At 41.6% G+C, this 72,089-nt stretch overlaps 1 protein-coding gene across 2 annotated transcripts; it reads left to right on the top strand.

The window, feature by feature from the left end:
- Positions 1-54,306: 54,306 nt before the first annotated feature.
- Positions 54,307-67,899, top strand: LOC113576961 (cholinesterase-like). 2 transcript variants are annotated; one of them, XM_027009360.2, is made up of 5 exons: positions 54,307-54,486; positions 60,296-60,402; positions 61,359-62,894; positions 63,555-63,712; positions 66,075-67,899. In XM_027009360.2, exons 3-5 carry the CDS (start codon positions 61,372-61,374, stop codon positions 66,200-66,202), a joined length of 1,809 nt encoding a protein of 602 aa, XP_026865161.2. In that variant the 5' UTR covers positions 54,307-54,486; positions 60,296-60,402; positions 61,359-61,371; the 3' UTR covers positions 66,203-67,899. The 2 variants fall into 2 exon arrangements, with proteins under 2 accessions (XP_026865161.2, XP_026865163.2); XM_027009362.2 differs by lacking the exon at positions 60,296-60,402.
- Positions 67,900-72,089: the final 4,190 nt, after the last annotated feature.

The raw sequence follows: 72,089 nt of genomic DNA, 5'->3' as shown, positions 1-72,089 counted from the left end.
GGAATGGCAGAAGGCAGATGTGAGTGCATCTGCATGCACAGTGAGGTGAAGGCTTTTGGAGGATGGCTTGGTGTCAAGAAGGGCAGCAAAGAAGCCACTTCTCTCCAAGAAAAACATCCAGGACAGAGACATTCTGCAGGAAGTATAGGGATTGGACTGCAGAGGACTTGGGTAAAGTTATTTTCTCTGATGCAGCCCCCTTCAGACTGTTTGGGACATCTGGACAAATGACTGTCTGGAGAAGAAAACCATGAGTCCTGTCATGCCAACAGTGAGGCATCCTGAGACCATTCATGTATGGGGTTGCTTCTCATCCAAGGGAGTGGGTTTGCTCAGTTTTGATTAAGAACACAGCCATGAATAAGGAATGGTATCCAAATCCTCCAAGAGCAACTTCTGCCTACAATCCAGGAGCAATTTGGTGATGAACAATGCTTTTCCAGCATGATGGAGCACCATGTCACAAGGCAAAATTGATAACCAAGTTGCTCGGCGAACAAAACATTGAAATTTTGGGTCCATGGCCAGGAAACTCTCCCAGATCTCAATCCCATTAAGAACCTGTGGACAAACAACTGTGATCAACTCCAAGAACTGATTAGACAATAATGGGTTGCCATCAGTCAAGCTTTTTCGCAGAAGCTGATATCAAGCATGCCAAGGTGAATTACAGAAGTCTTAAAGGTCAACACTGTAAATATTATATCTTTGCTTAAACTGGATGTATTTGTCAATAAAGTTTAAAAAATTGAAATGCTTGTGATCACTATACCACAAAAAACATGACAAAAGTATCTCACCCCCCCCCCCCCAAAAAAAAAACAAAACTCAGGCAGTAAACTGTGAACCCAAATTTCTCAACTTTTGGCCATGACTGTAGCTCATGCATTGCTTGGTTAACAGGGGGAAGAGCAGTTCCATACAAATCCCCCTCCCCCAGCTTTGAAATAACCTTTCAATGTTGGGGATAAGATGGTGTCTGTTTTTTAAGTCTAGGTCAAAACTATTCGTTTAGTCAAGCTTTCATTTTAGAACAGAATGTATATTTGGATGTTCATGAACATAGAGACTTAAGGCAAACTGACACATTGGTGCTGCCTTCCTGCTGTTCTCACACATTCACATAGGTTTGTTGACAGTGGAGCAGAAGGTGGCTGATGTCTCAGGGAGCCCTTATGTCTATGCTACCTTCTCGCGCTCCCCTTTTAGCTAAGCTGCCATTGCTAGTTTTGTCAAAGTCTCTCTAATCATGTATAACTGTCCAGTACATTCCATACAGTTAGCCATCTCTGTGTTTCATTTCTCTGGCGCCTCTTGTCTGTTCTGATGCTAATGCAAGCTCAACCCTGAAGGTGAATTTCTGCTTGTCTGCCCTTTATAGCAGCCTGAAAACTATGGATCCTCCAGATGTTCCTGACTGGTTGCACTGATGAGATTAAAGCCAGTCACTGAGACTTTAGTGAAGAGTCCAACATCAGTGCTCATCAGCTCTCTGGTTAGACTGTGTTTAGTTAGACTGTGTGCACTCTGACAAGAACTACTTTTTTTCCCCCCACCAAATAATCAGAATACCTTCCTAAATATTTGATAGTCATTTATTAAGCATTATAAAATATATTATAAATTAGATTTAAAAAGTAACTTTATTCTGGTGTTGACCAGAGGAGGGTGTTTATCCCTTCTGAGCCTTTGTACTTCTCAAGGTTTCTTCCTCTTTCCCTCAAGGTGTTTTTCCTAGCTGCTGTCTATTTACTTTGCTCTTTATGGGTGTGGACCCGGATACTGTATATGGATTAATTCTTTAAAACAGGTTGAAAAATCGTTATACTAATACATTTGAATCGGGGTACTTTAAAAAGCAGTGATAAAAATTTTGATAGATTTTTTTTTTAACATTTTGTAGCTAGTATAGAGTTGCACGTGTAGTGTTTTGCAAAATGTTGTAAAATGTACAAATGGAAATGTAACTTGCAAACGAGTAAAAGGCGGAAACTCGGCGCGTCCCACGGAGTTACGCCACGTGTTGGTGTTGGGTTATATTGTTTACCTCTGGTGTTCAGGTTAATTTCCTTGTTTGTAGCCATGCCCTAGTGTTGACTTGTTACTCATTACACCTGCACCGTGTTTCTCACATTATTAATGTATGTATTTAAACCCTCGTGTTCACCATGTTTTTTTTTTTGTAATTGACTTTTCTGTTCTGTCTCAGGTTTGTGACACTTGTGGCACGCACTATTGTGCGCGTTTGTAGTTCGTCCTTTGTAGTTCGTGTTTTACTCCCGTTTTCTCAGTAAACGTCTTTTCGTTTACCAGCTCGCGTAAGCGTCCTATTCCTCGCTCTCGAGGCTCCCCAGAGTCACACTCTTGCATTTTTAAGAACTTGTCTTATGGATATGGTAAATGAGTTCCAGTTGTTGTGTGTAAACAGAGACTATGAAAAACCATAGTTTAAAGACCACTGTAAAACAAAAAGATGCACACTCACCTTTAGCAAGTTGATTTACTAGTGTAGCATATTCTTCATTTGAGATTTTATTTGCTATAGACCTTTCTGCTACTCTTCCTCTTCCTCATCCTCTACTTCTGTGTGTTTAGAGCTTTGTGGCAGTCTCCTAGGCAACAAATACCTTTGTCTCAGTTAATGAGATTTGTGTGCCAGTGTGCCAAAACAACGTGTTAAGCATTCAAGACAAAAACTAATGAACACCTGTTGGCACAGTATTTAACTAAACAGGCTTGCTGTCAGTGTAGTTCATGAGCCAGAAGTGATATTGCTCTTCTGACTAAGAGGTGTTCATCTTTTAGATTCTCTGGCATTGATTTTTGGTGCTGCTTCACTCTAAGACATCATGGCTTTCAGCATTCATGAATGCTTATCCATGGTAGGTATTCTGTGTGAGCTTGTGTAATGCGAATAAAGGTAGAGGCTAGCTGCTGCCCACAGTGACTCTAATTAGCTGTTGGGGTGGGTCATGACTGGGTGGTATTATGGCAAATAAAACTGACCTTTTAACTCTGATTAAAGGCATCTAGTATTGAGACAAATTCAGAAAATAATCCTACATGAGCATGCATACATGTGTTTGTATATCTATCTATCTATCTATCTATCTATCTATCTATCTATCTATCTATCTATCTATCTATCTATCTATCTATCTATCTATCTATCTATCTGTGTGTGTATATATATAGATGTATATATCTATATCTATCTATATAGATAGATAATCTATATAGATAGATATAGAGATATAAATATCTATCTATCTATATAGATATATCTATATCCCATAGCTTATAACATTTCTGAGCTTCCACATACAGATTTATAATGGATTAATCTGTTGGATGGACCCTTCCATGGGCCAGGAATCAGACTGCTGGTGCACCTTGTTAGTGGATGAATAGCACAGAAACACACACACCAGCACACTACACAGTGTTGTGGAGCTCCCAGATACAGTGTGGAAGTGGTCCCATTTGTGACTGTAGTACAAACAGCCTGTAAAACACCATACATATAGGTTTCTTCCTATTATTCTTGTCTCTCTCCCCCTCTTGCTTACCCCCCCCCCCCATACATAAAAATGCACTCCTCATTTCCTATATATAAAAAAAACAACTCTGAGGAAGAGTTTTAAACTTTATAGACATTTTTGGAGAGGTTTTTGTGGCATGACTGTTTCAATCATCAGCAGTTTAAGCTCTCTGTAATGCTCCATCAGTGAATGGCTTTGGAAGCCTCTGGAAATAAACTGTTCCAAAAGGGGGCAGATGTATCACCTTTACACACCTAGTCAGTACTGAGACATCCACTAAACAATATTCCTAATTGCAGTCAAGTAGATTAATCAGCACTTGTGCATCCTCTTAATTTTCTATCTCTTCTCAGGCACTTTGTAGTTATTCAGAGGTGTTTCATGGAGACACAGGCTTCTGTGCCTCTCCTCAAGCCGCCGTTTCATTAACGAAGCATCCCACTATAGACACTACTCAAATTAAAGACCTACATTTAGCATCAATTAGTACTGTATAAATATAACCATTCATTTTCCTTTAATATTTTCCTTTCTTTGTTTCTTTCTTTATTTCCTTCTATATTTGTTTGTTTGGTTGTATGTTTCTTTCTTTCTTTCTTTCATTTAAAGCTGCTCTCATTTTTTGGCTCAAAAAACATGCAAAGACAATTTTAATTACAGACTGGAAACAGAGAGAGAGAGAGAGAGAGAGAGAGAGAGAGAGAGAGAGAGAGAGAGAGAGAGAGAGAGAGAGAGAGAAAGTAAATCCTTGAGGCACAGTGCCCTAAGAGTCTGCGTTCCCTTCAGAGTGGTGAGTGTGTTGGGGGGGGGCATGACTGATGGGGGGATGTGTTGGTTTATGAAATCATAATGTGGCAACTGCAGGCTAAATTGGAGCCAGAAAGCCAGAGGAAAGGAAGAGCAAGGGACGAAAGCAACCACCTGTGTCTCACTTCTAGTCTAGTGAGGTGGTATTATTCTAGTGTTGGTCTGAGAGAGAGAAAACAGATATGTTTGCAACACTTAAGCATCCTTGAGAGTCCAGTTCCTAGTTAATCAGTTGGCTCTGGTTCTGTAGCAAACAGGTTCTGAGGATCTTCACTTTCAGAATCAAGTTCCATCAGTTTGAGGACAGTGTGGTGAATTGTTGAGCTCTCTGTAGAACAGTGTGATCAGTTCACTCAGATCCTCACCCCTCTGTGCACTCCCAGTGCAGGTGTCTGTCTGAATACTGACAGATAGACATGACCTTCTGGAGCCCTTCACTCTGTTCAATGAGTCCGCTGCATACTGATTGATGAAGTAGGAATGGCAATGCTGTCTAAATGTGTGTGTTTGTGTTAGAGAGAGAAAGTGTGTGTTTGTTTTTGTATGCTTTCAGGATAAAAAAAATATTCTGACTATGTAGGAAAACCAGAGAAAAACAGCAGTAACCTATCATGTCAGAAACAGCAAACTGGCTTTGAGAAGGCAAAGAGGTTTATACAGAAGCTTCAAGTTTAATTTTTTGAACTGAAATGGGGAAAAATCTTTTTTGTTACTGAGGATAAAGTTAGGGCTTAAGTTTAGGCTTAGGTATTGTTAGATAGTAAACTATATAATAATTAATAATACATTATAGGACTCCAGGTCCTGCTAAGGTATAAAAAGAAATGTATGTGTGTTTGTAAGTGTGATGAAAGAGTCATAAAAATTCAAATGGTATAGTGGCATAGAAACATTAAGCAGCAACCCAAGTGGAAAAAAATGCTTTTAATACAAGATGCAGCTTTTATTTGGTGTAACATAGCCCTTTTAAAATCTCAGTAGAAAATCCCCTAAAAAGATAGTAAAAGGTTATATAGTGCATAAGGGTATGTGCTTTAGTAAGAATATATGATGCATGCTTACTTGTGTGTCAGTGAATACACAAGGTGTATATTAAGGGCTTGGAACCAGAGGGGGGTTAACATATAACAAATTTTACAGGAGACCATATAAATTTCAGCCATTCTATTTCCTATCTGTGTTTATTAATATATAAACCCACGATATGCATTTTGTGTGTGTGTGTGTTTATGCACATGATGGACTGGGTCACGACTTGCAGAGCAAGGGGGGTACTGGCAGGCCCATCTGAGGGCAGGTGCGACTGTCATGGCTGACTCGTCAGTCTCTCACACCTCTAGGATCCATTTCTGACTCCTGCGTCTTGTTGACTTGTTTTATTTACCTGCCCTGCGGCAAACATGCACACTCAACAGACCGCTGCGCTGCAAAGAGGAAACAGGAAGAGACGTTTAACAAGCTGAGGGCAGCCCACATGCTCTTCTGCTTCCTAATGCGGTTTGGAGCCTTTGAAAAGTTTCCTGTTGAGTTTTGGGTGCTGTCACGGATATTTGTTCAGTCAGTCATCAAGCCGCCTCTCCTGCCATACCTGCCCAAGAGAGTCTGTAAGAAAGAGAAGTGGCTTAAAAAACCCCAAAACCTAAAAAAAAACCCCCCATATAATAATGCATTGAAAGCAGGAGGGCTCTGGAGTGGCTAGCAGCTGGGGGGTCCCTTTTCTGAGCAGTATGAAAGATTCATAGGTCTCCATCACTCACAGTCTGTGTTTGTCAGACTTGCCACGATCAGTGTACTGGCCTGCTGTGTTCTCTCAGCAGGCCGCAGGAAGACAGAAGAAGTGAGACAAAGAGGGAGACATGCGATAAAGAACCCAAACGTGGCGACTATGAGAATATGTGGGAGGGTTTCTCATTTCTGCACTCACTTTTAGGTATGCTGCAGTGACTTTGCATTGCTCATACATAACTCAGAACTGCTTCATCGGTTTCTTAGCATGCATTGCGTGGGCTAGAGCAAAGTTAGTTTAGCACCAATCGAGCTTACAGTGTGAGTGGCATTGCCTGTTTGGGTCTTGATATGCTGCATGTGTGTGTGTGTGTGTGTGTGTGTGTGTGTGTGAATGTGAATGTGTGTTTTTGTGATGTGTTAGTAAAACCCATCAGTCACCAGTGATAGGTAAGCTCTTTAAAGTTTATAGCGTGTGAAAACAGCGTCTTTTTAATCCTTTGATGTGTTTATTTATAATTGAGAGTTCCAGTGTCTGTAAAATTCTGTACCCACTGTGATAATTCTAAAATGTCACCCCCCTCCCAAAAAAAAAAAAAAAAAAAAATTCAATTACACAGGTGTTATCAGGACTGACTGGTGTCTGTGAAGTATGACCACACTGGTGTGATTAAAATGTCAGAAAACTGAAAGTTCTACATCATGATACACCAATCCTGTTCAGCAGTTTCTAAGAGGTTAATGAACCTTGGCAGTTTCACTGCAGAATTTTAGAATGCTGTGAAAAATAATCATTGCAGAGACCATTGAGATATTTAATAAAACCCATCTCTGAAAGAGTTAAAAGAGTGAATAGGTAATGCCCAATAAACCAGGAAGAGCACAGATTTGAAAACAGCTTTAAAACTCATAGTATGGAAGAACCTCTGAAGGGCCTAATGAAATATATATTATCAAACTCCCTGCTGGAGTGTTGTTTTGGGAACATCTCAACATGGTTCCACAGCCCAGATATGAAGAGAGGCAGAGTGGAGAGACCTGTGGCAAACTCGGCTATTGTTCCGGATCTGATCAGAAAATATCAAATCTTACTCTCCTCAGTGTTTGTAATTCAACAGTCAAGTAGACTGTCTGTTCTGTGTATGTGTGTATTTGTATATGTGTGTGTGACAAAAACAATTATTTCGTGGGGTTTACACATGATAAGTGTAGTGGGAGATGCAGAACAAAAAATCATGGCTGGTCAATCAACCAAATTCAAACCAATACACATTGGTGGGAAGTTCTATTTTCCCAGATGATGACAAACATGGACTGCTCTGGTCTACTCCAGCTGTGTACGGTGTCAAGAAGTCTGATTATGTAAGCAGTATTGCAGGGACCAAGAGTGGAATGGTGTTACAAGACCTCATTTTGCCTAATGGCATCACTGATAATGGCACATTGCCCTACAACGTTGTGTTTGTTTTAGCCAAGTTGAAGCATGTCTCATCAACACAGATGTACTCGCCATGCCTTGCAGCAGCACCTAGCTTCAAGATGATGAATCAGAAAAGACAAGACAGTATTACAGAATATCGTAAACAGATGTAGAACGATCAATATGGTAGAACACAATGCACTGGAATACAGTACAAATGACAGCACTTGCTTGGACATATTCATAAGGCAGTTGTTTCCCTCTATCAGAGTTTGTCTCTAATGGCACTGTACAACTGCTTCATTTTTATGGGATGCTGTTAAAGGACACGGAACAGTGGTGTCAGACTGACCTGGCAGATATTATTGAAGCCTGTGTTGCCTGTGAGAATGTGATTTTGTAGTTCTCGAAATCGAATGCTGTTGTTTGCCATGACCATTTTCACAATGCGCTCCTCCTGCTGTGGAGAAAAGTGCTGCTTTCTCCTAGCAAACAGTACAGCAAAGAGTTTCAGCACAAAAACATGATTTCTTGCAGCCTACCATGAAATGTTACTTTTACACTGGCTAAACATCATTATCATTGATCTGCCATATATATATATATGATAATGAGATTCAGCCAATGTAAAAGTTACATCCAGTGTTGTATTACAGTCCACTATGTAGTGATATAAATACAGTAGCATATAGTAGTTATGTGTTTTTATTTCTGAATGATATCACCTACCATAAAGTGGCTGACGTTTGGCTGGACTCATTTCCGAGCCTCTATCATATTCAAACCATGGTGAACCACATAATCAAGCATCATGACTCTGATTTCATCCATGATGGTTATCCTTTGTTTGCTCCCATAGCTTAGTCTTCCTCTTATCCTTCAACCCTTCCTGATGTGAGAAATATTTGTCTCCAATGTCCAAGCCAAGACGACTACCCTTTTGGCTATTTATAGTGCTCATACTCTGCTTTCTCAGTGAAGAAATTAGTGTGTTTTCACACTTGATAACTGGGTCTAGGCAATTGGCCTGCGAGAGAGAGTTTAGAATGGCAGTGATTTCCAAACTAAATAAAGGAGATTTCAGTTTTAGTAAGTGTGTAATAAATAGAACTGTGTGTAATGTTTTGTAAAATGTGCATTTTGAAATTGCAAACTGATTTTGCAAATATGTGCTTGCAGTTCTGCAGATATGCTAAAAAGATTTGATACACGAGTAAATGCCCTTAGGGTACCGGTTTTATGTGTTCACATATCAGAAAAAGACTGTAAATGTTGCAGATGATGAGGAAGGCAGCTGCTAAGTAAATTCTGCATGAAATGGAATTATTAAAATATCACATTGACACTCAAGATGCAATTCATTTGATATTAGAATTTCTTAAAGGCTATGATGCGTAAGTTTAGGAATTTGGAAATCTCTGCTAGTTATACTGAATGCTCCACCCCCAAGTGGGTTAGGCGGTTGATTCTGTGTGTTTTTGCACATTTGGGGGTGTACATTTACATTTGGGGAGTATTCAAGGAGAATCCATTCAAGAATTGGCAAATGAAATGACCTCAGGGGGTGTAATTAGCTGCTGCATTATTGTAGCCTTCTCAGTATGATATGCTATGAAAATAAAAACTTTACTGTGCACATCAAACACTGATGCATCATGGTTACGGAGTAGTAGGTGAAATATTTGTGACATAGAGAAGGGTACTTTGTTGTTGTGTGTTGTTGTGTGTTGTACTTTAAAACCTGAAACACTTTGATGTTGAATTATGAAAGTAATTTAATTTGGGCTTTAAGCAGTGTGTGTGGGTGTGTGCAGGCACGTATGTGTGTGTGTGTGTGTGTGTGTGTGTGTGTGTGTGTGTGTGTGTGTGTGTGTGGGTGTGTGCAGGCACGTGTGTGTGTGTGTGTGTGTTTTTGTGTCTGTTTGGAGGTTGTGTGTGTTAAGCTTTGTATATTTTGCTTAATCTGTGTGTGTGTGTATGTGTGTGTGTGTGTGTCTGTGTGTGTGGGTGTGTGCAGGCACGTGTGTGTGTGTGTGTGTGTGTGTGTGTTTGTGTCTGTTTGGAGGTTGTGTGTGTTAAGCTTTGTATATTTTGCTTAATCTGTGTGTGTGTGTATGTGTGTGTGTGTGTGTGTGTGGGTGTGTGCAGGCACGTGTGTGTGTGTGTGTGTGTGTGTGTGTGTGTGTTTGTGTCTTTTTGGAGGTTGTGTGTGTTAAGCTTTGTATATTTTGCTTAATCTGTGTGTGTGTGTGTGTGTGTGGGTGTGTGCAGGCACGTGTGTGTGTGTGTGTGTGTGTGTGTGTGTTTGTTTGTGTCTGTTTGGAGGTTGTGTGTGTTAAGCTTTGTATATTTTGCTTAATCTGTGTGTGTGTGTATGTGTGTGTGCAGGCACGTGTGTGTGTGTGTGTGTGTGTGTGTTTGTGTCTGTTTGGAGGTTGTGTGTGTTAAGCTTTGTATATTTTGTTTAATCTGTGTGTGTGTGTGTGTGTGTGTGTGTGTGTGTGTGTGCGTGTGTGTGCGTGTGTGTGTGTGTGTGTGTGCACGCATGGGTGTAAGTGGACATGTGTTTAAGTGTGTCTGTGTGTCTGTGTGCATGCTGTCAGTGGTTGCCAGACCAGAGCTAATCTTCCTACTGAAAGCCTATTGCAGATTTACCACGTAGTGTGCTGGGTGACAACATGGCCGGCATGCCCTCTCTCCAGGCCTGGAGAGGCTTACACTGCTGAGCCCCGCTCCCAGCCCCGCACTGGGGACTCCTAAAGCTTCCCCCACCTCTCCCTCCCTTCACGCTCTGTCTCCTCCCATCTCACGAAAATTATACACCAAAGCCCATTATCTGTTTGTACAATTACCTATATTCTCTAACAAACACCAATTGGCATGGATCCTGTGCCAAATCTGTTAGTCTCCCTGCCTGGCCACACCCCCAATCACTGGTTTCTCCTGCGTATAGTAAGTATTTGCCTTTACAGTTCCAGTTATTTAAATGTACTGTTGAGCCATGTCTCCATGTTTCCTTGTTGTACTTTGTAGATTTTTTGCCTAACCTATTAATTCTATTGGCTTGACAAGCAACCGTTCTGTCTTTAGCACATTATTTGTTTAATTCCCACTTAAGTTCCTTGTACTTTGTGCACCATCCTGTCAGTGTTCATTTTTCCACCAGGGACTCTGACCGTGCATTGCCAAACCAGCTTTTTTCCTTTCCCGTTACGTTTGCCATGATAGATCGACCCAAGCTAACCCTGTCAGGCTGTGTCTTCAAACTATGATTATTGGAAATGCCCTAAAAAACATGCTCTCACTTGATTTCGACCATATTGAGCTTGAACTTCCAAATGTTATACAATCTAAATACTAGCGGTTGAATTTAGAAAGAACTGGCAAGCCAAATAGATGAATGTAAATGGGGGAGAACATCCTAGCAACTGCCCAACAAGCACACACTCTCATAGCACATCGACCCAACATATTTTGTTTTTGGACAATGTTTGGTCATTATGCTTTGTGCATAATTGTTCTACGCTATTCTATTCTATTCTTCGTACTCTTTTGGCTGCTCACATCTGCACCCTCTACAATTTGAGTGCTACTGAATCTTGAGGAGCTCTTAAATGAATGTGATGATTGACAATGTACTCCAGAGAATAGTTTGATTTTCTGAAGCTGTAACTGACCTGAGACTGAGCTTATTGTAGCTTTAATTTGCATTTCAGCTGACAGTCAAACAGAAAACATCACTTCAAACTTGGTGCTGTGGACAAAGTCATTGTCAAATGTTCTAGAGTACTGGTTTATGCTGGGTTACCTTGGGGAGATCAGTGCTCCATCTGTTGTTTACAACTCCAGGTAAATGTGTTTTACGTGCTGCACCTGCAACTGGTTGATGTGTCAAATAAGCAGAAAGATGACCACAACAGCAACCCCTTTTATTGCTCCTAAATGTCTCTCGCTCCTTAGACCCCAGTTGAAGACTATCGGGCCATCTTAGGCTGAGCCCCACACTAAAACAGAATATCTGGCCATTGGCTTCAGTAACTTTGAAAGTTACTTAGTGACGAGGCAGTCAGAAAGCTAATCAAAATCTCTTGCATGCATTACACGTAGCGGGTGCATGAGGAAAAGCCTGCGTGAATATTCATGGGGTTGTCGAGGAAGAAAGATGCCAAGAGGGAGGGTGGGATGGATGGATGAATGGATGGATGGATAAAGAAATGGTAGCAGAGGTGAGGAGATTCTTGGGGGAATATGCAAATTAAACCACAGCCAGCCCCTTTTTGGTGTAAACTTTTCTTTGTGTTTAGTTTTGAGAGATATTATAATGCACTTGCCACAATAAATATGGGGAAGTCATTCCCGGTTGACTTTCACTGACTTCATTCGACTCACATGAATGATATGAACATTTTCAGTTGACTGAAAAATAATTTTACAATTGCACATGGATCAAAAGAAGCTATATTGAAATGAATGTTGAAATTACTGGCAACCTCATTCAAAAAAGTAAACAGAAATGAAAACTTCTAATTCGACAGTTAAGAAATAAAGTTAAGACAATTAAGGATTATCAAACCAGTAGACTATGAAAATAGTCTGAGACTTCAGAAAATGATTTATTTCAGTCATTTACCTCACACTTTTATACAAAGCAAGTTACAATTATAACTAAATGCAACTTGAGTAAATGGAGGTTAACCTAGCAGTGGTAAGGCTTGAACTGGCAACCTTCTGATTATTAGGCAACTACCTTAACCACTGAGCTACCACAGATAGCCTTTCATCTATTATTGGGACATAATCTGCCAGAATATTTTAGTGCATTCCAGCATGTTTATATACAAAAGACATTAATCGCTAACTTATTTCTAAACTTTTTGCAAGTTACTTCACTTCCTCCATGTCACTTCCCCTGAATCATATTACTATATTGAAATTATTGAGGAGAAGTAAAGAATAAAAAACCTGAAATAAAAACAATAAGAAAAACAAAAAGAAAACAATTTGGAATGAAATTTCTCCAGTCCCATCATTTTGAATGGGATTTTCCCAGATTACAGGGAAAAGGGGGAATCTGATGAGGAAAGGTGAAGAAAAGCTGCATTGTTTTTAGGCTTCATCCAGACTAGCCCTCAAACCCACTGTTTTTCTGATTTGTCTTCAGGCAGAACTAATTGAGCTTCTGAAATACCACTCTGCCTCAATGACGTGCATACACACACATAAACACACAATGACGACAACAACAACAATGCAAATACACACACACACACACACACACACGGCCTGCACTCCTGCCAAACCTCTGTAATCCTGCTTTACCAGCTGCGCTGCAGAGAGAATTTCTTCCCTCCATTCAATTCTAATTCAGTTTTCAATTTCAAGGTGCTTTTATTGGCAAAGATGTAAGAGTGGGTTGCCAAAGCAATTAACAAAAAAAGGGGTTGGTTTACGGAGAAACGACAGGCAGAGTGCATAATTAATTTTTTTTTACAACAATGGCAAAAACACTAGTCAATATTTTGGATCTCCTTTTCTTTTTCACTGAAAGATGGAATTCAGCTTGTATGGATATTGATTCTATTTTGTAGCATTGTTATTGGGTTATTGAATCAATTATGTTGCCAATGCAGTGCATTTAAACTTATCTGCTATTGGGGTAAAGTTTAGATTGTAAAGTTTATCTGCTATTGGGGAACTGAAGTTTATACTGCAACCAGTCTACATAAGACACTGTTCATAAAATCTATAAGAAGCTGATGGCAGTGATCTAGAATTTGTGGACTGTGTGATTTTCAGCTGTTTCCTCGCAAAATTCACATTACCTTGTCAGAGTTTAGTTTGCAAAAATCAACCAAATCACTTCTGTATTAAAAAGAAATTGCAAAGAAGTGTAGAATGAAGACAGTATTTTCTGTCTGAAAGCTTGCTTGGGCCATGCAGCGCTCCAGGCCCGCTCCCGTCTGTTCCATCTGATGCTCTTTACACTGAACTCTGAGTCTTCAGGCTAGGTGACCAGTCTGGCTTTGAGACCTTGTCTTCACTGTGCGAAGCTCAGCCTAACACTCTAAAAGTCTCATTCCACCATAAGACCTTATTAATGTCACTTCACCTGGCCTGTCAGGCCCCTCAGTGTATTGGAACTCTTCATAGATTAAATGTCTATAAAAAGGTCAAAGAAAGTCATACGGTGAAACTGAAGAAGAGATTGCTCCAAATTCTCAACCATGGATTGTCGTGTGTGTGAGGATTATTAGTAATGATGCCTATAATAGCCCCCAAGGTGGCACAGAAGAAAAAGGGCCAATAGGCCAGACAAATTCAGGGGAAGTGCATGTCTGAGTGAAGGCAAGTTATACTGTGTATTGCTGTAGGAGTTTCCTCATTTGGTCATTTATTGTAATAACCTCAGCCACTGCAGTCGATTTCAGAAGGTGAGCCTGCCGGCTCCGGATGTGGTTCCAAGTGTAGGGGTGGTGTGCGGCCCGAAGTCCCCTGTCAGCACGCTGTTAGCCAGGCATCAGGTCTAGGAGTGCAGGTTAGGTGGACGTCCGTGGTGGCAGTTTTCACATGCGCTGGCCAGGTGATAGAAACAACTGCAGTGCTGCAGTCTCATGGGCAGACCTGCTCGCACCTGCCCCAGCTGGAAGAACCACAGGGGGTGAAAGCATTTGAGCGAAAGGAGAAAGACAGAGAGCAAGAGAGAGGAATGCTATTCATCTTCCCATCCCTTGTTTGTTTTTTGTTTTTTTTCCTCAAAGCTTTCAGTCTTTCCTCCCATGACCATGAAAAATGTGGCCCAGAGTTAAACAGGGAAACAAATCACACCAATTCAAGGCCTCATCTCATGCTGTCAGACTCCATCAAAACAGTCTGTGGTGTGAGGATGGGTACAAGTGTTGTGTATGTGGTGGCTTCATGACTACATTTTAGCATTAAACTGCCACAATCCCATTTCAGATGGCAAAGTGGAACTGGCCGTCAATGAGAAAAACCTGAGGGTTTTCTGAAAGTGTAAATTTCACAGTTTAATTAAATTTAAATTCATTTGATAGGTGTTAAACGGTGCGGTGAAGGGTTAATCCTAACCTCTGCAGAGATCTTTGCTTACCTAACTAGAATTAAGACATGAGACTCTCATATTCTAAAAAATAAATGAGGAAATATAGATATTAATGCACAGTCTATTTAAGAGTATTTCTTTAATAAGCTTTTTAGTTATTATTTCATTTCCTTCATTTTAATTTCCTCATATGAAAGACCGCAAGACATAAAGATTCTGTGGTGGGACAAAAATAATAATTACACTCAAATGCAATTGTGATTTTCTTATTACCATATCAAAATATTTGTCGTTTTTACACATGCTAATCACTGTGTGTCATAAATAATGAAAAACTGTACCTTTGAATATTTACAAGCCTTCAAAGAGAGAGAAAAATTTCCTCTTTTATTGTATTGCACTGTGATGACTTACAGGACTTGAAGGAAATGAGTGAAAAGATTGAATTGATTTCATCTGTGCCCCTTTCCATGGACTGACCACATTATACAGCTGGGAAGTGGTGGGATTCCGAGGATTGAAGTTGTTGCATTTCTCTAGAGAGCAGCGATTAACAGAGCATTACGAACAGGCATCTTAAAGGGTAAAGAAAGAAGAATAGTTGCTCCTACTGCATCTCACTCATGCTGTGCTAATGTTTTATATATAAGTTGTTTGGATATATACAATGCATAGTTAGAGAACACAAAGCAGGCTGACTTATAACATGGAATAAAACACATGCTTGCACAGCTGATGAAGGACTGCTGTACAAAATATTGTCTTTCTTTGGAAACTTGTACTTCAATTTCTCGGTGTACTTCAATTTTGACTACTTCTCTCTATATTTATACCCCAGTTGTAACTAGTGGTTGTTTGAGTTGCCTTTCTATCAGCTCGAAACAGTCTGGCCATTCACCTCTGATCTCTGGTATTAACAAGGCATTTTTGTCCAGAGAACTGCCAATCATTGGATATTTTCCTTTTTTTAATTTTTTTATTTTATTTTATTTATTTTTTTTGGATTCTCTGTAAACCCTAGAGATGGTTGCATGTGAAAATCCTAGTAGATCAGCATTTTCTGAAATACTCAGAGGAACCCATCTAGCACCAACAACCTTGCCATTTTTAAAATCACTAAAATCAACTGTCTTCCCCATTCTGATGCTTGGTTTGAACTTCACCAGGTTATCTTGACCATGTCTACATGCCTATATGCATTGATTTGCCATGTGATTGGCTGATTAGATATTTGTGTTAACAAGAAATTGAACAGGTGTACCTAATAAAGTGGCTGGTGAGTGCATATGAGTATGCATTGTATTGTAGTTAGACATGCAGACACAGTAAAAAGAAGTTAACTAGGTTTTCAGAGAACTACACTGAACACAGAACACACATATACATGCTTATATATTGTTTGCACATCTGATCTCTGTCCGAAATGTTTTATTTTTCTCTAGAAAACCTATGTACACACACACACACACACACACACACACACACACACACACACACACACACACACACAGAGAGACTGTGTCTATGCTGTAGCTAAGAGTTAGACAGTTATATGCAGAACCATAAAACTGTCAGTTATTACATCAAGTGCTTACACACACACACACACACACACACACACACACAAATATATATGGCTATGCAAGTACATGCTCAGCTCCAATGCAAAAAATAATTGCAAATGAAGCCAAATAAATGCTCAATTTCATTCAACTTTGGTATCATGTAGTTTCTATTTATTAGGATCAATCAATCCAGAGGCCTGGAGATTACTGCCAGAGGCTCAAAAATGGCTCACAGCCCCACGAGCCTCAAGACTAACATTCAGTCAAAGTGGAATCACGTGCAATATTAGTGTCACACACCAGGGACGCCTCATAACTTCGATTAATGTTCAGTCACGGACAAAGAACCATGTCACTTTAAAGAACCCTACATTTAAGCTACAATCCTAAAAACATTTCCCTGTCCAAACATGGAAAAATATTTGCCAATTCTAATAGACTTTAGCCTGTATGTTGATGGTCATCAGATGAGAGTAAATGCTTTGATCACACTTGTGTTTTTAAAATAGCTAAATGAAATATTTCAATCTGACCACAAATTAGTTCAAATTTCTTTTTAAAATGACAAATAGGTATCTAATATGTAGCAGCATTTACCGGTCCTTAGGATTGGCCTGAGTCCACATTTTTGCTGTGATTCAGCTCCTAAACACAACTGAACCGAACCATCCAGAACACTGGGTCATACAGTGGGTCCTACAGTTGTGCCTCCATAAGAGCCTTTGCTAAACATCGTGGATGTAAATGTGAATTAATATCAAACAGATGTGTCAACGCTCATACACTCTTCGTAACAGCCTATCTGCATTCCCAATCACCCACCAACTAACAACTTGCTCTGTACACCTGATGCTTATTTATTAGGCAGGGAGCAGACTCTACACTATTCCACTAAACACCATCCACTTTTTAGAAACACTTGCTTTGTACCCACACTCACCTGTCATTTTATTAGGTACTCTTATCTTAGAGACACATATGTACAGGTATAAAATTACACCCCGTGGCTCATCCCCTGCTCTGTCCAGTTTGCCACCTGCACTCTGTTCCATTAATCGCTAGCTTCCGGCAAGAAGACCAGTGCTGATGGCACATTACTTGGATACCATTCTCAGCACATCACTTGATACTGTAGTTTTGTGATAATAGTTGTGCTGGGTTAGGGTTAGGGTGCACCAGGCACAGCAGCAATACTGGTATAGTAGTGGCATGGTAGTGGGTCTTGTTCATTTTATATGTGTCCATGTCACTGCTGATTGTAGAGTGGCCCACCAGCCACAGATAGTGATCAGATAGTGAGTGATCATTGATGAAGTGAAGAGTAACACAAGTTGTGGATGGCAACCGATGGTCCCTTGCCTCTACCTGTACACCATGTGATAAAACATGGAGCATGATCAAAAGCGCAGGATGAAGGTTCGAGTCCATAACGGCATCTAATGTGATACACAAATGCATTTGAATGAAAGACAAAGAATGTTCACACAAGTAGGACTAAATACATGAGTTACAGGTGGATGTACTAAGGAAGGGGACTGTTGGGGGGGGGGGGTGGAGCCAGAGAGAACAACAATAAACACACAAACATAAACAAAGAACACATGGGGGATTCTTACAAACCTACAAAATAATTTGAAATTTTTCTAATAAAGTGGCTGGAAAGAGAAAAGTGATGTGTTCTTTAATGCAGTCTGAGCCCTGCTAAACTCCAGTTGTCTTTTTAAGAGTCTGTTAGACCCCAAATAAGGACATTCTCCTTTGCCATGTGTTTGACCTATGTTCACACGACTTTACATTTGCCTGTCCCATTAGTTTGCACTTAGAAAGCTCTGTGCCAAACATTAGATCTAATTCTTGCTCAATACAAGACAAACTGAAGATGATATGATGGCACAAGTTCTTTCCTTGAGTGTTATAGTTTGGGGGATAGGCTGCATAGCAAGTTGGATCTCTCTTTGTTTGTTAAGTATGATCCCACATTCAAACAATAATCATACTGGATGCCTTATTTATTTTGTTCAACATGCTAGATTACTGAGCACTGACAGCCTTTATTCTGGGTCTTTTATCAAATCTCATTTGAAACCTGCTGGGACACTGTAATGTCCTGTGGATTAAAACGCTAAACTACTTCCTGGGATTACATGGTAAAATTTTAAATATTTGAAGAGAACACAGCTGCCACCCACAAGCCTTGGGTTTATTCTATTCCCAGTAACTTGGATCAGAGGAGCATGCCACTGCTGAATTTATACTCCAGCAAAAAAAAAGGATGGCAAGAGAGAGCAGTAGTGGAACCATGGGAAGGAGCAGAAGACCCAGCATGAAGGCAGCCAAGGGAGAATCTAATCAGGATTTTTGGAAATGTACTGCGTCTTACTAAAAGCCTAACACAATGTTTGTGTATTTTTGTGAGTCTCTGTGGCCTTGGTATTCAGATAGTGAAGTGAGTATTGTAATATGGAACGGACAGACATTAGTGCTGTTGGAAGGTGTTATAGGAACACGGAGACTTCTCCTAACTGAAGAGTCCTAGGACCACTAATGTGCAGCCCCGTCTCCTGGAATCTGTGGGTTTAAATAAAAGGGAAAGCAATTAGGGAACAGGTGAACCTAATCAGTATTCCGGAGACTGTGAGCAGGACAGGTAAGAGATTTGATCCCTAGCAGGAGTGGGCGCATCCCTCCTGCTAGCCGGCTGACCAACCGTGACACTACTCATCAGTTATATTAGGTTTAAAAGGTGTGCTGCAGTAGAGAAATCACCAAATGCTGGATTCTGGCGCTTAAGGACCACTCTGATTCTCCATGTTTCCAGGATGAGCCATCAATCAATTAATCTATCTATCTGTCTATCTATCTCATTTTCAAATTCAATATCTGCAGCCTATTCTACGTGACTGAAACATTTTTGGGAAATAATCTACAATGTATTTGTGTTTTTTATTACATACAGAAAAATGTAAGAAAGAGCGATGGCATTTTGTTTCTCTCTCTCTCTCTCTCTCTCTCTCTCTCTCACACACACTCACACACAGATAGACTGGCATCAATACTTTTTGATGACAAAAGACTGTTCTTTGGAACTCTGAAAGAATTTATTTGTATGGGAAATCAGGGGAATAGGACATTCAAAAGGCAACTGCTTTGAACCCGCCATAGATGTTTCCAAATTGGAAACACAACCAAATACCAGATTTAATGTATTGTCAAAATGCATTTCTATTGTACATATGACATTTACTAGCCGTCACGCAGTAATATTTGAATTGTCTGGTTAGGTTTAATGAATATATAACCCTGATTCTCAGGTGAAGGGGCATGTAAATATGTTTTAAATTGATCAATTTGTACGTATGGGAAGAAAAGCAGTAGCAGTATATAATAACAGCTATATTGCTGAAACAGCACCACCTCTGACACTAGCCATAGAACGCAATATAAACAATATATTGAATATTTTAGGTGGTGAAAGTTTGTATTGTTGCAGCAGCGAGTCTAAAGTCCACTTATTGTGAATGTATAATTATTTATATGTAAATAGTAGAAGAATTGTAATTTTAAAATGCATCCCACTGCTCACTGATTGAATATATTTGAATAAAGGCACCTAGCATAATCTACTGGACATGCATCGCTGTATGCTCCCCTTTTACCACGATAGCCATGTGTGCGGTATGGATTCATTATGTGCAACTGCTGACATACCTGCTCTGTGCTTCTATGCTCATGTCATAATTAAACAAAACATATCTGGGGTTGTCATGGTTGCATGCAATAACACATGAAGCGTGCTGTCAAAATAGTTTCTTAATTATGTGTGACTGCAGTAATTTCAGCCAAAGCACTGAGCCTGCCATGCTATTTACCTAAGTAAAAACACTGTGATTTCTTTTTATAAATTTGGAGGTAGATCTGTGCATTATTTACTTAGTTCAAACCTTGAATTCTCAATTTCTTGGATAGAGGTCTCTATAGAAGGATATAATAGAAACATCAGACTCAAATTCCCCATTAAATCTGTAGTTTAAATGTGCTCCAAGTAAAGATGCAGGAAGTGTACAGCGGAAAACTCTGAGAGGCAGGAAGTAATGATGAATACAAATTATCAGAAAAAAACAAAACAACCAACAAAAAGACCAAAAAGTTAATGTCCACTCAAATTAAAGGTAAAAAAAAAGGCTGCACAGAGAATTTGCAAAATTGTAATATTGAAACTATAATAAAGTTTACATTTTTCCTTTGTAATTGGTTTTGTCATATGAAATTCAATAGTTTGCTGTGGTTCTGCAGTGTACAACTCAATGATAGAATTTCCTGAGGCATTTTCCACTCTTGGTGGAATGGAAGCTCGATATTCCCTTACAAGAGAAACTGAATTATGAGAGTAGATTAAATAACACTGGATAAAGGGAGTGGAGCCCATCCTTCGTTTAACAAGCCAATAATATTATCTTCTTCCTCTCTCTAGCTCGCTATCTTGCTCTTGCTAGGTAATTCATGTAACAATTTTCCACTTTCAACTTCTTTAGTCAAAGTACACAATCAGTTACATGCTTTTTTCCCTCTATCAGATTGCTGAGACAAAGGATAATTAATGCTATACACATTGAAAAGATTGGGTCCTCCCACTGGCCCATCTGCAGCTTACACTTAACTTGTCCCTCTCCCAGGTCCACTACACATCCCCTAAATTCACCTCCCCTGCGTGCACTACACCTTCCCCGGGTCCACCTCCCCAGAGTCCATTACACCTCCCCCAGGTCCACCTTCACTGGATCCACTACAACTCCGCTGGGCCTACTACACTTCTGCATGGTTCGCCTTCCTCAGACCCACTACATCTCCCCTAGGTCCATTTCCTCCTGGTCCACCTTCACCAAGTCCACCACATCTGCCCCCAGGGCCACTACAACGCCCCTGGTTCCTCCTTCCCCAGGTACACTACACCTCCCCTAGGTCCGCTTCCCCAGGTTCTACTCTACCTCACATGGGTCCACCTCTCTGATGTCCACTTCCCCTGGTTCCACCTTCCCTGAATACTAAAAACATGTGTTGGTGTTATTTATTTTAGTTATGCAAGGGCTATATTCAAACAATGGTGCTTCCTTTGCAAAGCTTTGCCCTGTTATGCATTGCTTAGAACAGGTGATGTTGGTGAGCTACTACTCTGCAGGGTTTAGTTCCAAACCTAATCTAATACACCTGATGTTAATCAAGCTCTTCAGCTATATCTGAAACTTAGAGCCAGGAGTGTTGGAATTAAACTCAGAAGACTAATAATTCTACAGGATTAAAATAGGGCACCCTCAATTTTCAAATCTTGTGTTTCACCATGTTTATTTCCAGTTTGTGTCTGGAAAGTTATTGTTCAGTTGCATCCACTTTAATATCCTATCGCTCTCTTTTTTTATTTCACTTGAATTGAGCTTATTTTTGTTTTGTTTTCTGTGGATGTTGGCTGAATAAAAAAACTGCTCACTCTCTCTGTTCATTATAAGCCTGAATGGCCTGTGTTTGCAAAGGGCCCTCTTCAGCTTCATTCAGTTAGGCACTACACAAAGAATGAATATGTATGAACTCATATAAATATGCATGAACTCATGAAATGCATGTGTGATCAAGCTGAAAAGTTGCATGGCAGCTTCATGGAGCTATGTAACAGAGTGTGCAAGGAAAAAGGATGTCTTGAAGACTGCAATACTTAATCACTGATGTGCTTCTGTGACACATTCTAGCTGGCTATGAAACCATGGCTCAAACAGCAGCCCAGTGTAAGATTTACTAGCGTGGTGTACTAGATGCTTACACTGTACACTGTGCCAGTGTACATACACTAAGAATGCCGTCAGTCCATTATGCCTTGAAACCCTGACCCCACAGAGCTGCAATTATTGCTTGTACTTAGTAGTATTATTCAAGGTCCAGGTCAAGGTCCGGTGTTAGGAAAGGACTTAATTAGGCTTAAAAGTAGAAAAAAAATGCATGTCTGTGCCATTGGGCAACACGGGCCATCAAAGTGGTCCCAGACGCTTTCTGCTGTTCTTTTCTTTCCTAGTGTGACAGGTTGTTGTTCAATGGTCTGAGCAAATTCCAGGGACCCTGATTCTTTTCTGGGACCTTTTTGTTGTGTACCTGCTATTAGCTGTGCCCAAGAAGCACTACCACCATAAACTGAACCCCTTCAACCCCTTCAAATACTGGCTGACTGGGAGGGAGACAGCTCACCCTGCCCTGTGAGCATATGTATAATTAAAGTTCAAAGTTCAAAGTTTATTTGTCACGTACATAGTCATACACAGTACAACTGGAAGTGAAACTGCTCTGTCAGTGGCCGAGGAGAGATATGGGGATACAGATATAGTCTAATTACACACACACATACAGGTTGGAGTAGGTTCCAAAATGGAATGGAAAAATGTGAAAATGAAAAAATGTGACACTGGATTTTTTGTCTCAAAAAAAACAAAAAAACAACTTTAAAACCACTGTGCTAGAATACTGATGATAACACATGGATGATAATACTACTTGTTAGTTGTTAAGAGATGACACCAAAGAACACTACAAGCATAAGGGTTTACATTTTGAATAAAATATTTACAATGAATTCAGACATTTCAGCTAAATTTATGATTTGTTAGACAGGTAGAAATGGCCATTTTTCTAATACAGTTTAAAGTGGTTCTGACCTTATACATATCTTTACATTTTATGTACCAAAAAAAAAAAAATTGTGACTCTAATGCTAGTTGCTAGATAATAATATCCCAGTGACCTACTAAGAATGACCTACTAAGAAATTTTGTATGTAGTCCTTGAACAACAACAACAACAACAACAACAACAACAACAACAAGAATAATAATAATAAGAAGAAGATCAATTAATGTTGTTGTTGTTATAGACAGTACAAAAACAAGTTCAAATGTAACACCAAATTGATAATATACAACATCCATTTTTAAACATTTTTTGTACTCAGCAGGTTAGCTCACAGTGGAAGTCTGCAATGACATCTTGATGATGACACCACAAAGCCTTACTAAAAAATCTAATTAAGATAACTGACTTACATGCTGTCCATACAACGATATCCAGGTGCATGGGAAATAGGTAATAAACATTCTCTCTGTGTCAGTTTCACCGGTCGGTGCAAGGACAGTCAGCTCTGACTTAGTCATGCCCCATGCAGAGGGACAGTGGGAGGGAGTGAACAGAGAAATGAAGGAGAGTTTGATATAAAAAAAGAAAATTTGATATATAGCATGAGGGGCACAGTGGAAGAAATGAGACAGAGGATGAGGAAGAATGATGCAAAGACACCCAGACACATACACACACATTCTGTTACTATCTTTGTGGGATATTTACACTTATATGAGTATTATTATAAATAAATAATGCTATGTGTATTCCCAATCCTATTTCAATAACAAAAGGAAACCTCAGTAATATAAAAAATTTAAATGTTTTTGCCATTTTAATTTTTCTAATAGAAACAGGATTGTCCCCAAAAGAACCAGCCAAATGTCTCCATATTGCCAATGTTTTTCTGTTAATATGAGGACATTTGGTTCCCATAAAGCACCCCACATCCACCCTCCTCTAAGAAAATACACACACACACACACACACAAACACACACACACACGCTTACACATGCTCACACACACAGTCCATCCCTCACACTATTTTATATCCAGATATCAAGTCCAATTTTAATAGCTCAAACAGAATTATTTGTTTTTAGTATAAAGCCCACTACAACTCTCCACATTGCATTTTACTAACATGGTACCTGTTTCTGGGAATGTTTAAAATATTACAGTACTGAAGTGTGCGGAAATAAGGAGATCATTCACATTTTAAAAATCCAGAGAACTAGTGTAAGGTCTGCTGTATGAATTGATACTAGTTAACAGAAACCGATACCAGAAACTCTCTGACTCCCAGTCCATAGGAGATGAAATGCATTATGCTAGCCTAACCTTGAAATAGTAGCCTACTCCAGCACATTCGCACTTAATAAATCATACCTTTTTGACTTTTGGCCACATCAAAGCATATTAATCAACTATCAACAGTCTTTAAGACTGCAAGAAACAATAGTAGCCATGAGTTCTGTGAGGTCTGTTAAATATGTCTAATTAGAAATATTTTGATAAATATTAATAAAAACTAAAACATCCATGCACTCGATGACATTTTTGCTGGGAGGAGTGCAAGCATTTATTTAATAAACGCTGCTATTCATAGCCAAAGCATACTCTAATCATGCATCATGCCCTGGTGAGAGAAGAGGCTGTCACAGGGAGCTATCTTAAGAGATTAATCATAGAAGAGCAATAAGATCTGGAGATCTGGCACTATCGATCTCCTCATCAACACGGCCTGGGTTTCCCAGAAATGTGCGTCAGCAAGGATCTCAGACATAGAGGAAGGGAAAATGTAGGATTGGGCATGGGTAGGGATAGGGGGTTGGGGGGGTGGTTTACAGGGTGGGGCTTGGGTAGCGGTATGAGGTGGGGCTTCGGTAGAGATAATGATGGGGAGGGGATTGGGTATGGTTAGGAATGGCATGGGGAGAAGGTGTGGTGGAGGCAGAGATAGGGGAAAGGGTGGGGCATGGGTAGAGCTAGGGAGTGGGGGATGAGTAGGGGTAGAGGGTGGGGGTGGTGGGGGTAGAGATAGGGGTGGGAGATGGGTAGGGGTAAAGGGTGGAGGGTGGGGTGGGTAGAGATAGGGGGTGCGGGATGAGTAGGGGTAGAGGGTGGGGGTGGTGGGGGTAGAGATAGGGGTGGGAGATGGGTAGGGGTAAAGGGTGGGGGTGGTAGGGGTAGAGATAGGGGTGGGAGATGGGTAGGGGTAAAGGGTGGAGGGTGGGGTGGGTAGAGCTAGGGAGTGGGGGATGAGTAGGGGTAGAGGGTGGGGGTGGTGGGGGTAGAGATAGGGGTGGGAGATGGGTAGGGGTAAAGGGTGGAGGGTGGGGTGGGTAGAGCTAGGGAGTGGGGGATGAGTAGGGGTAGAGGGTGGGGGTGGTGGGGGTAGAGATAGGGGTGGGAGATGGGTAGGGGTAAAGGGTGGAGGGTGGGGTGGGTAGAGATAGGGAGTGGGGGATGAGTAGGGGTAGAGGGTGGGGGTGGTGGGGGTAGAGATAGGGGTGGGAGATGGGTAGGGGTAAAGGGCGGAGGGTGGGGTGGGTAGAGCTAGGGAGTGGGGGATGAGTAGGGGTAGAGGGTGGGGGTGGTGGGGGTAGAGATAGGGGTGGGAGATGGGTAGGGGTAAAGGGTGGAGGGTGGGGCATGGGTAGAGCTAGGGAGTGGGGGATGAGTAGGGGTAGAGGGTGGGGGTGGTGGGGGTAGAGATAGGGGTGGGAGATGGGTAGGGGTAAAGGGTGGAGGGTGGGGTGGGTAGAGCTAGGGAGTGGGGGATGAGTAGGGGTAGAGGGTGGGGGTGGTGGGGGTAGAGATAGGGGTGGGAGATGGGTAGGGGCAAAGGGTGGAGGGTGGGGTGGGTAGAGATAGGGAGTGGGGGATGAGTAGGGGTAGAGGGTGGGGGTGGTGGGGGTAGAGATAGGGGTGGGAGATGGGTAGGGGTAAAGGGTGGGGGTGGTGGGGGTAGAGATAGGGGTGGGAGATGGGTAGGGGTAAAGGGTGGAGGGTGGGGTGGGTAGAGCTAGGGAGTGGGGGATGAGTAGGGGTAGAGGGTGGGGGTGGTGGGGGTAGAGATAGGGGTGGGAGAGGGGTAGGGGTAAAGGGTGGAGGGTGGGGTGGGTAGAGCTAGGGAGTGGGGGATGAGTAGGGGTAGAGGGTGGGGGTGGTGGGGGTAGAGATAGGGGTGGGAGATGGGTAGGGGTAAAGGGCGGAGGGTGGGGTGGGTAGAGATAGGGAGTGGGGGATGAGTAGGGGTAGAGGGTGGGGGTGGTGGGGGTAGAGATAGGGGTGGGAGATGGGTAGGGGTAAAGGGCGGAGGGTGGGGTGGGTAGAGCTAGGGAGTGGGGGATGAGTAGGGGTAGAGGGTGGGGGTGGTGGGGGTAGAGATAGGGGTGGGAGATGGGTAGGGGTAAAGGGTGGAGGGTGGGGCATGGGTAGAGCTAGGGAGTGGGGGATGAGTAGGGGTAGAGGGTGGGGGTGGTGGGGGTAGAGATAGGGGTGGGAGATGGGTAGGGGTAAAGGGTGGAGGGTGGGGTGGGTAGAGATAGGGAGTGGGGGATGAGTAGGGGTAGAGGGTGGGGGTGGTGGGGGTAGAGATAGGGGTGGGAGATGGGTAGGGGCAAAGGGTGGAGGGTGGGGTGGGTAGAGATAGGGAGTGGGGGATGAGTAGGGGTAGAGGGTGGGGGTGGTGGGGGTAGAGATAGGGGTGGGAGATGGGTAGGGGTAAAGGGCGGAGGGTGGGGTGGGTAGAGCTAGGGAGTGGGGGATGAGTAGGGGTAGAGGGTGGGGGTGGTGGGGGTAGAGATAGGGGTGGGAGATGGGTAGGGGTAAAGGGTGGAGGGTGGGGTGGGTAGAGATAGGGAGTGGGGGATGAGTAGGGGTAGAGGGTGGGGGTGGTGGGGGTAGAGATAGGGGTGGGAGATGGGTAGGGGTAAAGGGTGGAGGGTGGGGCATGGGTAGAGCTAGGGAGTGGGGGATGAGTAGGGGTAGAGGGTGGGGGTGGTGGGGGTAGAGATAGGGGTGGGAGATGGGTAGGGGTAAAGGGCGGAGGGTGGGGTGGGTAGAGCTAGGGAGTGGGGGATGAGTAGGGGTAGAGGGTGGGGGTGGTGGGGGTAGAGATAGGGGTGGGAGATGGGTAGGGGTAAAGGGTGGAGGGTGGGGTGGGTAGAGCTAGGGAGTGGGGGATGAGTAGGGGTAGAGGGTGGGGGTGGTGGGGGTAGAGATAGGGGTGGGAGATGGGTAGGGGTAAAGGGTGGAGGGTGGGGTGGGTAGAGCTAGGGAGTGGGGGATGAGTAGGGGTAGAGGGTGGGGGTGGTGGGGGTAGAGATAGGGGTGGGAGATGGGTAGGGGTAAAGGGTGGAGGGTGGGGTGGGTAGAGATAGGGAGTGGGGGATGAGTAGGGGTAGAGGGTGGGGGTGGTGGGGGTAGAGATAGGGGTGGGAGATGGGTAGGGGTAAAGGGCGGAGGGTGGGGTGGGTAGAGCTAGGGAGTGGGGGATGAGTAGGGGTAGAGGGTGGGGGTGGTGGGGGTAGAGATAGGGGTGGGAGATGGGTAGAGGTAAAGGGTGGAGGGTGGGGTGGGTAGAGATAGGGAGTGGGGGATGAGTAGGGGTAGAGGGTGGGGGTGGTGGGGGTAGAGATAGGGGTGGGAGATGGGTAGGGGTAAAGGGCGGAGGGTGGGGTGGGTAGAGATAGGGAGTGGGGGATGAGTAGGGGTAGAGGGTGGGGGTGGTGGGGGTAGAGATAGGGGTGGGAGATGGGTAGGGGTAAAGGGTGGAGGGTGGGGTGGGTAGAGATAGGGAGTGGGGGATGAGTAGGGGTAGAGGGTGGGGGTGGTGGGGGTAGAGATAGGGGTGGGAGATGGGTAGGGGTAAAGGGCGGAGGGTGGGGCATGGGTAGAGCTAGGGAGTGGGGGATGAGTAGGGGTAGAGGGTGGGGGTGGTGGGGGTAGAGTTAGGGGTGGGAGATGGGTAGGGGTAAAGGGCGGAGGGTGGGGCATGGGTAGAGCTAGGGAGTGGGGGATGAGTAGGGGTAGAGGGTGGGGGTGGTGGGGGTAGAGATAGGGGTGGGAGATGGGTAGGGGTAAAGGGTGGAGGGTGGGGTGGGTAGAGCTAGGGAGTGGGGGATGAGTAGGGGTAGAGGGTGGGGGTGGTGGGGGTAGAGATAGGGGTGGGAGATGGGTAGGGGTAAAGGGTGGAGGGTGGGGTGGGTAGAGATAGGGGGTGCGGGATGTGGGTAGAGAGTGGGGATGGGGTTGGATTGGGGGTGGTGTGGATCCAGACTTGCAATACCATGCTGAGTCTCAAATATCTTCACTCAGATATGTGATGAGAAGGCTGTACAATAACTATAGAATGCATACCTGGTTTTCCTCGATGTCTGATCCCTCATAGATCTGCTGTTTGATTTTGAAAGAATTTTGACTGTGGGTAATGCCTCTATGATATTTTCCGTCCGTCTCATCATCATAAATGTCTTTATTTCTTCTTCTGGAACCCACGCAGAGCATGATCCTTTCTCTGATATGAATCAGCTTTTGAGATATGACAGTAAACAAACATGGCTCATAGCTCAACAGAGCACAATGAGAGAAATTAGAAAACATCTAATTCTGTCATTGCATGGATTCATCGTTCCTCCCACATAGCTCGTCGCATCTTCTCACAATCAGTGCCTCTGCCTCCTTCTAGCGCTCTGCTTTTCTTCCATTCACACTTCAGTCTGTTGAGCCGACTCCATCCAGATGCAAACAGGAAGAAAAACCTACTCCTGTTCACCTTTGTCTTGCCAGTCTTTCCCTCTCTAAAAAGCTGCATATTATCTTAAGCAAGTGAAAAGTCAAGGGTGAATCTGGGCCAGACAGGAACGAACTCATAAATCAGAGAAGTGAGAATGAGGCTCTGCTCTTTTCCAGTGGCTCCTCTTCCAGAAATGTATGCAGGCCCTTATGAGTCACTCACATGCCTGGGACTCCAGGTCGGATGGGCCCTGGGCCTGGGAGTGAATACATATCTGCCCCTTGCAGGTTCATTCACACATGTACCCACAGATTCTGAGACACACCACAACACGCCAGCCCACTGTGTCTGGCCAAGGTTATGCTATCGGCCTTAGTGATTATCTGAGGTCATAATATCAGCATATGTGAGGATTTCTGAGGATGATAAACAGCCAAATAGAGGGAGCGACAGATAGTTTCTCTCCAGGGAAAAATATGTACATATTTACAAAAGGCAACAGAGGCTTCTGAAATGCGAGTCTTCTGAGGCATGACTTATTGCTCAACTCACAAGTTCAAGAACGCCCAGGACACGAGACGGAGTGTGCCCCATAGTGCAGCAGCTTTCTAGCCGACCGGTATACCATGCAGTGGCAGCTAAAGGCACAGCACACTGGACATGATCCAAATGCAGTCACCTTAAGGCCTGTGTATGCTGAGGAAATGCAAAAGTCACTTTGTCTTCAGGAAGCTTTACAACGCCCTTAATGATGTTCACTATGAGGTCTTGGTCTGGTGCATTTTTATTGTGAAACTGAGCAGAGCAAATCTGAATGGTTAAATGCATGGATACACTTGAATGGGGAGGACAGTGCACTTTGCCTGATCCCATCAATGCTGTTATTTGATCTGCCTGAAGGGGATGACTGACCTGTATTCAAAACATGCTTGTCCTTCCTCACAGTCCATCGGGGATCATTCTGTCTGTCCAGGGTTAGGAACCTCAATTCATTTTTAGGTCTTTTCTTGTCATGTCACAGTTCTCCACATGTTTGAGTTTGTAAGATTGCAGCCTAAAATTTGTTCTTGGCACCCAGCGTGTTCTGCTGGTAGACATCTTGACAATGTTACTTTGCCCGCTCAATCTTCAGACAATGTAGTTCATGCATGCAGCTTGCATTCCGTGGCTGTGGGTTATGAAATGTTACATATTTTTGTGTTTTCAAGTTGTTTCAGGTGAGCCATGCCCTGGGTAATTACATTTTGTTATCCATGTTTCTTAACAATTACTGACCATGAATAATTGATTTGATCTGAATGAATGCAGCTATGTCATGAATAAGGGTGAGGGTCAATCATAAAAATGCTCTATTTGCAGAAATCCAATTTACATTATTTGAGGGAATTTACAAATGTTTTTAAAATTTATTTCAAATAGCTTTTTGTGCTTAAATTTTTAAATACTTTGTGACAGTCATGTTTTAGACTTTCCATCATGTTTGGTTAAACTATGTGCAGTCTGTCCACAAATTATTAACTGCACTCTGGGACATTTTAAAACCATACAATAGTTTTTTGAATTCAGTGACAATGTTTAGTACCATACGCATTAGAAAAAATGCAATCATACTGAGCTGGTTTTATTCATGAAGAGTTAGTGACAGACAGCTTCCGCCAAAATGAAAATTTGATTACTGCCTTAGAGAAATGAAATTTACTTTTCTAATTCTGAATAGATGTATTAACAGTAGCTAAAGTCATTGTGAAAGCAATGCGTTAAGCCTCTTATTTTTGCCTCCCCCCAAATTTATATTGGTTAAATATTTGTTTCTTTACTTTTCTTGACTATTTTGTTTTTTTCCCATTCACAAGAGATAATCAAGCTCAAAAGCACAAAACACCTAATCTGGTAAGAATTATATATCTTTGAATAATGACAATACCGTTTCCTAAATTTGAAAATAAAAAGAAAACAAGAAACACAATGAAAAAATACCCATTAAAGGCATAATAATGGTGGATTATTCTGAGTATACACATAAATGTCAGCTTTCAAACAACAAATTCAGTGTGCTACTGGCATCTGATTATTTAGGGTCTGCCAAGGCCAGACTGGGTTTAAAGACTCCAGATGATAGCCAAGACCAGGGGCATGTCTAGACTACCTGATGTACTGGGGTTGGGTCACAGCCCAAACCCTTTGCCTGATTTACTCTCTCTCACTTACTGCTTCTACTTGTTCTGCATCTGTTTGCCGTGTTTCTCTCTGTTCTTGTTCTCTCTCATGTTCCCTGCTCATTTTTTGAATGCTCTCACTTGTTATGAGACAGAATTTTAATATTATTGTCACACATACATATGAAATCATTCCTTTGAGACAAAACACTAATCACATAATTCATACTACATGTGAATTTCAGTGTTTGATCATCGATTTACACTAGATAGATAACTCAAGCTTGCAAAATGTACTTTTTACTGGTTATATTTCTTATTTTACAAGCTTGTGTTATGTAGTTAGCAGTGCCCCCCTTTGCTAACATAACCAGTGCCTTTACTTAATTAAGTAGATAAAGACTGGTAGGTCTTGGTAGGTTAAATGGTTATATGGGCCTTAAAATATTATATAATCTATGTGTTATAATCTATGAGGCTGACTTGCTTTTTAATAAAAAGGCTCAATTTCTACTGCGGTCTCCATATAGTGATCAGAGAAACTGAAAGAAACTGGCTCTGATTGAAAGTGTTCAGTGCTCAAGCATTTGGAAAGAAGCTGGGTCATTATGGGAAATGTAGTACCTGTAGTGAATTTATGTGATGCTATTTTTCATATTGTGCATTTCTGCTCAACAATCCAAGTTAAAACATAAAGCATTTTAGCTTTCGTGTTGACTTTTTACACCCATAATTATGGCGGGCATGGAAACATTTTACAGCGGCATTTGCCCCGCAGTTGGGTCTAGTGATGCCTCTAGCCATGAACCTAGGAGATGATAGCCCATAGTTTTACTATAGTTCTCTCTGTGAGCCTTTGAGATATTCCAAAGTTGAGTGTCAGGATTACAGTTTAGGGATCCTTCTAAAATGGGCACTGATTTCAGTGACCTACAAAACCCATACATGTGCTTTAAGATGCACCCATATCTTTCTTATTGGGTTGCATTGCTATAAAAATAACCAGTTTACATATATGCTTATATGTGCATATCAATATTTACATGCGAGATCATTTTAGATCTTTTTTATTTTTTCTGCGTATGTGCGTGTTTTGAGGACATTCTATTTTGAGGTGTACCATTAGGTAGAGTGACACTGCTGGGGTGAACAGGTCATGTTCTTTAATTCCCAGTCCTGTACATTAGGTGTGCTGACTGACCATGGCCAGGGCCCACACAATTCTAACTCTCGAGGTTAATTTGTCAGGGGCGAAGGATTGGTACTTCCAAATGTGCACCTCAGGGCAGAGATCTGTTCCTGCTGACCTGTACAACTTATTCCTAATGAGTCTCTGTGCAGTTCCCTATGCTCTGATTACTCTGATTGCTGCCACACACCCTCTGTCGCTCTTGTGCACACAGGAGCAGCTCTGATGTGCGCCTGACAGGGCCGTGACCTCTTCTCTACCTATCAGATACAAATTGGAGTATCCGAACTGAATAGGCTCATTATTGATCTAATTATACAGTACGTGACCACATTGTACAAATGGCAGAGGCATTTAAACGTAGATTGGGCTGGAAAACTGATTATTGAGGGTTATAGAGAATATCAGGCTGTGCAGAGCATTTTGAGAGATGTTGTGCATTTATTAATATAAGAAAACACTTCATTGATCCTAAAGGCAATTCCAGAATTATATAACACTGTAATTTTATATGATGACGTGATAATATAGTAATATGTTGTACATCATATTATGTGTCCTTCTGTTCTGGTTTATTTTAGCAAGATTTAAGAGGTTCAAAGTTTGCAACAGGTTTTTGCTCAGTTGCAGCTATAGCATCTGAGGACCCCCACCGGCACATAAACAGTTTTCAGTCTATTTCTGATTATCAGAAAAAAAGGTGCATGTCACCTTAGTCACTTAGGAACTTATCTGCTCAACTGCACAGGCCTGTCCAATTATGCCCTTAAACGTGTTTGAGTAAATGTAGGGTTAAATATAAGACTGTTTTGCTTATGCATTAGCAACAGTAAGTGAAGTAAAGCCTAATGATAGCTGGTCCAAATTTTTATTTTTTATTTTTTAAACTCTGCTTTAATTGGAAGGAGGTCATCTATATTTTCTGTTGGCATTTACCTGATATTTATTAATCTGCATATTTTAGCATTCCTTGAGCATGTGATCAAATCACCTAGAGATGTTTAAAAATAAAAATAAAAATAAAAATAAAATATATATATATATATATATATATATATATATATATATATATATATATATATATATATATATATATATATATAAACAGAACACAATATTAATTATGAAGATTGGGCCCAAACAAACAAAACAAATGATGATCATTTAAGCCTATTGAAATGAAAAGCAGCGTCTCCGTGTCTCGTTTTATGTTGACTCATTAGGAGCCCTCATTAAGATGCAAATCAGACACTCAAGGGAGGTCAGTATAGGAGGGTTCTCCCTGTGCCTATATCTGCCTGCCATTTTCCTGGCGAGAAACATCCATTTACACATGCACTTATGTGTTTATTTCTCTCGTCCCATTCTCAGTTTGTGCCGGCAGCTAATCAGAGGCAAATGAGAAAAAAATTGCTCCACCAAATTGGCTAATTCAGTGTTACTCAAGAGGCAGCATGTGTTTGGCAATTACGCTGATCCCATAAATATCCCAAGCCCCCGGAAACAGGGAGGGAGAATCAGGAAATAATTATGATTAGCGATTTAATTACAGTCTAAACTCCATCAGGCAAATATAGGTTATGATTACACAGGAACGGTCTGAAGAGGGGGAAACTACTGTATGCACATTAAATCCTCTCCTGCGTTCAATCTCAGTCCTGATCTTAATGAAGAGAACCAATTGTAAGGATTAGCGCTGTGCTGTTTATTGAGGAGACCCAATCATAAGGATTAGTGCTGCGCTGTTTAATAGGGAGGTTATCGTTGTGTTGTTTATATATATCTTCTTGTGTTGTCTTTTTCACCTTGATGTAAAGGTTGGTGAGACACTGGAAGGCTGTATAATATTAGGTGTATATGGCACAGGTAGGGCAGATCAGGGATGGTTAGAACAAAGGGGTGGTTGTAACAGCATCATTTTCAACAATAAGAGATAACCTAAGAATTATGTGTTAAATTTCATGTATGACCACTTCCTTCCTTGCCTTGCATGTGGGCTATTACAGCAGTCGAAAAAGTATTCAACATGCAGCAACAGAATATGTTGACTGCTTTCTTAACTGGGGCAGCAGATTTGTATTTTTGGACTTATTCCACATGAAGCAGGCTTGCTAAGCATCTGGCAGGTGCTGATTAGTTGTTAGACCTAATTTGGACTTGATTTTTAATATATGTGTAAGTTCTTTAATATGTGTGTTTGTGTCTGTGAATAAGCTTTTCATTGTTTCTGAACACTTATATCTGGATCATATGACAAAGTAACTAGTTATCTTTATGTGTATGTTTTACTACTACTACTACTACTACTACTACTACTACTACTACTACTATAGATTGATAGAGCACCCCATAGCATATGTACAATAAACTCATTTAGTTGCATATTTTGTGGTGTGAGCTCATCTCAATATTTAAATCTTCACTCTTATTGTTATAACTTATTTCAACTTATGTTACAGCTTGCCCCAGTGGGGCCAAATACAACCTTTATTTGGCATCAATTAATGAATTCTGTGATATATTTGGAGAAGTTGAAAACATTGCTATTTGCAATAGACAAATAAGGGCACTTTGAGAGCTCTATCATAAATATTCTCCAAGTTATAGGTGCTGAAGCAAAAAGTGTTGCAATCACCCACAGTCTCCCTACTACAGAGTCTTTAGTCTTGACTTACCCTGTACTGACTTTTCTTATTGAATTCCACACTGCCCATAGTGAGGCTTCATACTGAATCGGTTGGGCAAATACCTACACTGATGTGTGGGAGAGAGGATGAAAAAGGCAGAATACAAAAGGAGGACATTGATAATAAAACAGATGGCATGTGCATGGCCTTGTAGGTGCAGCTATTTATTATAGCTGGCCCAGCTTTGTCGCACTCTGTCTCTCTGTAGTGATAACGGTCCAGTAGACTTAAGCAGCTAAGATTTAATTGCATTTGTGGCAATGGCACTCATCAGGGCCAGACATAAGGTAATTTAAGTGGAGCAGTTGCTGCATTTGGCAAAGGGATTGGTAGATATAAATTACTGTACAAATGACACTGAGAGTGGTTTTTGTGGTTGTTCTGTTTTGTTATTATGTTAAGAAACTTGCTTTCTAAGATTCCACTGTCCCCTGGTGAAACTTGCTAGTGGACACTTCTACAACGAAAGCTCCTGTTGTTAGTGTTACAACTTTTCATTCAATATTTGACTGGCCAATGATAGGCAAATTTGGAAAATTCTTGAATTACAAGATAGACTGAGATAAGATAAGACAAGATCGATCTATCTAATCAAACATATATTGTCTATCAGATAATAGGTAGGATTCAGTGCTCTATTCACAAGGCTGTATGGCTATTATTTACAAGTATTTATATAGTCTCATTACAATATTCAGTACATTGTAAAATGTAAAATGTATGCAAAATCATTTGCATTTGCATACTATTAATAAACCCATCTGTGTTACCTTAAACCCATCAGTGATGCCTCAGGTCTATGTTTCTAAACAGTGTTGTGTATTGTAAAATGTTAAATAATAAGTTAAATAATTAAATTAAATAAAAAGTTCAATAATAATTACAAATTCTAATGCTATCATTACTAATATTTAGCAGTTTCCGCTTGTACCAAGTGTGACATAACAATTATACGGATTTGCCTTTCAGATACATACCAGTGCAGGATCATAATCAAAGAATGTCCTATAGGTGAAAATTATTTTGAGGGTTGTAAAAATTACAGGAATGACGGCATATTATGGATGTTATTTGGTATGAAGACTCAAGGCTTCGATCATATCAGGGATCCATCAAATCAGTGAGCGGTGCTCTGTGCTCATAGAGAGATTAAGGGTTGTGTCCTCCCTTTTCATTTTTTACAATAAGCCCATCCACTTTTATATAATGACATAATTCACCAGAAGATTTTTTGTTGGTGACAGAAATGCTTTATGAGATTTGGAATGTAAGAATTTGCTCCAAGTAAGAATTACATTATTATCTTTTTAATATGGTTCATTTTATTAATCAAAACACATGAAAGAAAAGAAGAGAGGGGATTTTTTTTGTCTGTTACAGTAGATAGGCAAGCGCAGAGCTGGGTGCATGTATGAGCCGGCTATTTGTTCAGAACTTCCAAGCACATACAGATCAAAAACGAGAATAAAATGAACTATGAACATTCAAAGGATGTTCATGGGAACTTCCACACCAAAGGAGAGAACTGTAACAGTGTCAAGTTGACATAAGATAGCAAAGTGAAACAAAGATGGACTTTTAAAAAGTAGAGCAGTTTCTGTGTACTCTATAAGGCAGATAAATATAAATATGGTGTCCCTTGTCAATAAACAACCATCTTATCAGTGAGTTTTTTTTGGTTTTTGTTTTTTTTTTTCATTTCTGCAATTTTGCCTCAATAGAAGGCTTTGGGCAGGAGATTCATTTGACTATTTTCTGTCCCCTTGGCACTTTTCAGATATTTGGTGCAATTTCTGTCTGAACTGCCATTATAGTTTGGCAGTAATAATAGAATGATATATCATAGTTTTATTCTTCTTTCTTTCTTTGTGAGTCATATCTGCCATGATGCTCCACATGACTCCACTATCAGCCAGGAACTTCTGCTCATGCCAAAGTCAGACTTTTTCCAGCATGTAGGAGTGAAATGGTGCCAAAATGGTGCACCTGGACATTTCAGTTTCTTGGTTTGAATAGTTTTTCACAAAGTACAGACTAAAACATCTTAAAATAGGCAAGGCAGATCATATACTGTTCATTTGAAAACATAAATATAAATATGAAGTGTATTTAAATATTAGATTAAATATTTCATTTTTTTCTCACTATTTCATGAGTACTTCATATTTGATTTATATGTTGTTTTGAGCAAAAGTCCTATAAAGTCCAAGTACTGAAAAATAATAATTAATTTAATTTTATTTTTTTCATCTGGAGAGAAGGTAAACGTCTATTTTAGGAACCTGGTCATTAATCTTTGGTCTCCTTGTTTCCACTCTCTGCTGGGTGTGCTGTCCAGGGTCCTGAAACCCACTGACAGCAAACTGTAAGAGATCAAAGGTGGAATAGTGCACTGAAACATTTTTGAATGCTGAAAGAGAGTGTAGCTTCAAAATAAGGGGAACCTCCAGTTTTTACACATGAATACATTTGGGGAAATTTGCTATACTGTAGGCTGTAAATCTAATTTTCTGCAGGCATATTCAGCTGGCATTAAGGACAGGTTTTACTGTTAATACAACATATCGAGTGAGCATCATTTTTTTACACTGTTTTTTAGTGTGTTTAATTCCACAGCCCACAAAAGGAAAAGAGTGGGTAAGGTTTTAATATCAGGATGCATGCTCTACTCAAACCAATTCTCTTGACCGTATGTGCACTAAGCAAATACACATCATATAAATTGCCAAATCAAGTGTAAATACAGCATCCAAATGACTTCCTAATTGCCCCTTCAGGTATCTGATTGCTTGTCTAACTGAAGTATTCATATGCTCCTGAATTTGACCTTGAATGTTGCAATCTTGAACAAGGGTTATGTAAACGAACATCATAGTCTGGTCCTTTGTTCTTGTTTGTGTATTCCCTCATTCGTCTCAACTAGCACATTTCAACAGCAGGCTGAATTATGACTGATGATAAACAGTGATGTTTGGGTGTCTCTAGGGTTCTAGCAGAAAATAGAGGCAGACAAATAAAAGAAGCATGCCAGGGCAAGAGTGGAAGGGAAACGACACAAATCAATCAGTATTGATGCTTGACACAGGAGAATACTTTAACCAAGGGCAGCGTGATGGAGACTGCTTTCTATGTATGGGTTGGGGCATTTCAATGCTAGTGGTTTGGGAACTACAGCAAATATGTTGACAGTTGACTAAGTGTAGGTGAAAAAATCAGCAAATTTTCAGCATGAAGCTCAAGGCCACAGGCAAGTGTCTTTTTTTTTTTTTTTTCCAAAAGCAACCTTAACCTTGGGAGAGAGGGAAAGAGGAAAGACAAATCGGTTGATTTAATGTAGCCTCGTTTGGCTCTAAGTATCTTCTCCAGGTCTAAATGTTCTTTCCTATACACCCTTTTAGTACATTAAGAACACATACTGTATGCTTCCTTCAAATGTGTGTGTCTCTGTCTGTGTGTGTGTGTGTGTGTGTGTGTGCGCCCACACATATGTTCGTAGTTGTACTATATTGTACCATGTTTGACTTGTTTGGTCATACAATTTTTTGCCATAGTACAGTACATAACCGTTTGCATGTGCGTGTATGTGTGCATGTGCATATGCAAGTCTGTGTCTCAGTTTCACACGCCCCCCGGCCAGCCCTAAAGCGATTACTAGAGCTCAGCCCTAGCTGTAGAGCTGTAGGGCAACGTAGGTTTTATCAGGGAGGCCAGAGATCGCTAGCAAATCCCCAGCTCAGGGCTCAGGGGATTGGGTTGCCATGTCACCTAGTGCCCCTCTGCCCGCCGGAGCTCACAGCTCTGTGTCCGCAGGGTAATTGCCTTGTCTCGCTTACTGTCCAAGGAGAGCAAGCTAACAAGGAACCACATCATGCTACAAAGGGGAAAACAAAGGCACAGATCAGCCAGAAGAGTATGACACAAGGGGAAAGAGAAGAAGACAGCGCAGCAAGCAGCTTTGATGCATGAGCAGGCATTTCAGCAGAGCAACACTTGCGAGTGCTGCACGTCCGAGCGGCAGCTGTGGAAGGCATTACTGCTAAGCATGCTGGGCTTCTCAGAATAAGGAATGGTAAGGGAGCGAGTCCATTAATTGATCTGTGCATCTGCACATTTCTAATAGGCACTGCACTCTTAATGTACAGGCAAGAAGGTGTGTTTGGGGAGTGAGAGGAAATGGTATTTGGGGTCATATTAGGTTACACCCATTATAGCTGACAGGCCAGGGCCTGGATTTTGATAGGTAGGGAGGATCCTCTGTTTATCCCAATGTGAGCATACCTGTGCATTTTGTCTCCAAAATGAACCGGTGTGCCTTTACCGGCAACAGTGACCAGAAGCATGACTTATTGTAAGCTTTTAAATGTGCATGTGTGTATGTGTGTGTGTGTGTGGGGGGGGTTAGTGTGTATGTGTGTGCATGTGTGATAGAGAGAGAGAGAGAGATAGAAAGAGAGAGAGAGAGAGAGAGAGAGAGAGAGAGAGAGAAATGGTTGCTGAATACTGTTGCTATTTTTGATTCTGTCTACTTTTGTCTTCTGTCTACTGTTTACACTAATACTTACCCACACACCACTTAATTTTTAAACATTTGTTATGAGCCTTATGAAGTGGCCATAATCCAGCTCCCACTGAGAGATTTAGCCTAGTTTTATACCACCCCACCAAGCCTGCTTGCCTGGTCTGTATAAATTCCTATTTGACTTTATAATCTCTATGCTTTTGCAGGCAGCGAACTACAAAGCGCCCTCTAGTGGCACTGTGACAGTCAGCCTGTGCCCTGAACAACAGAGCTGACCTGCAAGAAAGTGAGAGAGGAAAAGTGGCGTGAACATAAAGGGAGAACAAGGAGTTTTCAGCTGATTGCAGTAATACTCATCACAACAGCCCACAGAAAAACACCAATATGAGATATGAGGCCATATGAGAACAATTTCAGATATACCCAAACTTATACAAATCAGAACGAGACATGTTGGATTCCATACAGATGAAGTCATAAGATATGAGCACAAACTCAGACACTAGCCCTAACCTTAAGTGTTTGAAACTCTTTCGGAGTCTTATGAATTTATGAATTGTTAAATAATTTATTAATTGTAAGTGGTGGTGCAGTAAAAAATAATCACAATGCCAATTACTCTATAACTGCTTTTTTATTTGATTTATTTTTTACTAACATTTGCAGCTGTCACAGTGTGTGCACTGGCACTGTGGTTCATTTTAATTACATACCATCAATCCAATATAGTTTTCCATGAGGTTGTTAGCAAGACAGCTCAGTAAAAAAAAGTTCTTTTACATTTCTGCTGCATCCATAGGTCATGTTTTATTTGTCTAATTGCCAGTTCTATCAAAGATTGAATGTTCAGTGCTATTGCCTCCAGATTTTGTTACATTTTTTTTTTTTTCAATAGTACAGGAATCACTGTTTGCCACAAAGGGACATGCACACTTTAAGTAGTAGTTACTTTTAATCTCTGCTCCTGTTAATTGAAGTGTGGGGTAGATTGCTGGAGTCTGGAGTTAACACCCCATGAAGGGCTGGAGATGACCCAGTGATGAGCTACCCTTCGGCCAGTCTCTGCTGCTCACTACCCATCTCTGTGGATGATGAGAGACACTTGTGTTTACTGCAGCCATTACTTCCTATTTCAGTGTGTCGACGGCTATACCACACTTATTCTAATTGTGTGGATTCTAATATACCGGGAGCTAAATGTGTGTTTGCATTTGTGTGTGTGGATGTGAGCGTGTGTGTGTGTGCGTGTTCCTGAGAGAGTGACAGAGAAAGTGAGAGGCAGAGGCTTTTGAGTGTATGAGAGATGGCGGGCCTCCATTAAATCACAGCTAGCTCTGGGCAGTTGAGGGCGATGTAGAAGCCTGATATTTCTTTATTACGGGTCAGGAGGAAGGCCTCTCTGGTGCAATTACACCTCTGCTGTCCTCGCATGGGAAGCCCCTGATAACTCTATTAACTCCAAACCATCCTCCCAAAGCTGTCATCCAACTAGTTCTTCACACATTCAGCGGGGTACTGTGTGTCTCTCTCTCCCTCTCCTCTTTCTTTCTCTCTGTTTGTATGTGTGTGTGTGTGTGTGTGTGTGTGTGTGTGTGTGTGTGTGTGTGTGTGTTATATCTCTTTTTGCTTTAGGTTAGTGTAGAAAAGTACCATGGGATAATGATGAGGCTGAATGTGAAAGTGTTTCTGGTATTCCATAATAAAAACATGGCTCTCAGCAAAAAACAAAATGAAATCTACTCCCTGACAATGCCAGAGAGAGTTGACTGAACAGCCTCTTCATCAAGAGCCATTTCTACTTTAGTTTCACACAAAGTTAGTGTTTTTGTGTCGCCAAAATGTTGTTACATTGCATATAGAATTAGCACTCCATCTTGCTTAGGTGTCAGATTGTACTGAACATGCAGCGATATGATTACCATTATTTTCCTGTACCTTTACTTGGCTACATTAAAATAACAATGAAGTCAAGCCCCAAAAGGTCAGCTGTCCTACATTGTTGACATTTATGTGTATTCTTAACTCTGTTCACATGATATCGATATATTTGTGTGCATCTCTGAATGCCTTTCCTCCAAAGCACTTATGTTCAGTCGAATTAACTCCTAAAGGACAGTGTGCTGTTGCCATTGAGTAAGCCTGTCAAAAATAACAGTCTTTTGGCCTAATGGGAGGTGTGAGGGAAATCAATACTCACAAAACAGAGGAATACATAGATTTACACAAGAAGAAATCAACATGAGCTTTTTCTTCTTCTTCTTTCCTTCTTTCTGTATCTCTGTCTCTCTGTTTGAAACACACACACACAGACACACACACACACACACACACACACACACACACACACACACACACACACACACACACACAATCCACCACTCCACAGATGACAACAATGAACCAAAGGAAATGAAGGAAAGGAAATTGATTATTGCATTTGCCATAACATGAAATACCCCTAGATATAACTTCAAAACTAATTATTGGTGCTAGGCAGACTTTCTATAATATCTTTTTAATAAGGCTAAATATGATCAGAAATACAAACATGCACAAGCACACAGACACATGTAATAGACCAGATATCAAAGTGTTTTTCTCTAATCTGCATTAACTGCTATGGACTGTTTACAACCCTGAAACCATTGAGGTATCTGTAAATAATCATGCCTTATCTCACAGAGAATGCTGCTTTGAGTCTGAATGCATACGTGGTCTCTCCATCAATAGGGAAGGTTTATCCTGTGATTTTTATCAAGTTGTTTGATGCTAGTCTTCCATAAGACCCACTGAAAATCCCACTCATCTTTCATCAGTAAGGTTGGTTACCGTGACTACTGTTCTTATGATTTAAACTGCTCATAGCATATAAAGACATATGCATAAAGCACTTGCTAACTGATGGCTGTAGTCAACATCATGTGCTTGGCCTTCTCTGAGGTACCTCATCTCTCTTTTGGGGATTTGTTGTTCTGTATTGCTATTGCTTTCTGATATCAGTCCTGGCTGTATAATAACTCTAGCAAACAGTTTGCTATTAAGGTTAACTCATCTTAGCTTTTTTACAGTAAGGTAACATTATGTTTTGACAGTTTTAAGCAATACTAAATGGTAATTACTAATTCTTATCACCAACCTAGCATTGATCTTTTAGGAAGATAGGAACTAAAGATATACTTCAGACATGGCTGCAGATCCTTCTTCTCTAGCCAAGAGGAACTGCAACCTATCAGCAGTCTGTTTGTATCTGGCACTGGGCCAAATAATAAAGCAACCCCACCCCTTTGCCAACACAAATGAAGTTTTCTAATAATTTTACTAGATCATGAAATTGACACACGCAGGTGCATCACAACTATAGAATGTGAATCTTTGACCATAAAATACACAATTCTCTTCCATCTCTATTCCCATGTCTCACTGGAGTCAAAGACATCACATGGTTTGGAAAGATGAATTTCAAGGACAAATATGTTACAAAGGAACGAAAAGGGAAAATGAACTTTTAATTTTGTTAAATTGTAAAATCTATTCTAAACAAGGTTAAGGCTAGGAATTAGGATTTCAAGTTTTGAAAAGTAATTTGCACAAAGTTTTAATACCTTAAAGCTTAAAACAGTCCAATGATCAAAGGTGCATGTTCTGTCTTTCTTTTGTGTCCCCCAAAAATACTCTGGCATCTTCAGCAGAGTTTTACTGGGAGAGAAAAGTGCTTTCTCTGCAGAATACCAGCTAATATTTCTCTGAACTGCCTGAACTGTCTGTGTACTTCTTAAAATGAATGATTTATGTGGAAAAGTGTGTGTGCGTGCGTGCGTGCGTGCGTGAGAGATTGAAAGATAGAGATATAGAATGAAAGAGAGCATGAGCTACAGAGGGTGTGAATGCATATGCATGAAATTCCTAACCATCATTAACCCATGCTTTAGCTAGAAGCATCAGAGTGGGTGGGATGAACTGACCACCTAGGGTTACAGTGAGAAGGACCTCAAAAAAAGAAAAGAAAAAAAACTCACTATCTCTAGCTTTTCAGGTCTCCAATTTCTAGTTTCTAGACAACTTTAGTCATAAATAAACAATTTTTTGGTCAAATAAATAGGTTGAGAGATGACATTTTAATATATTGCATGCCCTGGCTGGTATCCCACACAACAATCACAGTTCCCTTCTGCTTTCTCAATCACAGTCACCTGTTTATTGATCACTGCACAAATCTGTCACTCCTTCACCTATTTAATCCCCGCAGGTGCCCATATCCAGTGCTTCACACGGACACTCCCTGATGCCACTTGTTTATAAGACCTGCAAACCCGTGACTCAACATGTCGCATACATTAAAAAATTGGAAGATCTTTGTGGATTTACTACCTCTCAAAAACATGCAAACTTGTCACATACATGCAGTGTTTAAATATCATAGATGAGATATTACTCATCTTACTCAAGTTACTTATTACTCAATCAGTCATACTCCCCCCCCCCATCCAGCATGGAAAGAATATCCCAGCAGCAAGAGCCTGACATCTTCAGTTAGAATACTCTAAAAGAGTAATCGATGTTGATACAATGCTTAAATTTCACTTTCAATGCATACTCCTAATCTAATCTAATCTAATCTCATTTAATCTCATCTAATATAATATAATCGATTGTAATCTAATTTCCCCCAATATTAGCAAGCTTGATTCCTATTTCCCCTCAAATCTGCTGGACTGGCCCTTGAGTTGCTTCCTGCCTGGAACCCTTTCATTATTGCATATTTTAAATCTTTTAACTAAAGGACATCTTAATTTTCTTTTACAATGACCTGAAGAGATTGATATGTGTTAGCAGAAATGAAGAGCTTCCCAGAGGTTTTCTACTGGGTAACATGAAAGGCTATAACAGGGTCCATGGTAAGCATAGCAAGCTTATTAAATATCTGGAATACTAAGGCAAATTGAGTGTTTTCCTTGTTTAGTCCTTTAGCTATTTCTCCAAACAACCCTTGCTAGCCCTGAGACCTCTGAAATTAGTTAAGAAATCACAGAAAAAATAAGACAAATGTATTTTTAGATGAAACACTTATTTCTAAAAATGTAATGTTCTCGCCTGAATAAATTTTTTAAAAGTCTGTCAATTTAGTGTAGTAATTTGACATTGAATGTACAGTAAAAAAAAAAAAATCTCTATTGATCAATTTTTTTCTGTTGATCAAATCATCATTAGCTGTCTTGGTTTAGCAGATAATCAAAAGAAAAAAAACAAAAAACGACCATCACCATAAATTCAGTCTGGACACCAGTGGCACATTTAATCACTGGACTAATTAAAACCCTAATTAGTATTATCTTTATCAAATGGTCATTGCTTAAAATGACCAATCTCACCAAAGGTGCAATTTGCATCAGACTCAACTGCTTTTGCCCCAAAACAGCCATGGCCTTTCCACCACATTATAGCAGACTACTTTGCTTTGAACACCTTCCCCTGCTGCTGACACAATTTGAGTCAAATTTTTTATCAGCGCTTTAATTGACTTGCCCTGCTGGGCTCAGAGGTCAATAATCCCAGGGGTGACATTGACCCAAAGAAATCAGTCTCTGAACCCACGTTCTTGCTCAATAGGTCATCCAGGCGCCATGGAGCTAATCACAGCACTTATGTCACATGCGTTCACATAGCCTGGCACTTGTCTCCACAGGAGTGCGAATAATTACCCTAAAAAGAAGCTGCTGGTAATTTGCATAAATGATCCGTCTGGGGCCAGGATCCATCGTATGTGTTCCCTAGCCGGTGAGAGGTTAAGTTAGTAATCAACGACTCAGTCGCCCAACTGTGCCTCGGCCTGATTGGGACACTTTGGGTGAGGTTTGACATAATTGACTGTTTGGGTGCTTTGTTTGTGAATGTTTTATAAGTGGTACTTTTGTGGTTTGTGAGCTTGGAAAAGGTTAACGAGTTTACAAAGCTCATACTCTGCAGAAGGAATAACGCTGTAAGTGTGTTGTAGGGTTATGTTTTGTTGCCTGAACTCTCATTCCTATGTGGGTGGATAATTAAAATTAAATCTATGGTGTTATTTGGGCTTTGTGTATGGTGTGAGTTTGGAGGGCCGGGGAGGTTGGCGGGGTGGTTGGCGGCAAACTTCCTGTTTTCACTGATGATGAGTCATGATGAAGCATCTGAAAGAAAACCGAAGGCGCTGAGTGGTTCAGTAAGAATATCGATTATCAGAAGAGATGAGTCATAAATGGAATGGACACTCCTTGGCTTATGACCGAGCTGTCAGTGCGTCAAGCATCCAAAAATCTTTATGCCACACACAACCCCAGTGCTTTACGCTGTTTATGCTGTGTTTGCTATTTGGTTAAAAAAGAACTGATAAAAATGCTCTACTGTGTCCAAATATGAATTAATCTATGAGGAACAACAACAACAACAACAACAACAACAACAATAATAAAATGGTCTAATAGGTAATAACCCAATGAGCCAGTCATTCTGAAGCTTTTTCACTGCAGACAGACTGCTCCATAAAACCTGTTCACCGTGTATTCTATACTCCACAACACAGTAACAGGAAAGGTCACAACACAGGAACACACAAGCAAGGCCAGTGGAAACATTAACAACAGCTGCATAGTGCTAGAACATTAGCAAGACATAGCAATCAACAGAAACCAACTAATAAACTATTAGACTGAGTTTCAGTTACAGGTAAACAGGTGGGGACAGCTTGATGCTTGAGCTGGTGTGGACCAAACAGGAGTGGAACAACCAGTGTGTAGAGAAATAGTACAATTTTAAGTCTAACTGAAATTTATCCTGTTTCGATACCAAAACTAAAACAAAACTATACAGACCGTTGGCATCTACCCATATGATTTCCCAGTTCCTAAGAATTCCATACATATAAAGTTTACAGACAGAGAGACAGATGTATTTTGAAGGCCTGAACTTTTGGCCTGTAATATGGCTCTGATGCTGCCCAGTTTTGGTTTGTGTGTTATGTGTTGGTGTCTTGTTTTGTTTGTTATTTAGGTCATGTCCTCACAAAGTCACGTTGTCACAGGCTGCAGTTGGTTGATATTCGTCGAGTGCACCTATAAGGAAAAACTGCACTGTTGAGCAGGTGGCCCCCCCACTGTTCGAAACCACAAGGTTCGTGGTGGCTTGGGATACAGTTTAAGCTGATGAGAACTGCTGCTCATGTAAGAGTTTACCATTTGTCTCTGTGCCATTTTTACTGAGCGACTTGCTGTGCATGTTAGAGTTTTACTGCTTATCTGTGTACAGCTTTGCACAGTGACTTGCTGGTCACATCAGAGTTACTGTTTGCCTAAGCGCAACTTTGTGCATGTATTTGGTTACATTAACAATTTAGGTGCAAGTGCCTTTTTTGTTTTAGATTTTTTTGTGTTTTCTCTCTTTGCTCCAGTTTTGGAATGGGGAGTCAGGAAAGATGTCAGTATGTTTGTTTTGCCATTTAGGGAAGTTATTTTTGTGGGGCCAATTAGCAGTTTGTTTGTTGTTTTTAATTATTTCTTCTTATTATTTTTGTTTATTTCCTTTTGGCAAGAGCGCACCTTAAAGTTACAGAGCAATTGTGAATTATTGTTTTCTTACACTGCCATTTCTCTCAATACAATTAAGAATTACACCTTTTGCATTGTGTTGAGTGTCTCCTTTATGCTGTAGCCAAGGCTGGCAGCATTTGTTTTTGGTACAGTGTGTTCAATATATGGATCAATGTTCATGTCAAAGAGCATGGTAAAGAGTTCAAGTGGGTTGATGGAGTTGAAGGTGGACTGAAAGCTCATGAACAGATTGCATTTGGAGGTGTTTGGTGATTTTAGTGGGTGCAAAGCATCGCAATGGTTGAATTGATAGGCAAATATAGACATTTAGGATTTTCCCTAATACTCAAATGCATAATAGTATTTTTGTTCTTATTTCAGGCCAGTTGTTTTAATTATCTGTAAATGTAAAACATAGGTCAGAAAAAAAGGTGCTTTATTGCAGTGTCCCTGAACAACCTAAGGAAAAGATGCCGGCCATGTCAGGGGGCAGAGGTCATGACTCTTGAGTCTTTACTATAGACACATTCATTGATCAGTTTCAACCTATGACCTATGACCTGACCTGAAATGATCTAAGGAATGATAAACAGTGTGTCATCAGTGTATGTACATGATAAATATAGTTTTTAATTAGTGTGTATTGACTAGGTATTGAAGAATTGAATCAAAACTCCATTTTCTAGAAAGCCTGCAGATTCCTACCCTCTACTATTTCTCACTGCTTTCCCCTGACAGATTAAATGTGATGTTTTCAAAAAGAAACAATTATTCCAAAATGATCTGAAATAACGATGATATTAAAATCTGCACCACAAAATGAAACATTACTTAATGAGGCCCTGGTGTTTTAATGTATTCTGTTTTTATTTTGCATCCACTGAAACGTGATTTTCCAATTTGGCCACTGCCTTCTACAGAAAAGCGTCTCCTTCGCTGCAGCATGTCATTTTGAAATTATTTACATCCTTCTATTCTCACTCATTGATTTGCATGTATTACTGTGTCCTTGTGCATGTGTGTGTGCATTTGATTAAACTGAAACCAATTTATTCCTAACAATAACAGCCACTGTGCTTCTAAGAGGTCTTAGGTATCACACAGTTCAAAGGTTATCCATTAATGTGGAATGGAGGTTTCACTAATTATATAGCATACCCTACTGCCAAGTCCTCTTTATCATCTAAGTTAACAGACTATCTGTGACAGTTGCCATGTTTCACTGAAGGACATTTTCCACGGCCTTCATGAGCTGGCTGAAGTATGTAGAGGAAACCCCAAAGGGGGGCAGCATTCTATGTCCACGCCCACGCAGCTGGGATTTGGAAGTGCGAGCGGTGATGTGACGGCTGCTTGTTTGCGATACGTCCCCTCAGTTTCTTTGGCGTCTGAAAGGAGCTCTGTGATCAGCTGTTACAACTGCAGGACTCAGTGCAGTGGAGCATTTTTCCCTGTTTTCCCACCAGGCAGGGGGTGCACTTTGAGCAAAATGTTCTCCTCTGTAACATTGTATCAGCATGCACACACACACACACACACACACACACACACACACACACACAGACTCACATACATACTTACCCCTCCCTGGCACACACACACACATATGCCTACATAAACACGCAGACACCTATATGCATACACAGACACTATCCTACACACACAAACACACACACCCTGGTCTCTATCTACTGTGTTTGCTCTGTAGTAAACACTGCAGGACATATCCTGCCATCATTTCTACATAGGGATATGCAGCAGTGCCTCTGTTGTTTTGCTAAGACTGCCAGCTTATTTCTAACATGCTGTGCTGTTCTACACTGCTCTTTTGTTGGACTTTGTCATTATCAGTCATTGCTTCTCATATATCCCTAATCAAAGATGTCCGAATGTTAGCTGTGCTACACAAAAAAAAAGCACACTATAAAAAGTCTCTTTATCACTGGCGTATCATTAACATGAGAATTTGTTATTTATGTTGCACAAATGGCGTTTTTATGTCATTCACCCGATAGCCGTGGGAGTTATCGCTCTCTAAGTGTTGCTGTACTATTCAGTACAACATTGCAAAGTCGTCTAATCACCCTAATCTATCCTTCAGATGTTCTTCAAAGGGCCTCGTGGACGATGGCTAAATAGTGGCTGCTCCTTCAGAGCTTTTCCCAGCAGTGTGTACCCCTACAGCATGTCTTCTCTGTGGTCCCATCCACACTTTGCTAAGATAGGTGGGACCAGTCCCTCCCCTCCTCTCTCATTGCTTTTCCCTTGAAGTCCATTCCCCGTCTTTTGCTGTGAGTCACTATCACAATTAAGCATGGAGGGCCTGCGCTTTCTTTTGTTGCTCTCTCTCAATCACTCACTCTCTCTTCCTCCCATCTCATTTAGAAACAGCCACGCTCCACTCCTCTCCTAGGGAAACTAGGCCAAAATGAAATATGGGCGCAATAAAAACACACAACACTTCAGTTGCACGGGGGCAATAAAAACTGCAAGTGTGTACATGGAGGCACACTAAACAGCAGTGTTCGATGGCTAAGTGTGTTATTAGGAGATGGCCAAACGAGGTTCCCCCTCGATGGCTCTCTCCCTTAGGCCCTGGCGTGGGGCAAGCGCCACGGTGCCGAAAACTCCTAATGTCAGATTGAACGGCAGATCTTAGATCAGTGTCTTACTGTGTTGACTGCAGAACACTCACTTACCTCGGGTAAGAATAGAGGAAAGTTCATACTCGCCAGCTCCAATGACAGTGTGAGAATGTATCACGTAGCTAGTGTTTCTGTGATGTTTTGGGAATTTGTGGGTGGGTGGGTGGGTTGGTGTGTGGGTGAGTTTTATTTTTGTGTGTGTGTGTGTGTGTGTGTGTGTGTGTGTGTGTGTTTTACACTTCCTTATATTGCATTTGCCACATATTACTCTCAAAACACTGAACAAATAAATAGAGATAAGACAATATATAATATAATGGCAATGAGGATGAGTTAACACTTAACACTGCATACAGTACAATTTATTGCACTGAAAGACATCTACAAAGCTGGTTTGTGACAATAGCTGTTGTAAAAAGCTCTATATAAATAAATTTGACTTGACTTGATTCTTTGACTTGACAAAGAATACTTCTAGCATACAGGAGAAATTAGTACACATCAACAGATACATGAATTAACTAGAGATTTCCTGAATGCACCAGTTTCTGTGCATTTTGCCTTGGTGAATGATAAAGAAGAAGTCGTGTTTAGGCCGAGGATTCCTTCTAGTTTACACAAATAATAGAAAGCTCTGAATCCTCTCATGACAAATGCCCAATGCATTAGAGGATCCAATCGATGCTGCACAGTTCACAAAACTTGCCTGAGAGCACTGATACCCCAAGTGTGCACAGTGTGCATGTGTGAGTAAATGAGACAGGGAGGTTTACATGGTCCAATATTGTTTTGGTTGAAATTCCCTGAGCTTCTCAAACACATTTGAAAGACAAATGAACTCCTGTTTACTATGAACATGCAATAATGAAGGTCAGTGAATCAAGTGGCCACTCTTTTATACCTTTAAAATAGTTTTCACACAAGGACCATTTCCATAATAACCCAAACAAATAAAAAAAAACTAAGCAAAGCTAACAGGTGCTGGGATGAAAACACGATCAGGCATAACAGAGACAAGATAAAAATGTGAAAAAAGATCAAAAACTCAATGTCAGATTAGGGCCTTTTGTTTGACAGAGAATAGATGTTTGAAAAGACGGCTGCCTGAGAATTTATTCTAAGACTCCTACCATTCTGTGACAACAGTTTGGGCATTATAAAGTTCTGATAAGGTGTTCACGTGGAGGATCAATAAAGGTAGATCTTGTGTATTGCTCAGGAATGTGAATGACTACACTCAAAAACAGCATGACAAAACCTGTGGCCTTGTTGACCGCACAGCTGTAGAACATTTTGTGTATTTATATATCTTGTGGTATTGCCTGAGCCTGCCACAGTGTACTATTGTGTGTATGGGTTTAGGTGTGTGCATGCATATGTGTGCGTCGGGGTGGGTGGAGCCTCCTCTTTTACCCTAATGCACATTTCAGTGTCATATCAGCAATCATCTATTATCACCTCACTTCAGATGTATTCATTTTTGGTATCTTGAAGTTTCCACCAGCACACGTTCACACGCACACACCCATTCCCTGCCTATTCCCACAGTTGCACATGTTCCCACTGATTGACCGTTTGAAGGATTCTTTCTGAGGCAACCATACACAAGCATGCAGCCCCATGTGCTGAGGGCCACCTCAGCTTTTAGATGGCTGTTTACAGTGGTCCAATAATGGGCCTGAAGATTTTATACCATTGCAAAGGACCAGAGATGGAGAGAGCTTTTATGCACATTTTATGTTCTCTTTGCACAGAAATCACACCATTGACAAGTGATGAAATCTCCCGTATTCTGTGAATATTCACTGAGGGCTTCAGAGATCAGATAGATCAAACATAAAAGTGACAGCTCAAGTGTCAGATGGCAGAAAAATTGAATAAAGACAGAACTTCATAGAGAGAACTTCTTAAAGACTTAAGAGAAAAATAAAGTGGTTTTCATAACTTTCATAAATAGAAAGAAAGAAAGAAAGAAAGAAAGAAAGAAAGAAAGAAAGAAAAAAACATGCAAACATTTTTTGAAGATATTTGCACACATAGCATGTGCCTGTTTCCACTGCAGATGCTGACAAATTCCTATCAGCTTTCCACAGGCGTGTCGAATGCAAATCATTTGCATTTTACTGCTCTCCATCCGGTCTGATTCATATCATTACATCCTCTCCAGCCCCTATAGGTCATCTATCCAACAAGGAGTCTACTGCCTGTGAATCAGCTTTTCCAGAATGGATAATTCTTTATTTTCTCTGGGCACGCTCTCCTGAACACCTCTCATTCCCAGATCCCCCAATTAAGCCATTACATTTGAGCTTTCATTCCAGGCCCTTCCACACATCTGAGCCGTAACTTCAGGATTTTGAAATCTGCTTCTTTGTAGTGATTCCACAGGGGAATAACCCTGGTAACCTCGACATGCTTTATACAGTTAGAAGGAATGCTGAGTTGACGTTATGTTAGTGTTAAGGAGGCCCGCACTCCCGAGAGATTCCATAGTGAGGGGTTCGGAGTCCTGACCTAGTTTTGAAGATCATATGGAGGCTGTGGCCAAGTGTGGGACAATCAACATCTTGCTGTCTTCAGAAACACTCACACCCCTTCAGTCACTTGTTTGCCTTATGCCTTTTTTTTGTCCACAATTTATATTATATATATATATATATATATATATATATATATATATATACTACACTACACACTACACACACACACACACACACACACACACACACACACACACACACACACTGCAAGGAACACACAGTTAGAGAGGGAAACAAATGGAAGGTGCTTTTAACATCATGGCCACTTTGAGTACCTGGTGATACCTTATAGGCATAATAATTTCCCCTCAATTGTTTCTCACTTATGTTCTCAGAGAAATTATCTAACATTTTGTAATTGTAATTGTTCCCTAGTCTGGAATCCGACATTTGTGATGTTTGCTCAGTTCTCCAGAATCTCTTAACTATCGCCTATATGCAAAATTCAAGTAATGTGTGTTTCACAAGACTTCTGTCTCCGTTCTAGGCTACATCATTGGGCCAGATGGATGAGAGGAAGATAGACAAAGTCCAGGCATGGCCTCAACCAACATCAGTTAAGAGGTGCAAGGATTTCTGGGGTTGGCCTACTTCTACCAGCAGTAGAAGGATCTGAGGTAGCACCTCACTTCCCTTCTCAAGGGAGATCCCTGCCATCTAAAAGGGAATGAGGCAACCAAGACAGCATTCCATGCATTGAAGAAGCATTTTACCACAGCGCCCATGCTCAAAACATCCTGACCCTACCTGTCAGTTCATCAAATTAAATGATGTTGGAGTAGGGGCAGTCTTGTCCTAGTGATGTGGAAGCCAACCTATTATCCCCCCTGTGCTTTCCTCCTTAGGAAACTGACAGCCACTGAGGAAAACCATAACACAGGGAATTGTGAATTAGTGGCAGTAAGGTTGGTGCTAAAAGAGTGAAGGTATTGGCTGGAGGGAACACAAGAGCCATCAATGGTACTCACTACCCTTAATAAAACAAGAGTATATTCATGCAACCAAAAGGTAGAATCCTAGACAAATAATTTTGGTGCAATACCAAAGAAGACCCCAGAATACCAAAGCAGGCACCTCTATTAAACCTATAAACCCAAGATCCACGCGTCAGACCCAGAAACCATTGTGTTTGCAACCAAGAGCATTACCCTTATCTTATTGGACATTGAAGAAAATATTTATCAAGCCAAATTAGAGGAAACCACCTCCCAATGGACCCACTGATGGCCCATTCAAAGTCCACCGGAGAGTATATAAGGTAACATATCGCAAGAGGAGTATCTAGCAACTTTCATACCTCGAGCCTACCCTGCTGCCTCACCTGCCTATTAACGACTGGCCACAACTTGTTCCTCATTTAAGGACTGATTAGCTCTTATTCCCTTGTCTCACAGTTAGTCTTTGCAAGGTCCGTTTTATCTGGAGTTACTATAGACAATATAGTCTGTGTCTCTGGTTTTTGATCCCTGTTTGTTCTGTTCTCATAATCTGGATTTTCCTGTTTTGGCCTGTGCCTGTAATTTTGACTATTCTCAGGATTCCCAATAGTAGCCTGCTTGTCCCTATTTTGCTCTGCCTGTCTTACACTTTACACCTTGTCTTACCGCTTGCATATTCTGCCATCTGTACCAATCTCCATTCTGAGTGCCCGTTTTGATGGGAGAGAAGGCAAGAAACGAACACAGACACACAGCAGGAAGCAGAAGCTTATCCTATAATATTTTAGCTCCTAACGTGCGCAGTGGACATTTATTTTCATTTATGCTCTGGTGAAGTTATTTTTCCTATTTAAAAACATTGTAAGATAATCTTTATCAAATAAATTAAAGAAATACACAAGCATGAAATTGACACATATATTGCATGTACCAAATGTTTGCACATCAGGCCTGTGCAATATTTAAACTGCCATCCGGGGAATAAACAAATGCAATGAACAGGAAATCAACACAGCATAGGGGATTAAACAGTAACGCCACATGAACAAGTGAGAAATAAGATAGTTTTCCTCTACATTGTGCTACACAGAAGGGCTTCTCCATCTAGTCCTTAGAGGCCCCTCATACAGTCTTTTTTGTTATGTTCTCTTTCCTAAAACACTCGAGGTTTCTCCAGCCCCTAATTACCGGAAGAAGGTGTGTTCAGAGCAGGCGGCAAATAATCATGTGGACAGGCTTGCCCCGAAAGTTTGCAATATGATGTGGTACGATATTCAGCGGTAAGAAACATTTGTCAGGACCTAAAAACATGGTTTATATCTTTACTGAAATAATTTCAGCCATACCCATAACCACGAATCTCCTCTTTTTCTTTATACTGATTAAAATGATCAGAGTTACTGATTCTGATCACAGTTCTCAGGTTTATGTAGCAGCCTTGTTTCATCACGTAAGTAGAGGTGATGTATTTTAAAAGGTTTTAAGTGAATATACAAGCAGTCATCACCACATCCCGAATTCATAACAGGACCCCGAATTCATACAACGCAAACGTCCCATCCAACCCTCGCGAGGTTTTCCCCAACTTTGACAGAAGAGCAGATGGCACAAATCGCTGCTATAGAAACATAAGCAAATGTAGCAGCTGTCCGCCGTTAATATATCCGTGAATAGCATATTACGTTTCCTGCCGCGCTAGAAGAACCAAACAAAACAAAGAGCAGAGGCAAGATAGAAAAGGGTAAGTGCCGTGTGTTTCGTGTTTTTTTTTTTTTTTCGACACAGTGTTTCAATTTCGGTATCCACAAGCCATTGATCGCACCCATATATACCCTTTTATAGTCCGAATAACATCTTACGTTTCTGAAACCACTTACGCCTTTTAAAGGGGTTGATTCGAACGAGGTCTATTTATACGCAGCGAAATGATTGCCACCCCATTAATCCGACTGCGTTTGGAGGCGTCTATATATTTAGATATAAGCATGCTTAATTGTTCACGGCCTTTTATGCAACATTTACACGGCCATCCCATGGATTCCCTTTTGTCGCGATTCTTTCCTGGGAATCTCCCATTTGCGTCATCGGGCTCTCAGTAGTTTCACCACATTCAGGTTAGCCGTTATCAGGTCATTTCAAGTTCCTTATAAGGATTCGTGAGGGCAGTTTTATTTAGCCACTGTTGTCCTCATAATTTTTCTTTTTACGAAAGAAGTGCATTGCGTTTTATATTGTTCTCTAGAACGCCATGCCCTACAAAGTGAGCACCTTCACTATAACTTGTGTCGCCCTATAACTTGCTTTGCGTGTCTGTGGTTTGCTTAGATTAGTAAAATTTCACGGTTTACTCCTGTTTTTACAACGTTTTCAAATACATGAAAGAAATTTGACAGCCCCCCACGTGAGATGTAGCCTATCAGCAGGATTGCTGTTGCAGTCTTTATCTCTTTATAAAGCAGGGGTTGGACTGCATCTGTACTGTTGGCCCGGCGTGTGCCGTAGAAACGCTGGCAGTTCAAATAGACGCCAGTAGGAACCATTGAGACCAGCTGGGCTGGGTCAGTAGCTGCCACTGGATCACTTGTCTAGACTTTCAGAGGCATGGTGCACTCAGAGTGCACAGGTCTCATAGTATTTTCAGCTCACTGCAACTACTGATCCTCTGTTACTTGATAGGTGATTCAGAAGCATTACTCTTGGTATCTCCTGTGTGTGAACATTCGAATGACCAGAATGACTGGTTCCTCTTGTAGTCTTCTATCTCATTCACAGGTGCTTATAAATACACTTTAGGATGAAGCAGATGCATTTATAATTACAAGCCTGTTTGTATATACCAAGGTAATTGTGCAATGATTTGTTAAAGAGCACATGTACCAGGTCATGTGATGCCTGTAGGTCTGTCAGAGAGCTAAGCAGCTGAGAGTCTGGGGCCATCTATGCTTCCAATAATACGTGCTGGTCATAAACCCTTGCACTTGGGCAAGCCACTGGGACAAATCTAGATTAGGCAACAGTACAGGCTGTGACTTGTTTATTGTTGATGTAATTACATTTAGCCTGGTGTGTGTGTGTGTGTGTGTGTGTGTGTGTGTGTGTACCTGTGTGCACCTGTGTGCATGTATGCTATGTTCAGGGGTTTGAAAGGACATTTCAAAACCAACAACAGGTGATTCAGAAACATTACAGTTGCCACTAGAGCTGTGTGCGTGTGCGTGTGTGTGTGTGTGTGCGCGCGTGTGTGTGTGCGTGCGCACGTGTTTGATTATTTGTTAAAAGACAGGCATGCACTGTCTCTCAGTAGCTGAACTTTTGCAGACAGACATCTAATTTGATATATATCCACTGGCCAGACTTTAGAATATCACCTGGATGCCTCTCTCTCTCTCTCTCTCTCTCTCTCTCTCTCTCTCTCTCTCTCTCTCTCTCCTACTGTTTAATTTCATTGGTTTCCACAATGTTGTGACACAATGCCTTATAACTGTCTTTAGCTTTTTACATTTTATATCTTCTGTTTTAAGTATTTTAATTCTCATTTATAAATGCCAATATAGACTTGCATTGGTATGAATATGATCCTTTTATTGTAATCTGAGACCCACGGTACCGATTATCTTATACAATATCCCATTTCCATGAGTTCTCCACTGCTATGGTTCAGGAAACGTGACTACATCACAGTGCCCCATTTTAACATTCCAACTATTCCATGGTGATTTCCCATAAAAAGCCATACTGTTTTGCTGTTGCACCAAGCTGCATAGATCAAACAGTCAGAAGGATTGTTTTGAAATTGTCAACACAAAAGACACATAATAAATTATGAGCGATCTGTACTCTGCAATGGCTAGATAAAATCGCTTCTAAATGGAGTTGTGATGACCGAGCCCTGGGAGATGGCTCACGCCTCCCCTCCTAGTTGATATGACCCTTAGCCATGACTCCTCATCTCCTCCCAGTTCTCCATGACTCCTGCACTCCCCTCTTGGGCCACCCTACAACAGCAAGCATCCACCTCCCAACTAGTCAGATCAGTCAGTAAAGGGTTTGGAGGCCTTTCCCCTTTCTTGTGTTTTGCAAACCATAATTCATTGGCTTCAGGCATGGTCTGCACTTGAAAATTCCTGCTTGCTGCAACTGGTGTTTGAGACACCAAGCAAAGGCAGACCCAGGCCTTAACCCATGTAAATAATCTTTCAGTTTGATTTCTGGGAGTACAGATGAAGCCTAGAACCCCAGAGAATGTGATCAATTTTGTCCTCTTTTTGAAAAATATGATTGTTAATTGTGATTAACAACAGCACGCTCTGCTGGGATGCTCAAAATGTGCTTGAGATTTTCTTCTCTTTTGAGGGAAAAAAAAAAAATGCTCACACAGTGTGCATGGGGACAGGCTGGTGGTTGAGCACGCTCAGTACACCCCCGCCTGAAGTCGCCGTGATCTGTCAGAATGCTCCCACTGTCTGTACCACTGCTTATGACTATCTCCTGAACTTTCCTTCTGGTCAGATAGTCTGTGCTTCATATAAGACTTCCAAAAAGAATAATCTGTGTTGGCTAAATAGGTGTTATTGCTATCACAATGGAACATTAGCATGGACTTCTAATACATTTCCATCAAACTATATTGAACTATATTTGATATTAAAGTATATATTTAAGTCTGTACTTTCCTAAGTGTGTCAGATTTAGTTTGATCCACTTAATAAAAGAGCTTCAGCACATTCGCTTAAGGTTGCTTCCCAAATGAGCTGTAGCCTGCTTGATGTGATAACCAGCGGGTTTATGGTAAAAGCGATGATCCGAGAGGCATGGCACATGCTGTGGCTGTATGGAAGCACTGAGGGACGATCTCCACCTCTTAGGCACTGACCAGCTCTGGGGGTTTGTTCTCACTGATTTATTTTTAAGCACCTCTCTTCTGTATGCAGGGCTCATCTGAATGGGGTTATTTCCAGGGTTTGTGAGAGTGTGTCTTTGGCAGTGTTAGTACCAGAACTGGGGTATTACCAGAGTCTGTTGGCAGACTGGTGGCAGACTGGTGGCAGACTGGTGGCAGACTGGTGGCAGACTGGTGGCAGCAGTGCCATGCTATGATTGCGTACTGAATAATGGCTCAGCTGGAACTGCTGGCACATTCGCAGTGTGTGTCTTGCTGCCGGACTGGGTACTTTACAAGGTCATGCCAGTATAACGGGTTCGATTCTCTCTGTCTGTCTGTCTGTCTGTCTGTCTGTCTGTCTGTCTCTCTCGCTCTGTCACTCTCTTTCCTTTTCTCTTTCCCTGGGCATGCATTAACCTTGGACAGGGATGTTTGTTCCCCGAAACAGGGACAGATAGTGTTGTTAGTACTAGCTCATTTGTTCTGATAGCACTGGGGCCCCTATGCTGATGAGAGGGCCAATTCTGACAGAACTTCCTTCTCCTGATGTGTCAGTTTCACTTCACACATTGGCACATTATTTTATCTGGGCTGTTGGGCTTAGAGATCAACACCGCAAGGCTCCGGGCCGGCCTTTGAAGACACTTGAATCATCTCTGTGCTCTCTCAGAATACAAATGCCATTATTTTAGTGCCAGTAAACAGGTGCCCTGGTGCTTCGCACACTGAATCCTTATTAGCTCAGCCTGGTGTTAAATTGCAGAGAGGGTTATGTTACTTGTGTACATACATCCTAATGTACATGACGGCTAATAATAAGCTGAATAATGATCAGCTCACACCGTGGACAGTATCGTTTTTCAGTCACTTCTCAGCATTTTTGCCCATACTCTATTCTTTTACTCCCTAAAGAAAAACTTGTGATGAAATACTGTGAATTTTCAGTATGCGCTTTACTAAAACCATTTCCAAGGCCGACGGCCGCGTTGTCCCCCATCTCTGGAAAAAAAAAAACGACCAAGGTAAGTGAAAAATAAAAGTAGGCCAAAAAGCAAAAGAGCACCTTTTGTGTTCCCGCAGCGGGGCCTTTGTGTTTCCTGCGTGACTCACTCAGAAAGTTTGTACTAGTTTCAGAAGCTGAATAATGTGTCGTCGATGAGTGAGTGGCGGAGATGACATCAGTGTCGAGAATCTGAGCGCAGGTCTACACTGGATGTTGATCCAAGGATGGGTTGCATGCCACCAATCACAGCTCTCCACTTGGAACTCCAGAACCAAACAGCAGATTGCGTGGGGGTCTCGGACAGAAGTGTCCGTGACGTCCGCAGCTGTTATTAACGACTTCTTGACCATGGAGATAGTCACCGGACTATGGCCGGCAGAATTATTTCCGAGAGAGAATCCTCACTCTCGGTTCTGTGGATGCCAAACACGTGTGGGCAGATCTTTGGAGTTGTTGTGCACCCACACTGGGCCAATATTGATTGAAAAGGCGAGCATGCAGATTTGATGAGTATGTAGGATTCTCATTAGCATTTTATGAAATGGCATCACAAGCATACTGACAAGGGCCCCGTTTCCAAATACCATCGCAGCATGATGACCATAAAGAATGGGAGAGACTGGTGTTGTTAGTTTACGTGTCCGTCGGTAGCACCTCAGCCTTGCCTTATTCACCCAGTGCATTTATGATCTACTAATTGTTGTCTGGTCACTCGATGATCTACCAATATTAAACTGGACATTAAATGGATTTTTACATAAATTCTGTAAAACTGTGCAGTGTGAATATTGTTGGAGATGGGAAGGTCAACCCGATTCTCTTTGGGGACTTGCGCCGAATGATTAGACGTGTAGGGAGAGAGAAATGAGCTGAGAAGGGCAGAGGGAACCTCTCTGTTCTTCTGAGTCTCCCACGACACAGTCTCAACCAGCCTCAGTGTGTGAGTGTTGTTAAAACAGAGTTTCCCAGAGAAGTGTGCTTTGAGTGTAGGGGTGTGTGTGTGTGTGAGTGAGTAAGTGTGAGAGAATGAGAGAGAGAAGTGGGTGATTGAAAAACAAATGTGCCTATAGTCTTGATCTGGAGGGACTAAATGGAAGAAAGAAGATTGGAGGGAGAACTGGCCTTATCTTTTTTTCCTTTTGATGCAACATACACCAGAGATTAGCAAATTCTGTTTATGCAGATGTGGGTCTAAAGAACACGTTAAAAGCCCTTTGGGACACGGTGACATTTTACGTGCCATTTCTGTGCACCCGATGCTCATGATACGATAATAACGCTGCTGTCTGTCTGATAAAGCAGTCATTAAATGTTCGAGTGGCATTTGTCCCAGCGGTCATCTCTTTACATTGCAGAGCCTGAGCCTCATGGTGTCAAACCATCACCATCGTTTTATTTATTTATTTACTTGTTTGTTTAAATTCTTATGTGTGTTTCATGAATAATGATATGAGCAATGCATGTCAAAGCTTAGAAATTGAATATAACCTAATGGGAAACACAACAGACGCTCACTCTTTCTTTCCCTGAAGGTTTCTGCTTTGGGGTTCCATCCGTCACGCATGAAATTGCTGGGCTGGTGGTCTCCTTACGTTTGGGGAGTTTGTCACACTTAAGATGACTAAAATGGACTTGAGTGCTTTCTATGACCTTGCATCTTTTTAGAGAGAAAATGCCTGGATCAGAGGCGCATACCTTCCCGACAGAGATTATTCTCCCTTGTAAAATGAAAGCAGAGACAAGCAATTGCTGGTGATCCAGCCTGTGTACAGGTTAGTTCAGTCCATACTAATGCTCTCACTAAATGCCTGCAAAGATTTCATGGATTTCATGCAGCCTGGCAGAAGTAGATGTTTCAATTGATTTTGAGCACGTTTTATTGTTCCTGTATTTTACCTTCTCTAATGCACTCGACACAGCTTGTGAAGGGCATGATAACAGCCTGATGAGGGCAAATGATGGAAAAAATGTGTAAATGGAGTCCTCAGGACTGGTATTAAAAATCACTGAGTTACGGAGGCCAACCATCCGCTTTAGTAATAATAAGAGGGCTTCACTTAATCATATTTTATCATAGAATCAACTGAAAGTAGGAATTCCCTTATAGCCGCTACGCTAGTTAGAGGCCTAATGAGGGTTTGATGAGATTTCAAGGGAGAAAATAAAGTCAGTTATTAATTTAGCATGTCACAAACTCTCAATGCACCTGTCCAAAATGCCATCACACTGCCTTTAGAAAAAGCTTCAGCATGGCTTACATTGCATTTGCCAAAACTGTGTTCATTTTCACAAGCACAGGAATTATCAACCTTTTGGACTGTCTTATGCAGACCATATTATTCAAGCAGGATTAACCCATTATCACAACAATCAATAAGGGCTTCTAATTTTGGAAATTGATCCCCCCGCGGCAGTTGAGTAATCGGGGATAGTGCTCTCCACTCCAGAGACGGGGTAGCTGGGCCGACTCTTGCTGACTGAGTCACTGAGAGCGTTTTGATCGTCTCTGCCTTCCACTCCATTGGGTCTCAGTTGTACCTAAGATGTCATTAATGGCTACCTGTCTGTGTGTGTTTCACCTAGCCTGTGCTATAGCTGTTGCGTAACAAGTATTAAAACGCAGTGTCACAGAGGAAAATGTTCTAATCTAGTGGCATCGCTTCCGGTGTTACAAAACATTGTGTGACTCCATGCTGTTCTTCTTTCTTCTTTCTTTTTGTCAAATCAGACAAGAAGACACCATGGTGAGACATTGTGTCAGCATCTCACTATGGCTCTTGGCTTTTCTGTTGCTCCATCCAGCAGCAGGGCAGGATGAACTGGTGGTGTCCACAAGCAAGGGAAAAGTCCGTGGGGTAAGGCTCCCTGTGCCTGGCAGCAATGGCTCTGTGGTGGCCTTTCTGGGAATTCCCTATGCGAAGCCCCCTGTGGGTGTGCTCCGTTTCAGTCGCCCAGAGCCTGCTGTGGAGTGGGGTAGCATCCGAAACACGACCAGCTTTTCTAATTCCTGCCTGCAGTACGTGGACGCAACATTCCCAGGCTTTGCTGGGGCTGAGATGTGGAATCCCAACACCAGGCTCAGCGAGGACTGCCTTTACTTAAATGTATGGACTCCTAGCAGACTTCAGGACCCCAGCCAGCCCTTGGTCCCTGTCATGGTATGGATCTATGGAGGCAGTTTCTCCACAGGCACCGCCTCCTTGGACGTGTATGATGGACGGTACCTCAGCCAACTGGAGCAGGTCGTGGTGGTTTCCATGAACTACAGGGTGGGAGCCCTGGGCTTTCTGGCTCTCCCAGGCAGTGAGGTTGTCCGAGGCAATGCAGGCCTGTTTGACCAAAGGCTGGCTCTGAGCTGGGTCACAGAGAATATTGCAGCCTTCGGGGGAGACCCATCCTCCGTGACTCTTTTTGGGGAGAGCGCTGGCGCAGGGTCTGTCGGGCACCACGTGCTTTCCTCCGGCAGCCACGGTCTGTTCAGTCGCGCGGTCCTACAGAGCGGCACCCCAAATGCTGCCTGGGCAGCTGTGGAGGCAGCTGAGGCCTGGAACCGCTCCTTGACCCTTGCCCAGCTTCTGGGCTGCCCGCTTGGGCCTTCTCCCGATGAAGGGCTGGCCTGCCTACAGGCTGCAGATCCAGAGAAGATCATTGCGCTCCAGTTCGATGTAGTCCGTGACTCCATGATTATAAGTGTGCCCTTCCCTCCGACAGTGGACGGTGACTTCCTTCCGGACATGCCTGATGTCTTGATCCAGTCCGGACATTTTTTGAAGACCAATCTTCTGTTAGGCCTGAATAAGAATGAAGGCCCCTACTTTCTGATATATGGTGCCAGGGGCTTTAGTATCCACCACCAGAGCTTGATTAGCAGAGAGCAGTTCTACCAGGGGGTCGCCAACAGCCTCCCAGACTTCAGTGAGATGGCGCAGGAGGCCGCCGCCTTCCAGTACACAGACTGGACAGATGAGCTGAGTGGGCAAAAGAACAGAGATTCCCTGGGCTGGTTGGTCGGAGACCGCTACTTCTCCTGTCCTTTGCTCGACTTTGCCCGCAAGTACGTGGAGCACGGAGGCAATGTCCGACTGTACCTGTTTGGCCATCGCTCCAGCTCCAACTCCTGGCCTGAGTGGATGGGGGTGATGCATGGGGATGAGATCGAGTTTGTGTTCGGGATTCCTAATAACCATTCTCTTGGCTACACCGAGCAGGAAGTTGCCATAAGCAAGAAGATGATGAGCCACTGGGCAAACTTTGCTAAGACTGGGTGAGTATGAATTCCACATATTTAATGTTCCTAAAATATTTTATTTAATGCTTATTTATTTATGAATGAAATCTCCTGAAATAAGAGTCAGATTTTACTTTTGGGATTACATTTTTTTTTTAATGATCTGGAGATGTTTAATCTATTCAAACAAAAGATGAAAAACACAATGTTAAAATGTGGTCATGACAAAACAATTCATTATATCAACTCACTTTATTAACAAAATCATCTAACTTCTGCCAGGAGACAAATATATTACTTAGAGATAGTAAACCAGGAAGGCAATAAGGGCACATTGTATCTAAAAGCACCTATAACAAACTGAGGGCCACACTGTGATGTCTGTATTTTGCAATGGAACTGAGTGACTGTGAATGACTTTGCATGCTTAATGAAGTCAGCTGCTCACATTCGTGTTCTTTGTTTCCGGAGTTTGGGTTTCGACGCCCTTGGACTTAGAAGGCCATGAGCTGTTCTTTAAAGAAGCATGTAAACGTCTTGGCTATTGAATAGTTTCATTGATTCCATCTGATGGCTGTTTTGCTTAAGTGCCGTAATGTATCGATGTAACTCTGTACATAAAATGACATTTGGGCTGTTTTTCTGCTGCTTGTTTTGTTTTTATTTCCTTTTTTATTTTTATTTTTTGGTTTTCAGGGATCCGAGTGTTGACGGATGGGCATGGCCGCCCTTCACCGTGGAGCAGCAGGAGTATGTCACGCTGGATGGCCGGCCCCCGCAAGCTCTCAGGATGCTCCGAGCCCAGCAGTGCAAGTTCTGGGACAGCTTCCTACCTAAACTACAGCACGTCACTGGTGAGGGCGTCAGCTAAGGCAGAGGGAGTGGGAAAGAGAGGACGTGTGCGCACGCACACACACACACACACACACACACACACACACACACATTTCACTCCCACACACAGATCAAGCACTGCACACTGAATACGCTTACAGAAGCCTCGTATCCACCCTTAGACCCTTCAGTGTCATTCTGTCTTTGGATAGCTCTGCCTGCCCCGTCACACCTCGGCATTAAAAGGTGCTTCTGTGGTGAGGCTGTTCGTGGTAGGGCTGCCCTCCTCGGCTGCCTCTGTCTTCGTGATCCTGGACCTTGACGGCGGGCTGTAGGAGACTCCGGTTGTGCAAGGTCGACCCCTGCCTCAGAGCGTGATGCTTATTAGGGCATGAACAACACCTGCACTCTGCTTAGTGTGCTTATTATGCAGACACGAGCCATAGCCCTTGTGGTTTTGAAGATGGAAAATTATGTATCCCATGTTTTTAAATGTTTCGACTTGAGATTTCCATGTATTTTGAGATATCAGGTCAGGCTGTTTGGATGTTCAACTATTCAGCCAACTAGAAGTCACTGAAAATAATAAGCAGTACTCTGGGCAGAAAACGAACGTGCAAGGTCTCTTGGTCGAGGATTACGTCATATTCGAAGCAACATATGGCTTTTCCAGGAAAACGTGACTCTTTGTGAACTGGAAAGGAAGCCTTTCACTATAGTTAGCTTGATCATTTAAACCATATGAAAAAAATGTGATGCTCTTCTGCTATTTGCTACCCAGGACTGGAGGCTGTGAGCCCTATGTGCTGTACTGAGAGACAGAGGGAAACGTTATTCTAAGAGCTTTATGCTGAGAGTTGTTGCTTGCACATTAAAAGGGCTGCAGCAATCGCCACAATTCCTCTTGTAAGCCTTGGATGCTATTTTAGAAGCAACTTTTTAGATATCGTTGCACCTTAAACCAATGAAACTTGTTTTGTGCTTTTATCAGGATTTGGAGGTCTTTGCAAGGTGGTGTTTAATAGTACACTGGATTGGAATGCTTGAGATGTAAGCTAAAGGAGGAGTACAGCTGCAGTTCCAGGCAGTGCAATCTTAGGGACCAGAATTGAATTTGACACTGAGATGGAATGAATCAATTCTGTTTTGCGCTTTGGTGAACAACTGCACACAGCTTTGCTTGAATGAGCTTCGTCGTCTTTATTTATTAGAACACACATACAGTTCAGGCTCACACGCACGCGCACACACACACACACACACACGTAAACTGACCAAACCTCCACCATGAAAATAATCCAGCAATAAGGAATGCCTCTACCTCAAGAGATCAATTGATGGTGTAGTATTACGGTACATTCTGCAATAAGAAGATAGAATAATAGTAATACATCTTTATATAATTTTAAAGCATGTTCACAAAGACTTTTACAACATGATGAAACTAAAACAGATTATGAAACTGAAAAAAAGACAATAAAATTTGATAGATTTCAAATAAAATGTACTATATACGACACTGTATCGCATGTGAATGCAACTGTGCATAATACAGTCGGTATAAGTTTTATACATCATATACACTGTTCATTGCTGGTATTGCTTTATCTCTCTTTCTCACTTTCTGTCTCAGCGTGGAACACAGAGAAGAGTAGCATTCTGTTGCTAGGCAATTGATAATTCCTAACACCTATCAGTGTTGCTTCACTTCCTAGTGGAACTAAAAATGTAACATCATAGTTTCCTTCCAAATATCACTAATTCACCTACAGAAATTGCAATGCAAACTTTACCATTACTATGGGATATTTAGTGTATCTGTCTCACTGCATTACATGTACAGTGTTATTTGATGTACTACAGCATGGAACAAAAGACAACTAATGAAATGAAACTTCTGAGCAGCATGCATCTGACTTTTAAAGGCCACTGTAAAATGATAGATCGGCAATCATCATCACTGACTTGCTGGAGTCTTAAAGACATCTGAAAATTGTTCCTACTGGCCGCTGCTAGAAAACGTTTCCTACACACCTTCTGGTTGACACCTTAAGAGCAGTGTGTGAATATTGTATGGCCAAGACTATAACCTTGAGAAACAAGGCTTGGTTGGGAAAGGATAGTAGATCTGGGCAGTGTGGCTGTGAATGATGCATGCACAGTTAGTTGTGCACGGAGAGAAAAACAGTGTGTGAAAGGGCTTTAGTCCTGTGGTACATACGGGTGTTACCATAGCAATTAAGTTACAGAGAAATATGCAGGCAATTCAAATGAGGACTTGCTGATTGTGTGGCTTTCTGGTCTTTATTCTTTTTTTTTTTTTAAATAATCTTTTTTCTTTACTCTCCTTTCTGTTACTCCTCTCTCCTCTCCTCGGTACAGTGAGTATTGATGAAGTGGAGCTACAGTGGAAGAGTCAGTTTCATCGCTGGCTTTCTTACATGCTGGACTGGAAGAATCGATTTAATGACTACAGCTCAGTGAAAAAGCAGCAGTGTGCGAACCTTTAACGTGGCCATGCTTTTCTTCGTCAGCCCTGGCTAGTGTGCTTTACAAGTCAATAAGACCACAAAAGCCAATGCGTGCGCAGGCCAGGGAACTCTCTGTATTCTTGTGTATGATCCGACTACAGGCATACATGCATCTTTTTAAGTATGTGCCTTGTTTTTCTCCAGTCGCACAATCAATAGGCCTCAAGCAAGACTTGTTTTTTTGCTTGGCAAGTGGGTCAGATGTTGCAGAGTTTATAATGGAACGTTTTCTTATTTTTCTTTTTAACATTTATTTTAAACTCTTTACATTTATGATACATGTACTTATTGATTCCTTTGTACATATTGCTTTGAGTGAGAAATGAATTTCACAAACTGTATATGTGAGTTGGTTTTTGTTTTTTTTTAAGTTGCAGTGTATTCTCTTGGTTGTTTTGTGTGATGAGGAACAGACATGCATTCCTTTTCAGTTTTCACTTTTTTATGTTCTTTTTAGTTTAGTGTAAAGACAATTAAAAGAGCCAGTGTAGGGTAGTCATGTGCCATTGCAATCAAACCTACCCCCTTTCTCCCACAGAGGAGGAGAACATTCCAGTCGATTTGTTTCTGTTAAATGCCACAGATAAGGGTTATGTTCTACAGTTAACCAACACAACACTCCTACAGGGCCACTACTACAGGCATTTTTGTCCTATAAATAGCTTGTATGAGAAGTTTTGAGAGAATATGGTGCTCATTTTATCAAATTATCTCTAGAAATGAACAAAATTTAAAAGTGGTCCAAATACATGGACTAATAGACTAAATTTGACTTTTATTCTGCCATTCTGCCATGGCATTCTAAATCACAACAGAAGCCATTACTTTGACTGACAGGCTCTGATGCTACACACTGCCACTGACGTTATATAAAGTGACAAATTAGACTTAAAGTTTATTTATGTCATGCAAGTTTTAGTCATTAAACCGACTTTATGTCAAGCCATCACGTGACGGTACGTACATTAAGTGGTTGTGTGAACAACAAAAGCTTTGAGCTTTGGCAGCTCTTGGCTTTAGCCACTCCACCACTGGTGTTGTTATGGTGATATGTTTTCTCTTTCCTCCCTTTGGTGGCATTTTTATGAATGTCACTTCCAGACACCATGATAAAAGCATTTAACCTTATATGGAAGTTTTGGGATGTCATTTGCTAATTCATAGTTGCAATGAAGACAGAGCAGTGACCACACCCATGGGATGATATTATGGAGCCGCTGGGAGTGTGCTCATAGATAAATTAAACCCTCACTGAGGGGAAGGTGTACAAAGCCCCGGGGCATGGGTGTAACCCGGAATGAAGGGTGGATGCATAAAGATTATATGGAAAGTGAGATGCACAGGGGTATAGTCCCCTAACGAGATGGCAGTGTGACAGAGAGTGTCACTCAGGTGACTGCTTTGACCAGAGATCTGGCTCTCTGGTCTGGTGGTCATAGTGCACCTTTACCACATGGAAGTCCTGATAAATTGTCTGCTTGTCCTACACATTGGCAGAGGGGTAGCTGTTTTAAAAAGGAGAGTTTTTTGTTTTGTTTTGTTTCCATGTTATTTTCTACTGTGCCAGATGTATGCCAAAATGTATATATCTAAAACTTCCTCTATCTATCTATCTATCTATCTATCTATCTATCTATCTATCTATCTATCTATCTATCTATCTATCTATCTATCTATCTATCTATCTATCTATCTATCTATCTATCTATCTATCTATCTATCTATCTATCTATCTATCTATCTATCTATCTAGCATCAATATATTTGATATATTTTGATATCTGCATCACTCACACACACACACACACACAAACACAAACAGACAGACTTTTCTTTTAAGCACTCACACTTTATTTGGGCATGAGATTGGTTTTGTAATTTAGAAGATGGCAATATGGTAGTGGCCCTTAAACTTTATACCATCTGTTAATCACTGCAATTGTTTTTAAAGAATCACTGATGTTGTGTACCCAATCATTCTGTGCTGAAGTATGTTAATTTGTAAATGTGTTTGAACCTATACATGTTGTAATGTTCTTACTTGTAGTGTTAATAATACACTTAATATGAGATTAAGTGCATGATCATACAAAGCGCATATCTGATTAAAATGTATGCGTATATAAACGTCCAAGCTGTTTGCTGTTGTATTTTAGCCTGGAATACTGTGGTAGAGATTTTGTGTGTGTGTGCGTGTGCGTGTGTGTGTGTGTGTTCGTTCGTTCGTGCATGCCTAAAATTGTTTGCCCACCCTCCGGTTCATATTTGGCTGAGAGGAGTGTTTGGTGTGTGGTAGTGTGAGCTTATTGGTCGAACAGATGGAGTATGGGCCTTAAATGCCAAAGCTGTTCATTTGTACGCTAATCATTTAGGAATGCTTCATGTGTGACCTTTTAGAAATGGTTTGGTGGAGGATGACTTTTGGCTTTCTTCCAGACAAAAGGGACAACAAGAAGAGAGAAGCAAAAAGAACAAGAAAAAAAATATACTTTGTAATAGGATCTGACCTTTTTATTACATTAATGACATTGCAGTATAATTTAAGAAAATATTTGATGTTTCTAAATATACTCACAATGAAATAAATAACTAGCTATTTTCTTGCTCTGCAGTGTTTTCTTAGCCTGTGTTTATGGTTGTGTGTGGGTGTGGGTGTACATTCATAATGTGAAGAAATCACACCAAACTGCTGTCTTTAGCATGATTTGAAACTAATTTGAATTCAGCTCTCTGCCAGAAAAACCAAACAACAATAGCTGAACCTCTCATAAACATAATAAGGCACTGTAGATGAAAGACATCGTCCAGTAAAAGTGAACCGCAGAGAGCACATCTCTGAGAGAATTTTGACCTTCTATTGAGTTTCAGGCTGTACAACTCTGCATGCAAAAATGCAACCTATTTAGTGTTTTCTACACTGAAGTGGTTATCGCTGGCCGCAGCACTGTATAGCAGACTAAGCATGGGATCAGAATTTGTGGGTCAAATGAACAATTTTGTACACTCTGCTGTTAATTCAGGGAGTTCACATGTGTTCATGCATCATCTTTAAATGCCAAGAGGACCTATGGTACACTTTGGACACAACCTATTTCAGCACATTTTATGAGTGCTGTGGACATAATTACTAAAAGGTGGGCAATCAAAACAGCGCACTATGGTGAGAACTGGGAATGGTTTAGGATGCAGCCATGGTGTTCTGCTTTCCGTGGAGGCCTGACACCATGCATCGAAAGAACAAGAAAGTACCAGTGTTTCTAAATAGGGCAGTAATTGCGATGCAAAGAAGGGGTGGATCTGGGTCGAGTTTGGCGCTTTCCTCGCTCGTTTACGTTCTCGGGACGGCCTCGAGGGGGATCCCGCAGTAATTATGTGAAGTTTAAGAAACGCAGGAGCTGGGAACAGTCAGGCCTCTGTTGCTGATGTAGGTCAGTCTTCCCTGTAGAGACAGTGGTTTGCTCTCACCACACAGCAAGAGGAAGAGTTTTATCTCAGGCATTAATGTGTTTCAGCTTAAGGTATATACCTTTTTATATGCATAGATACAAGCTATTTAGTTTCTCCACAACGACTTATTAACATAAAACTGTCACAGTGTGAAAGTGTGTTGGGCATTCATTATGGATGTCTACATTGGGTCAGCTGTCTCACTTTCTCAGGATAGACTTTTCTCTTGTATGCCTACTTTAGTCTGAGTCCCTACTGAAACCATGTCAGGATATTGTGTATATATATCAAAAGGTGCGAAGGTTAACACATTAAATGGAGGGCCTCCAGTGAGAATTTAGTCTATGACTTCCTTCATTTGCTGTAAGGATGGCTGATCCCAAAGACGCTAGCCAACAAAGGGAAAACAAGCTCCGACGTGCTTTAACATTTGGGAAACTTTTCTTTCCTCTCATGTAAATCCATCGGCTGGCACAGTTTGAAGCAGGAGGGTGTCAGGCTGCCTGCAGCGGCATGGAATTCTCAGATCTGGCAAGCCCTGGAGGGCTTCCCTCTGCTCCGGGAGTCCGTCGGCTCTTCCGATCCGGAAGGAGACAAGTGGGAAAGTGGAGGCACCATGGCAACACGGGACGAAAGGATGACCTCAGCTGCCAGTGAAGGATTCCACGTTACACCATTCAAATGAGCAGCAGGCCAAGATTAGACGTTGGTGAACAGGAGAAGAACAGAGAAGAGGAGCGGCGGGTGGACTATCAAAGTGGGCTGGGATTTCTTGACATTGAACAGCTGAGGATGAGGCGGCCTGGATACTTAAAGTTATTTATAATACAAGAGTTGGGAAAATGCAGAGTGGTGTGTGGGCTGCTTGCTGCCAGTCCACTCACTTTAAGTTTCTATTCACACGATGTCAGGGCGATGATTGTTCGCATTGGTGCAGCAACCATTGTGTGTTTGTGTGTGTACGAAGACCAATTCATGCTAGGTTTTTATGTACATGTAATTAGTCATTTGTTGTATTGGTATTATTTCATGAGGCCTCTTTCTCTTTTCTCTCTTCTGTGCTATGTAGTTCAGTTCATTGAGCATTTCTATCATGAACTAATTAGTTTCTCTCTCTGGCTGTCTGCATTTCATTTTCTCTGTGTTTAATTTTTTTGTGTAGATGATGGCTGCTTTATTGCAAGTGAGCTAAGTAATGGTAAACTAGGCCAAGGTGGGTGTATTGATACTAGAATAGTGTTAACCTTATCAATCTGCCTAAAATCCCACTCTCTCTGTCTGTCTGTCTGTCTCTCTGCGTGTGTGTGTGTGTGTGTGTGTGTGTGTGTGTGTGTGTCTTTAGCAGGCCAGTTCAGGTTGGGTTGATTGGCAAGATTGCACAATGTCTGATCGGCTATATATGTTAGTAAGAGAATCATACTGTGTAGGAAGGTGAGTTGAGTCAGTGTTCAGGGCTGGTGAAATGATTGGGCACCGTGTCACGACTCGTGAAGGACAGAGAAAATGCATATGTGATTTAGAAACAGTTCGGTTCAGTACCGATCTTTTAGCAGAAAAGGTTCATCAGCCAAAGCAAACTACGGGGAGCAATGCATTTCTATGTGGAACAGAGGGTCCGTGAGCTGCAATTGCTGGGGGGTTAGGAGAGGGTCAGGCTAGTCCTTAAAGGGTTTTGAATCTACTTTGGCTCGGAAGGGGTGGTGAGGAAGAACTTTGGTGGAGGAGCGCATACCTTATCGATACCTTATAGACTATCCAAATGTAAGTGGCTGCTTTCTTACAGTGGAATAGTGTTGATCTCAACACTAATGGTGCCATTGACTGTGCTGAATGTCCTTCATAGTCTGATAAGAAAGACTAGGCCTCTTTTTTTAAGTTCTGAAGGTGTGGTCTTGCGTCTCACACATCTGTGCCTCGTTTGTACAAGGCATGAGAGCTTGTGATTGCTATATGTGAAATATGTGGAGCACGAGGGAGAAGAGCTACTCCTTCATAACCTGTTGATTTCTCAGGATGAACTCAGTTATTCTGCCAAAAAAATGATTGATGAGAGCTGGGCTATCTACCAGTACTGAGCCATCTGCCAGTACCAGGCATTGCCATGGTAAAGCCTGCGGGTGAAGCAGAGCATCTCAGCTCAGCCAGGGCTTGTTGAGGAATTACCTGGAGATGCTCCTCCACTGTTTCCGCCAGCGACAGCCACTGCTGGACAGTGGCGAGAGGGTAGCTGCATGTTACGGACCCTAAACATTTCCAAGCCTGTGCATCTGTGTGAGGGTGATAAATATGAGGGCCTTAGTGGAAATAAGAGCAAAGACAGGCGTGCTGGGAGACTGGTGCATAACATGGTTTCAGTGGTGACTACTGCACAAGCTACCAGTACCACAAAAGGCTGGAGATTTGCATTGTAGAGCAACCT

The sequence above is a fragment of the Electrophorus electricus genome, chromosome 4, assembly GCF_013358815.1.
Source record: "Electrophorus electricus isolate fEleEle1 chromosome 4, fEleEle1.pri, whole genome shotgun sequence".
In the NCBI taxonomy this organism is placed as follows: domain Eukaryota; kingdom Metazoa; phylum Chordata; class Actinopteri; order Gymnotiformes; family Gymnotidae; genus Electrophorus; species Electrophorus electricus.
The sequence above is the reverse complement of the archived record's forward strand: the minus strand, read 5'-3'. Positions and strand labels throughout refer to the sequence as shown.

Excerpts from the sequence above, each read along its gene's own strand:
- LOC113576961 (XM_027009362.2), top strand. The coding sequence starts at position 61,372 with ATGGTGAGACATTGTGTCAGCATCTCACTATGGCTCTTGGCTTTTCTG. Across the intron at positions 62,895-63,554 it reads GCAAACTTTGCTAAGACTGG|GGATCCGAGTGTTGACGGAT; the intron begins GTGAGTATGAAT and ends TTTGGTTTTCAG. Across the intron at positions 63,713-66,074 it reads TAAACTACAGCACGTCACTG|TGAGTATTGATGAAGTGGAG; the intron begins GTGAGGGCGTCA and ends TCCTCGGTACAG.